The 60,948-nt window shown below is 50.9% G+C and overlaps 1 protein-coding gene across 1 annotated transcript; it reads right to left on the bottom strand.

Moving 5' to 3' along the window:
* Positions 1 to 7,553: 7,553 nt before the first annotated feature.
* Tsnare1 (t-SNARE domain containing 1) lies at positions 7,554 to 39,008 on the bottom strand. The gene is given in 8 exon segments (XM_085831544.1): positions 7,554 to 7,795; positions 10,066 to 10,135; positions 14,036 to 14,110; positions 14,246 to 14,366; positions 17,211 to 17,348; positions 37,873 to 37,999; positions 38,002 to 38,370; positions 38,951 to 39,008. Coding segments are annotated over 8 exon segments (1,200 nt in total).
* Between the last annotated feature and the right edge of the window lie 21,940 nt (positions 39,009 to 60,948).

The raw sequence follows: 60,948 nt of genomic DNA, 5'->3' as shown, positions 1-60,948 counted from the left end.
ACTTTCCTTCCCACAGACCATAAGCCCTTCCTTTCCATCAACTCATGTGCACCACAGACCAGGACCTCTTCCTCTCTTGTGATCAAAGGCCTTCCCAGTGCTGTTCAGAGAAAAGTGTTTGCTCCATACAAGCTAGACAATTTCGTGGTCTAAAAGCTGGAGACTGGGAGGCCACCCTTTCTCTGAAGACTGCCTTGGTAATACTGGGCACCAAAAGATGGGCCAGTGTGGCAGGCAGCCGCATGCTCTCTGCAGTTGCTGTGGAGGGAGTGGTACCATCTGCATCTTTGTGCCCTTCTTTGACAGCCATTGTTTGTGAAAGGGTGCAGAGCAGGAAGCAGTCTCACGGCGGCAGAATTAGGCAGGTACATCAGGGCTGGGATGTTGTACTAGGCCTGTCACTGATGCTGGACGTCAAACCCTGACAGAGCTCTGGGGTAGGCAGCTGCCACAGACCAGTGTCTCTCCCATCACTGGCTACTGGGAAGACCTCAGTTTCGGGTAGGATCCGACTTCCAGGCACACTGGGACATGTGCCGGACGTCTAGACTTGATTCTACCTCTCTGCAGGAGCTAGGCGAGAAGCCAGTTCCAGGCAGAAGTTGACCTACTGTCCTTTGGTGAAAGATAAGGTCAGGCCTGAAGAGAGGGAGTCTAAAAGCCCTGGGAGTCTATGCAGATCCCAGCCACCTAGGACAGAGCAGCCCTAGACAGTGTGCTGGAAAGTGCAGACAGCACAGCTTCTACCCCCAACATGAGCAGCAGAGAGTAGAAGCAAGGGACACTGGGAAAAAACCCAACTTAGTTAGTGTTTAAGTTGTGCAATTATTCCTTTTGATTGCTTCTAAAGCTAGAACTCATTAGAAGCTCACAGAACCTTGTTTCTCTTCTTTCTCTGGCACCAAGGAACTACTTCACTTAAGACATAATAAGATCTATTTCTCTCTCTCTCTCTCTCTCTCTTTCTCTCTCTCTCTCTCTCTCTCTCTCTCTCTCTCTCTGTGTGTGTGTGTGTGTGTACATGCAATGTATTCTCTTCACTTTAAGAAAAACAAAGTTCTATGACATTTTTCTTTGTCATAGAACTCCTCTTCTAATTGGGAGGTTGGCAACTGCTCCAGTCCACAGAATAGCCAGTTTCTGCTTACTTATGTGTTTATTTATGTGTTTATGTGTAGTTAGCACAGGCAGGACCAGCCTTACCTGTGGAGGGCTGTCTGTGCATGACAAGCACAGGGAAAGGTAGGGAATGCTCTCCCTGAGGCCTCCGAGGTCTTTCCCTTCTTTTATCTTCTCACTCAGTCCTCGAGCCTATCACGTAGCCATGGCAACAGAGCAGCTAGTATTCTCAGAGCCTACACCTAGGTCAGGTGACAAATGTTGGGGATCTCCATCAGGTGAGAGCTTGGTATGGGGAGCCTGGCACTCACAACAGCTGGCTCCAGCTGTCGTCATCATGTATGGCAGCACGCCGGCCGGCAGCAGCCTAGGGTGTGTTCATCTTAGCTCTCATAGGTCAGGATACACACCCTGAGGCAGAGGACGTATGTGGATCAGGACTCACTGGGAGCTGGGCTTTGTGGAATAGCTATTAGCATTCGGGCTCTGGAGTGATCCTCTTCTGAGACTGGACTAACCAAGATGCTCTGACAACATCATAGCTGGGATGGTTCTATCCTGAAGTCGGGCAGCCTGTGCTGGCTCCCAGCCTCACCAGCTGTGACCTGGCCTAGGCAACAGGACATCTCTGTCTTACTCTGATAATGTCACCACCTTGAGTGCTTACTCTCTTGGGATCCTGGTGTGAGCCGAGGTGCCTAAAAACACTGGCCATGAAGCCCCTTACTAAAGCAGCTCGTCCAAGAATCCCATCACATAAAGCCACATCCTCGCCTCCGCTCACAGTGGTCACTAGCTAACCACAGAGCCAGGAATGCAGCAACAGCTAGAATGGACCACACCACTGCCTCCAACTGGCTGCCTGACACATTCTAGTGGAGGGAGAGGGATAGCAGGAAGGTATCGAACTGGGTGCCAGAGAAGGCACTGAAGGGACTGTCTAAAGTGAGCATTCAGACAAGGTGCATGTTGCTCCAGCAGCAAGGCTGCAGGCAGTGGAGTCATGTGGTTGGGCAGGCACATAGGCTGTGAGGAGGTGATGGTGGAAGGAGAGGGGGAGAGAGGGATGGAGGGAAGAAGGGAAGGCACGAGGGAGGGATTCCAGCCTAATCCTCAGGATGTTTCCCCTACAGAGGAACATGGACAGTCCCTGATGGGGGCCTGCATTGAAATAATCTGGCAGAGATGCTGCGTGGCCTGCAATGCTAGAGTAGTCTCTCACCTAGCTGGGACCCAGCCTTGGGACCAAGCAGCACACGGGTCAGACCACACATGTGGAGTCCAGGCCCAGAGTCCCAGTGCTGCCTCGGCCACTAGCCAGCGGGGACCCAAGCTGCCAGGGTTCCATGGCACAGAGGCTCAGCCCTGCTCTATCTCTGACCAAGTGAAGGACTAGGACAGACTCCCCAGTAGACAGACAGATGCAGAGATGGCTTCTGACTAGGTAATAAAGGTGGCGACCTTCCTAGAGGCCAGCCAGCTGATTCCTCACCCTCCTGACCTGAAACAACAGCTGGAAACGAGGACCTAATGGGCCTTTTTCCTTCCACCAATAGGACCTCCCACTGCTAATGGCCCCACAAGGAGCACAGGGCAAATCAGGACGAGTTACACTACAGTTAGGCACCAATTGTCATCCTGACTTTCTTCAAACAATCTTAAATTAGGGGGAGGAAGACCCATCAAAGAATTAAAACCTTAGTTCTCGAGGAGAGACTAAATTTGGGGGCTCCCGAGTCAAGTTCCCACCTCTGCTTTGCAGAGGGTCTTTCTCTGTGTGTCTGTCTGTGCTTCCTTGACCGTCTAAATGCCTTTCTTCAATGGCTGATTTGCCTGCTTCTGTTTGCTGTAGTCTCCATTTCTCAATGTCACACTGGAACTTTTTCCTGCTTTTTAATTCCTAACTGGCAGAGAAAGCAAACCCCAACAAGACCTCTCGACAGTAATACGCCCTATAAATGTTGATGATGTTACAGTGCACAGCACAGGTAGCACACATCGTGGGTAGCATTCTCTGGGATCCTCACAGTCCTGCTGCTGGGCTGAAGGCCCTCCCTGTCAATCAGGGAAGTTTTGGTTGCTGTACCAACAAAGCAGACAGAGTGAGTCATGGTGAGCTTTGAAGCCTTGGAATTCTGAGCAGCCGGGGTTGGAAGTGTGAACAAGCCACGAGCCATGGGAAGCAGTGAGGAGGGGTCAACCGAAGTGAAGTTCTCATCAGCCTGTGTGTGTGTCTTCCCAGTCCAGGTACCAGACATAGAGAAAACAAGATTCAGCATGGCTCCAGCCTCTAGCCGTCTGCATCACTCTTGGTCACACAAGTCTTCCCACCAGAGGCCCCACAGGCCTCAGATCTCACAGCAGCCATCCCTGCAGGGCTCTATCCAAAGGCCTGCTGTGGAAATCCATGGCTCCCCCTAATGCCGCTGAGTTTGGGCCTAGCACACAAAGCATGGCAGCTCACAGCCTCCAAAGCCCCGACTGTTTCTCTCTCAGTATGTAGGTTGTTACAGGTAATGCAAAGCCCAAACACAGTAAGACTGCATCCCATCTCTAAGAAGCACTCTGTCCAGGGGCTGCAACTGGGGAAGGGGAGGTAGGTAGGCTGCATGGGTGAGGGGAGGCAGCTACAGAGGAGAGAGCAGTGGGGTTGGCAAGTGCCACACCAATGGTAGCTGCTAGCCAATGGATGTGGCAGAGGGATGGGGGTGGGGGGAGCCTAGGGCCTTGACCTCAGGGTGCTGGGTTCTTTTGCAAGGGAACTTTTAGGATGCAATGACTTCTGAGGGACAGAAGTGGGAACGAGGGAGAGAGAGAGAGTGAGTGCTCCAGAGGGATTAGGAGCCTGGGACAGAAGCTGCTGTGCTCCAGGGGTGCTCCAGCCTAGAAGTGGCACCAGGCAGAGCACTTGGACATGAGCAAGGTTACCAGTGAGAAGGGCTGAGTGCTGAGAAGACAGAAATAAGAGAACAGGGGAGGCTTTTGAGCCCATCTATCACATGGGTTCAGGTGTTTGAATCCTATCACCTGAGCATGAGATCCACAGATCTGACAGCATCCGACCTAGCAAGAGCCCGGAGGGCTCCTGTCCTAACCCAGCCCATCACAGCACAGAACACATGCCCCCATGCTCTTAGACAGCAGAAGGTACAGCTATCTCCCAGGGCTCTCTGCTCAGGTACCAAGGACATATGTCCCCAGACCAGGAATACAGAATATGGGGTATGCTAAATTCTGTAAAATGGGAATCTCTTTGACTCCCCCATATTAAGAAGCTCTAGGACTCTCACAGTAAAGGCCCCAGATCTACTTCAGAAAGTGATGGAATCAGATAAGGAGCCCTAGCCTGCTCCCTTAGGCTACAGGGCTGCTCATCCCCAGGATCCCTCCCTCACAGGCACGAGTCCTTTCAGGGACAGTAGCCTCTGTTGTCAGCAGCACCAGCCTCTGTGGGGTCTGTGAACGTTAGTGTTAGGAAGTGGCAAAGCTAGCAGATGCCAGGCCAGTCCTCTGACATCTAGGCCTGGCTCTCATCTAGGTGGTATTCTCAGGGGAACTACAGCAAGTCTAGGGGGGAAGGAGGTCCCAGGAGAAGAGGGCTCCCCACAGGCCACACCTTCTGCAATGGGTCTTTTTAGGTGACTTTTTTTTCTTAACCAGACATGTGACTGTCATGACCTTTTTCACCTTTTGATTGACAACCGTCTTCTTAGGCATATCCTCTCAATAGGCAGGTTTGTGCCAGAGTACCCATTTTAGAGATAAATGGAGAAAAGCTGCATGTGACTGGGCCTGGGACCTGTATCAGACTCCCACTTCCTCTGTGCAGGCAGGAAATAACAGTGCCCTGTCAGGTCAGCTCCTCAGGGACCAGTAAAGTTTTCCTGGGAATCCTATATGGTCAGGGCCTAAAGCTAGAGCTGCACTCCCCGCTTCGGGCTCAGGGTAACAAGCCACATCAGATCCAGGGTTTTATTCGTATACAAATATTACCTGTTGCCTCTGCCATGGCTATTGACATATTCATGAAGACAACACCATTTGGTCCTGTGGAGATCTGGGTAGGCAGGGTTGGAGATAGGAAGCTCCTCTTAGAGAAACAGCCTCCCTACCCCTTCTTCCAACCAAGCTCAGTAGCCTTGCCCCTACACCCCTTCTGTCTGCAGCACTCTCTGGGGTGGGTTCCACTCAGTGTCTAGGGCTTCCCAGTAATGTGTGTGGTATATCCAGCATCTTAGGTGTGTGCTGAAATTTGAATGTTTCACACACCTTCCTGATAAGAGTTCCAGGCAGGGAACCTGAAGCTACCCACATGCTGCCTGGCTTCAGTGGTTCTAGGCACCTTGATGCAAGGCCCTGCGACCCACTAACCCTTGCATTTTGCTTGTCTACAAAACCAGTGTCGTATGGACGACACGCTGCATTCTGGAACAGCTGAAGATGTATTCTGGCCCCATCTGGACCACAGATGCAGCCGCCATTTATTTTGTCTTACAGGATGATTCTGGAGAGCCAAGAATGGGAGGGATGTGAGGTACAGACATGGTTCCCACAAGATGCCCTGGACTCAGCTCTGCACAGCCCCTCAGAGCACCTAGCCCATAAACACCTTGGGAACCTGGGCTTCTATGGCTACCCATTCCAGGGGCTTCCCATGTCCCCAGGGGGCTTTGGGATCTGCATGGTTTAATGTCTTCAGAAGCCACCCAAGTAAAACTAGGACCCAAGAACCTTTTGTGGTCTGTCTTGTAGACTTGCCTCACAGCAAGGAAAGCAGACATAAAGATGGCCAGTCTTGTTGGCTGCTGTAATGTTCACTCCCAAGCTGTCTAAAAATCACCCAATAGCCAGTCCTCTCTGCATTAGACACCTGCAAGTTCACTCCCATTTGCAAAGGCATGAATCCCTTGCTCCTCTCCTCTCTTACTGATCCCAAGAGCTAAGTCACCAGGACCTGCTAAAAACTAGAGGGAGACAGACAACAAGGCTCGTGACATTGGTGTTTTGGGTTTTTTTTTTTTCCATTTTCAATGACCAGGGGCAGTGTGTGATGTGAGGAGGGTGGGACTCATGGCAGATGTCTCCAAGGATGACTGTCCCTGTCCCACTGGCCTTCCGATTGGCATTTGATGAGATTCTATATCTTATGTAGGGCCACCTCAGATAAGGAGCCTGTGCAGGAAAAGCGGAGCTACCTCCAGCCCACTTGAGGACCTCACGAAGCCTTAGAACTATAGAGGCCTGAGTGGGCTGTCTGGCAAGCCCAAGCCTGGTTCCCTGGTCTACAGATAGATCTACAAGCCAGATTCTATATCAATGGTCAGGCTCTAACCTCTCTCACTGGACTAATGCAGCAATCTCTAGAAAAGCCTCCTATTCTGCCATGTGCACTATACAAAAGCAGAGAGCATGGCACAGCCTCGGGCTGCCCGTGAGGTAGGAAGTGTTCCTGCCAATGAGAGACTGGAAATGCAGGCTGACCAAACCTCTAGCTGTGGGACCGCATCCTCAAATCCTTGCTACTCTATAAGGACTGGATTTCAACTCTCTTGGGACTTTCAGATGGCCAGAGGGACAGCTCCTAAGGTGTTCGGAGAGCGCTGGGGTCCTGAGAAATAAGCATTCCTTCACCAAGCTGAAGTAGGAGACACAACAGAGGCATAGTAGAGGTGAGCCTGAAGTAAGGGCACTAGATAGAGGGGCTTGTGCCTGGCCCTTCCAGGAAAGTGGGAGACATGATGGGCCTCAGCTGAGGACTTGCTAGGTTTAGGAGAATTGTCTAGTCCCTGTGTCCTTCAAGGATCATTACTGGCAGCCCCTTGGTGCTCCTGAGCAGGTTCCAACATTCCTGAAGCAGAGGTGTCCCAGAAGGAGGGAAGTCTCGGAACTATAGCCAACAAGATCAGGTCTCCATCAGCCCATGGGAGGGGCACACTTACGCTCACACACCCGTACTGTGCACCGCTTGGAAGATCATACACTCAGCAGCTGCACAGATCTTCTGTGGGCTCAGCACAGACAGACTGCCAGCAGGTACCACACAGAAGCGAACCTTATGAAATTAGAACATGCAGCCCAGTCTCCCACCCATGGCCCACACAGACAGCTCACCTGCCACCTGCTGGCAGCACCAGCAAATTGCAGGGTCAGTTCTGAGCAGTTTGTTGACTTTGTAGACCCGAAGACTACCCACTGGCAACCAGTCTCCTCCTAGTCCCTTAGTGGCCCAGGTTAAAAGTGCACCTTGTCCTACCACAACTATCAAGAAGTCACACGGGATCCCACAGGATCCCAAGACTCCCCACCCTGTCTCAAGAACCATCAGGACGGCAAAGCCAGAGGCAACCAACTCCAGTCCCCAGGGAAAGGGCAGAAGCCTACAACAGGCTGGCTCCTTGAGCCCTGGAGTTCTTGGTAGTCCCCATAATGAAGAGTTATGAGTCATCACATGCAGGTCTCGCCATCATCTGCAGGGTGGACTCCTTGTGCAGTCAGATGGCATCCAGGTCCTTCTTAGTCAAGGATAGAAGCAGCACCTGCTCCTGGTCTTGCCACACACTGTAATTCCCACTAAAGGCTCTTCTGGCTATCAGCCAGGCCTGCAAATTACCACCTGATACCCTGGAGGTTTTCTTCCCTAGTCCCCGTCCGGCCACCACTATCCTGGAGCCTTGCCCTGAGATGTTGAAAGCTTGGGAGTTAACGGGTGCTTAACTCTTAGCCCAGGAGAGCATGCTTCAGGGAGAAAAGGCTATAGGTTGCTAGGTAAGGTAGGCAGGAGTGAGGGTTAGTGGTCCCTGGTCACCTGTCCCGTGATTGTGTACATACTCTATGCTTGTACGCAAAGCTGCCAGTTGCTGGACCATAGCAAGTCTAGGGGTACAGTCCTGACCCCCAAGACCACATACTCTTTGTGCCCAGCTTTTAAGGATTATAGGCCTCTTTGTGAGTTACCAAAGACATGCCTGTGAAAGGAACCAAGGTCCAGTATCTCAATGAAGGCTGCAGACCCATCACAGGCCCAGCTACAAGCAGAATCTGTGAAGCCAGACGCCAAGATACAAAGCCACCTGATACCACGAAGTCAAGGTCTAAACACTACCCTAGGGAGCCTGCTCCTGCTGAATATACTAGGGATGGCGAACTTGGGGGGGATTTTCAATTTAATTCTTCCTTGATTTCTTTAATTCGCCAAATGTTTTAATACAATAAATGGAATTTCTCTAATTAACCCCGTTTGCTCTCTGATCGGACAAGCTGGGCACATTTCCAGAGCCTTCTGTGGCAATGGCTCCAGAGAGACAGTCACTGAGCCTCCCATCTGGTCCCCAAGCACTGGTCAAGCTGGGAGAAGTTTCAGAATGAGGGACTCTACTCCAACACCAAGACCCAGCTCAGCCCCAGCACCATCTGCCCCACCATCTCCAAGGTCCCTGGGCTCAGCCTCTCTAGTCCTCTACAGAAGGCATGGTCAAGGTTCTCTCTCCAGCTCTGGAACCCCCCATTTTAAAACACATGGCCCAGCCAGCTTGTCCCTCTCCCCTGGCACCAGAGCCCTCAAGCAGCAGTTTAACCAGAGTATGGCTAGGTTGTCTGGGCCCTGGCTTGAGAGATGGCAGGACCTTGTCTCTAGTGTCATTCTGGACCAGGATCTAAGGGTCAGAGGTACAGCAATGGGTATGAACCAGCACAGATGGCATGGGAGAGTCTGGGTACTACTGGACTCCAGCTGTGCCCAGCTTATTTGGGGAAGATCTACCCCGGTCAGGCACATGAGGCTGGGGCAGCTGTGTGGTCCTGCAGCTATATAGAGGGGCAGATATTGGGGTGCTACAGCTCTGCCTGGGAGAGCTGATGACAAAGGATCTAAAATGGGTCCTTTGGAGGGGGGACGGCAAGAGGCCAGGTGCTTTTTCTCAGGACCTACCACGTAGGCACAGCCGATGGCACTTGGAGTAACGGTGAAGCCATCCTCACCCAGGTCTCCTTCCCAAGCCAATGTCCTTCCCACGCATCATGGGAACACAAGGAAGTCAGCAGAGGCCTTTAAATAAACAAATATGTGGATAGATGAATGTAAAATAAAAGATCTAAAAATCTGTTGACAAGCGCTCTCATCCAAGGCAGTAATTATCGCCTCCCTTCCCTGTGGGTGGGAGGAAGTGAGCAGGGCCCGAGGGTGGGGGAGGCTCTGGCCCCGTGCCAGCCCTCACTCTATCTCCCCCGCCCCCCAACGCCTCCTGCTCTGCAGTCTCCTGAGCTTTCAGCCTCATGGAAAGGACTCTGGCAAGGGTCCTGGCCCAGTATACAGCCCTTGCTGGAGGATGCAAGCACAGCACCCACCCGTCCTGGACCTCGGTGTGCACATCTGTCAACTGGGACCGGTGCTGTACTGCAGTGACCCAGTCTGTAAATACGAGCTCAGCAAGCACCTTCTTTCTATGGTCCTACCTGCCTGCAGAGTTCTGGGGACTTTATAGCTTGCAACTTTATTAGGGGATCTGCCTGCCTAAGAGGCTTCCTACTGTGTGGTCAGAGAACAGTTGAGACACAGAGCTGCTACCATCTAAGCCCCTTGAAAACATGATGCCTAATCAAGGGCCAGTGCAAAGACTGAGAAATACCACTACCAATTCCAGGAGAGGACACTATAAAGACTGGTTCCCTGTAAGCCATGGGATATCAGTAAAATATCGGGCCCTGAAAAGAGCCATGCAGAGACCCTGGTCCATCTGCTTCTCCATCCCAGGCCTGACACGTCTTGATAGGCTTGTGGCACTTCCTCAAGAGCCTGTGCATATCCTGCAGCTGTTGTAACAGCTGGCCCATCCCAGAAGAGCTGGGGAAAAAAATGGGTCCAATCTCATGAGCAGATGCCATGGACAGTTAGCATCAACTCAGACCTGCTAGGGAAAGGATTCCAGAGAACACGCGGTGTGACATTACCTGGGGACTGAGTCTCGAAGGGCAGCTCCTTGCAAGCTGAAGGCACAGGGGGCCAGACGACCCATGGAGGCTGCAAGGAGCCCATGCCTTTAATGGGCTGCCCCACTGAGGGCACAGAGAGGGGATATGGGGATGAGTTTGCAGGGGCGGGCAGCCGTTACAGTAAGGGCTTCCTTCACCTTCATACAGGTCCACCTTCCCTAGCACACATGACAAAAGAACAGGACTGAAGAAACAGTTTAGCGGATCTCCCAGCCTCCTGAAAGGGAGACAAAGCTCTTCTTTATGCTGCCTACAAAGGCTTAATTTGGGTCTTTAGCTCTGATGCCCAGATTAAGGATTTGCCTGCCAGGTGCTAGGGAGCAGAGTGGGGCCTGTGATGGCTTTCCAGCTAGAGAAAGGCTGACAAAGGCAGCTTTCTCACCCCTAGCTACGGCTTGAACACACACAGACTTAGGAATAAACAAATCCTGCCGTGGGACCAACAGAGAAAGGGCTTGGTTTCCCATGAGAAGATGCAAAGTTGGGACGGGCATCTCTGGCGACCATGATACTGGCTGACCCTGCTCTCCTCCTGCTGAGGGAGTATGAGCTGGAAGGTTCAGGCCTAGGCAGTGTCTGGGGCTCAGGCGCTGGGAAATTGGGCACTTTTCTCACGCACTCCAATCCCAGCTAAGAGGGTGGGGGGTCAGATCAGGTGGTGTTGCTTCCTCACTTGGGAAAGGCACCAACATCTGCTTTTAAACTCCTCCAAATGGCATAGGTCAAGAGACGAAGGATAACTCTGCCCTGTGCTTTAAATATGCATGGCAACTGACTTCTAGCTAACCTGTGGAATGAACATGTATGACCCCTGTGGTCTAGGCACACACACACACAAACAGAAAGAAAAGAGAAGGAAGGAAGGAAGGAAGGAAGGAAGGAAGGAAGGGAGGGAGGGAGGGAGGGAGGGAGGGAGGGAGGAAGGAAGGAAGGAAGGAAGGAAGGAAGGAAGGAAGGAAGGAAGGAAGGAAGGAAGGAAGGAAGGAAGGAAGGAAAAGAAAAAGGAAAATAAGAAAACCAGCCATTCGGCTATGTCAGCCAGTGGTGGTACAAAGGCAGACAGCATGAATCCTGAGGCTTGTTCCCAATACCAAACTATCAGCTTTGCCTGGAGCCAGACCGTCCAGACGAACCAGGGTTCACTCATTGTCTGAGACTGCATGGGGGTCCCAGAAGCCATGCCTCAGCCCCAGGACTTGTGTGAACCTTCATACTGCCTGAAGCCGTATGATGTATGGATAGCGGCTCTGCCTCACTGTGCCAGCGCCTGATCACACCGCGACCTTCAGTGAACGCACACACACTTTTCCTCCAGGCAGAATCATGGGGCCACAATCAACCACGTTCAACCTCAGCTGACAAGGCCTCCAGATCAGGGTACAAATTCACTCCCCTTCCCCCACTGCCTCTCTCCACATCTACAAGTGGCAGGTTCTGGCATTTTTATTCAAGTTCTTGTTTCAAAAATTATTTGGGGTTCAAGTAGTTATTTGGGGAATGAGGCAGTGTGAAGTGACCGATACCATGACAGTCCTCTCCTTTAAAACAAAATTGAGGCAGAGCATCACACTGTAGCCCAGGCTAGCCTAAGACTATATAACCTACAGTGGTCTTGAACTCATGGCCATCTTGCTGCCTCTGCCTACTGAACTACCTTTACTTTCCCCAGTAGCCGCTTTGGCTGAGTCCCTGTTCACTGTTTGTTACTTATCGGAAATACTCTTTGAGAGTGTCTCCCATTGACTTGCAAGAGATCCTCACGAACGCTGGCAGAGAACTTTTCAGAACCACTCCGTGCAAAAGCTCTCTAACTCTGGGCCGCTTCTTCTCTTTTACTGACGTATTAGCTTTGATAACGTCATCAGTCTTCACCTCTGTGGTCAGTGCCCTGCCACTGTGGAGTTGGGGGAGTTGCTTCCTGCTTCTAGGGGTGTCTCTGTTTCAGAGGGAATGTTTACATGCATAAAAAAAGATCTCCGTCTCTAGTTCAGATTCAACTAAGCTGGCATCAAACCCTGAGTGAGCATTAAGTTCTTGCAGGGCAGCCACCTTCTCAGGCCACCTCCACCACCCACTCACGAGCCAGCACACACCTGGGCTGCATCTGGACCACCCCCAAACCCAACCTATGCACCTCACAGATTCCACACCACCAGTTTGGCTGGTGTCTGTGCTATGAACAAGTTCTTCAGTTTTGTTAAGTCATCTTGACTACTCTATCTCTTCTATTTACACAGATACACACACACACACACACACACAGACACCCAGACACACCCAGACACACACACATACACACACACAGAGACACCCAAACAGACACACATACACACACACACACACAGACACACACACACACACAGACACACACACACAGACACACACACACACACACACTCGCCTGGATTCTAAACACAGCACTCTAAGTCCTTGCATCTCTCCCTTCCTGGCAATGACAGGTAGGTTCCTCCTGTAAACTGGAAGCAGCCATGCTAGATCTCTTCCTTCATTTGATGCCATGCTGATTTATTTCTTCTTTTCAAGGTGTCTCTATGCTACCCTTCGTGGCCTCAAGTCCTGGGCACTAAGACCACAGGCACATGCTGCCACACCCACTGAGGGTGACACATGCCTATGGGCCATTTCCAAGCTCACCGTCCTCTTGGACACTGACCTGGCAAAATGATCTTGTTTGGAGGCATAGTGTCAGTTCTAATGCCCCTGCAGTGCCACTCAGTGTTAGTGACATGACCATGCGATCCCTGATCCCACCTTTGGTCTCCTCTTCATACCTCCTGCAAAGCCCTATGAGGTGGTAAAGAAGGAAATGAAACCCCATGCTCTGCCCTCAACCTCAGGAAACTGTTTCCCCGGCATCTGTGCTGTCTTATGAACACTTCCAAGGACATCTTCATAGGTCAACAAGGTCATTCCCTTTATGGGGCTGATCTTTATCCCGAGTTGTCCTCTCTATCTGTGGTGAGGACCTTGCAGGTTTCTTCCTGTTATACTGACTGACAGCCTCTGAGGGCAAACTCACCCTGCCTTCTGTGGCCTCTATCATAATGCCTTTTGCAAAGAGAATCTTTTCAGAGGCCATTCCACTCTGGACCTTCGGCCTCCAAAACTGAGCTAAATGTTATTGTGTCTCCTTATAAGGTATCCAATTTTTGGAAAGTAGGTTCAGACCACCTGAACGCCCATCAGTCTTGCACAGTATACGGAACCGACAATGGCTGTCACTTGCCTGCCTCACTCCGCACCGTGGTGCAGCAGAGCCTTGAAAGTTATCAGTTCAGCCTAACCACTATGGAGCTCCTAACCGCAGCCCTTCCTGCCCTCTCCCACCGCATAAACAGTAGCAGGTTCTGGATTGTCCCCAAGATTTCAGATACAGTCAAAACTTGGTCCTTACTTGCTTGCTGTCCTGCTAATGTGCTGAAGAGCAAGTGCTTTGGACTTTCCTGCAGTCCTCTGTTGGAAGAAAAGTATAGAATGGGAAATATGGAAGAATATATAAGGAAAGGAAGATGGCCTGGCACCAAGCAGCCCCCAATGTACACTTAGGCTGTCGGCCCCCCAGATCAGGTTGCCTCTGTGAGGATCTACTGGGCATCCCCACTAATCCACACCATCTCCCTGGTCTGTTTCCCTGCTGCTCAGCCCTGATAACGTTTGCTCTTCCAGATTTCTAGGAGGTGCTGGGAGGTCACCTCTGGGACGCACTTCTGAGAACAAACCCTTCCAAGAACACACTCTGAAGGTAGGCAATGGGCCCCCGGTGCCTATTACAATGCTCCCAAGGAATGCCTACTCTTCTGCTGTGGAGGAGAGGCGACATCAAACAAACCCAGGACAAGACAGCTAGTGAGGGGCGTCCAAGGAAGGAGTAGTAACTAGCCGGATACCACCCCTTCCAGCCCCTCACCCTCTGCACCACTCCATAGCTGGACGGCATCTGAATGCACTGAGTTTTCAGCTGGTGCAGCTCATGGTGCTCCTGCTGCGGACAGAGGGTGGCCTTATAGCACATTTGTCCAGTCTGTCCCCAGACCCAGGCTTTTGGTCCCTAGAGATCCCTGTGCCCACTTCATCCCCCCACAGGGTTATACCCCCTTCCCTCCATGTGTCCTCACACCCTCTGCTCTAAGCACTGGACACCAACTCCACAGGCGCTCTCTCCAGTATGCTTGGCGTAGCCCGTGGGTGTCAGGAGCAGCTCTGCCAAGGCATGTGGACTTAAACCCTTGGAAATCCAACTGAGAAGAATAATGAGCCCATTTCACAGGTCAGAAGGCCGTTGGCCACGTTCCGATTGGCTGCTCACACAAGGTGATGAGGTTGAGCCATGCCTCACCTCACCAAACAGTTCCTCACTCTATTTCTTCCATCTTCTCTGTTGAAATGTTTTCTGCCAGGCTTCCAATGCCCAGGGGAATCCAGCGGCAACGCTAGTGTTCCAAGTGAAACAATCCCTGCTTTACCACTGTCAGCTCAGGCTTCCTGCGTGCAGCACCAGCTGGTGGGGCCACCCTCTTGCCCCTGGCCAGGCACAATCTGCACCAAGAAAACCAGCCGGTTCTCAGAAATCTTGACCAAGTCCATCTGAAGCCACACCCACGCAGCCTAACACCCTTCTGAATGGTTCTGGCTGACCAGGCTCCTTCACACCATAGCACACCTACCACTACGCCTACCCAGCACTCGGGATGAGAACTGTATACAAGCAGGCTGCTCATTGGCAGTGTGCACCACAGTCCCTGGGTGTATGGTCCGCCCTTTGCACAGCAGTTTTGTGGGTTTTAGTATCACGGGAAGTTATAATTACTGGCTCATGTGAAAACCCAAGACAACAAGGGGGCAGAGAGCAAAACACTGGCCACTCTACTCTGTAGTCTATTGCTCAACGGGATCAACCCACACATTACTTACTTTTCCAGAGAGCCCAACTGGGCACATTTCCATGACCATGCTTTTGGAAGGCTGCTCTGCCACCTGAGGTCACACCACACACCAAAACCCTGCTCAGAAAGGAAAGGGGCCTGAGTACAAACTCACAGTGACTCTTAGACTCCAGAGCCCCCAACAAGGATCCCACCCTTAGGCGGCAGCAAGCTCAACAGCGGCTAGTCTGCAAGGAGTTATCCCTCAAGATGGCAATGGTTTCAACCGTTCCTGCCACCACTGCCTTCCCCAAAGACAGAATGCAGGAGCCATGCCCTCTCACACCCTGAAAGTGTGTGTGCAGGACTTCAGATTACTGCTGAACCCCAAAACAGGAGCCTGGCTTTCTTAGTCCCTGTCCCTCAGGCTTGGCTAACACTCATCAGTGCTGGCAGCCTCATTTCTCACCCAGCCTGCTGTGGTCTGGCCTCCCTCACTCCTCCCCATCTGGCAGTCACATGTGACTGTGGACAAACAGGGATCACTGTGGAGTATCCCCTGTAAGGACAAAAGGCTCAGACCCTGTGTCATGGCCCGACGGCCCCTGTTTAGGTTAAGAACTGGATGCAGGAAGGCCTGAGTTCATGGCCAGTTATGGCTGCTTTGCATTTGGAGGAACCCTCATCTCTGAACAGGAAACAAGACAGCCCACACTGTCATAGGAAAAGAGGGTCACAAAACCAGCACAGGGCCCGAGGATCAATTTATCTGAGGTCCTGAGGGCCCCATGACCTTAACTTGAACCACACATCCTTTTGAGGTATTATACCCTACAAAGTGAAAAATATGTGGACCCCTGTCTCCATCAGTCCACTCAACTAGACAAGAATACATCACTAGCCTCTCCAGAAGATGGCTGGCATGAACTATACCATTCTAGCTCTAGAAAAATACCTTCTGAAACACAGGGCCTGGTCATCTGGGGCCGAGCCCCTGTGTCATGTAAGAAGCTCTTCATGACAGTGTGTGAAGAATGAATGTGTAAATAGAGGAAAGCACTCATGCATGCAGGGACTAAAACAATGTTTTGGTGACACGGGACACTGGTGTACTGCTTGGTGTCACTTATTGAGAACAAACATCCCACCAAAGATTCAGAGTGAACCACTGCAGTTGTGACTCTAAAATGCTGGACGCAGTAGCCGCTGGCCACCCAAAGCAAGGACAAAGGGCTTTCACAGTCTGGTTTCTGGAACATTCTAGTCACTAGACCAATGGTTACCACCTTGACAGCACCTTCTGCTAGTGTAAGTCAATACTTGGAACCAGGATGTTTTCACCAACCGGGGCTCAGTACTGCACAGGTGCATGATGGCTGTTACAACCCAGTCTTAGAACACCAGCATAGTCCCGGTGCCCTCATGGCCCAGTGCAGCTTGACCCTCTCATACCTGTCCCTGCAGCCACCATTCCCTGGTCTGTCTCCATGACCCCATACAATCTGGACATTCTCTCAGGAGCATACCCACACGTGCGGGAGCCATCCTTATTTCAGACTTGTGCTGACTGAAGCCACTCCCACATAGGCAGGTCTCCTTATTTCACCCCCTGCTACTGCTGACAGTCCCTGCAAGCGTGGGCCACACCACTCCCAGCTCGACAGCACAGGGGTGGCAGACATTTCCCATCAAGGGCAGATGCCTGGTATTCTTGGCTGCTCAAGGCAGTCTGCTACAGATATGCAGTAGCAGAGGTCAGTGGAACCAGCCAGGGAGGCTGGTCACGGCAAACTTCATGGGGCAGGCAGGGGCTGGCAGGCAGCAGCCTATTGCTCTGAGAACCATCATGTGCTCAGAGCAGTGTTGGTGTAACTGAGAGGGTACACATGGAGGCACAGCATAGGACGGCTGGAGGTAGAAGGGTAGGGTACAGGAGGCAGGGCAGGATGAGAAGACATAAGCAACAGAGGCATGTAACTGCCGACAGGGCGTTCAGAGTGTCCATCTCCAGGGAGACTAGGCTGCCCTCATGCCCACTGTACCGTGGGCTCCAGAAGAACAGGGCTCTTCAGTAAGTGTGCCAACCACAGACTGAGCCCAGAATGTGCCCAGCTGTCCTGAGTGTCCTTCTGCATATATCAGTCCAGTGTCTTGCCCCAACCAGTTCTGCACGCCACCACAGGCACCAGGGCACCTTCTCCTCCTCCCTCCAGTCACTACCTCCACCAAGCCTCAAGTCCATCCCCTAGGAGAAACATCAGGCAGAAGTTCCACGGCTCTGACACCTGCTTCATGGCACTGGGGCTGGCAGCAATGGTTTTGTTGGTGTCTTGTTGGTCTTCATGCCTGGAGTAGAGGCTGGGGTTGGCAGGAAGCTCAGGGATAGCCCAGGAGGTTGAGAAAGGGAGGTGGGGCAGAAACAGGCAGGCAGAGTGTGGGGAGATTCTAAGATGAAGGGTGTGAGGTGCCAAGGGCAGTCAGGAGCAGAAAGGCAAGGCACAGGAGGAGGGGGTGCTACAGGGTGGGTAGTAACTACATCACTGAAGGACAATAGGCAGACAGAGCTAAGGACAGGGACCTTGGGGAACAGGCAGAGAATGCAAGAAAAGATAAGAGAGGGTGGGGAGGTGGATGGATAGGGGCATACAGAACAGAAGCCAAGCACCCAGCTGGCTGTGGGAGGTGGAAGCCATGGACCCACCGTGGCTCCAACTCCTTCGTAGACAAATGACTGGACTTTCTGGTCCCATTGAGGCCAGTGCCTGTCATACATAGAGGCCCACCGTACCTCTCTCCCAGCCTTGTGATAACCTAAACTTGGCAGAGTAGGGGCCTCTTCCATGAGGGACTCAGGTCCTTCCAGTGCTAAAGACTTACATACAATGCCATGTGACCCACCTTCTCCAAATACCCCGAGTCTGATGCTTAGGAATGACCTTACCTATAGTGTCACCCAGGGCAACCCTGTCCCAGCCTGTCCCCAACACACACATAGCCCAACGGAGAAGGAGGTCTGACCTGGCAAGAACTACAGCCCTGGGTCCTCAAAGGCCACCTATCGCCATGCCCTGTACCATAAAGCAGCCTGCCTAAGACCATTGATCACTGCAGAGCCAGCGAATAAGGCCCTGCCTCCTCGGGGACACAGTCCTGGCAGCCTGCATGGGAAGGGATGGGCTAAGGATGCTATGACAGGTTTCAACAAGGGGAGGGGATTAGCAGAACCTTTCCTGCCATTTATCACTACCTACTATGGCCCAAGTTCATTTGCTTACCTGGCCAACCTCAGAACATCAGAGCACAGCCTTCCCCAGGACCATGTCACTAGCCACTCCCTATGAGAACCACCTGATGACCTCTGGATCTGACATCGTCTGAATTCCTCTTGCCCACGTTCTGTTCCCAGCTGGCTCTGAACTCCAAGCTAGCCTCTATGGCCGCCCAGTGGCAGCTCTGCCCAGATAACACATTGGCCCCCCTTTACCCACCTCAGCCTCTGAAAGCCCCATCCTTCCAGTCCCCAAAGCAAAGCCCTGCTCTGATGCGTGGTGCATCAGCCAGCACTGCTGCAATGTGTTTAGGGAAATGTGTATACCGACACTTCCCTCTTCCCATGTCTCCAGACTTCTATAGTGTCTTCTGGCCATCTACTGCCACTACCTTGCATGCCGCCGCAGGTGGGACAGCTTGAGGCATGCCTCTCAGAGATCAGTTCATGTCCCTGCAGTCCCTCTGCATGTAACAGCCATTCTATGCTTCATTCCAGCAAAGCCAAATCCCTAACTATGCTCCAGCACTGCCCAGGGCTCTGCTCTACAGCCCCTGGACAGCCAGGGAAGGTAGCAGCAGCTCAGCTGCCATCTGACATTCTATTCTTCAGATACAGAACAGTGGGCAAAGCCCCAGTGCAAGGGGTGGGAGCTACACTAGCCTCCTCCTGTCAGGCCCTCCTCTCTACTCCTCCTCAGATTCTGCCCCAGACAATGGCAGAGGGGCTGCTGGTGTGGCTCTCACCTTTCTGGCATCCGAATGAGACTGAAAGCAGTCTGCTTCTGTGTCCCTTCCAAGCTGTGTCTTCTCTCCATCTCTCACAGACTGTGGTCATCTCATAACAGAAAAGCAAGCCAACCTCCTTACCCAGCCTGGCATCCTTCATGCATTAGGTCACTCTGCCATAGCCTTGACAGACAGCAGCTACACACACAGCCACTGAACCCAAGAAACAGCACAGAGAGAGCAAAGGAGTGCAAACTACAGTAATTCCAGCAGCCAGCGAGAGAATTTACAGATTCCTCCTCTTCAAGGACAATCACAGTATTGACAGGCCCAACCCAGGGACTATGCACAGCTGTGGCCCAGATCAGCCTGTCTGCCAGCCCATCTACCATCAGAAGCAGAAAGCAGAGCTATGAGGATACACAGCAGAGAGAATCACAATGCATCGGGGACAGCACGGGGCAGAAGTTAGCACTTGGGGCTCCAGTATCAGAAAAGGCAGGAAGATGAGATGGGTGCCCTGGAAGTCCACATCAGGGCTGTGTCTTGGGTCTTCCATCTGAAGAAAGCCTGAGGAAGCCAAAGGAAACCTCCAAGAAAACAAAAACAAAAACAAAAACAAAAAAAAAAAAAAAAAACAAGGAAATCTCAGGTGCCACCCGGCAGCAGTGTACAAACACCAGCCATGTTTCTGAACTGTGGCCAAAATCGGAAAGTGAAATTTAAACCATGGGGGTTCATGACAGTATAGAAACCACAAGAACATTCAGATGAAGTGAACATGTTACAGCATGAACAAGGCATGTCACTGATAACTACAAGCAATTGCCTAAAGAGAGAACGAAGAGAAGAAAAAAGTGGCTTTATGGGGTGTAAGACAATACTGCTGAGATGTTAATTCTTCAAAGCCTTCACAATCAAAATTGTAAAAAAAAATTTTTTAAATAGAACTTAACAAGCTGATGCTGAGTTCAACTGAAACACAAAGGTCTGGGCATCCAGAAGAGCTTCAGAACAGCCAGCAACAGAGGACTCAGTATCACAGGCCCAGGATGTACCACAGCAACAGGCTCTGGCAGCGTTCCAAAAGGGCACCAACATAGTCAACAGGAAAAAAAAACTTTTTTATTTTAACTTGTTTAATGAGCTCAGCCTTACCACACCGCATACACAAAAATAAATTCCAAGCGTGTCAGACCCAAATGTGGGAGCTGAAAAAATATGAAAACTGTAAGCCTGCAAATTACATGAGCCATGAATACATCGGTGCATTACTGTAACGAAGTGCCCGAGGCAGGCTACCTAATCAAGAAAAGAAATCTCAACCACATGGCACAGGCCCTCGTGGGGGCCTTCAAGACTTCACGGCCAAAGCCCATGTGTACTTCTCTGGTCTCCTTTCCTAAACCTTTTCTTTTCTATCACGAGCCTCTGCCCTGGTATCCTGTATCTAACCATCCCCCGAAGGCCTCACCATGCACCAAGGCTGGACTGAATGCTCACCTTCCTAACGGTGCCTGAATGAAGGGTAAGGCACAAATCATGTTCACACCACAGCAGTGGATGGAACACTCTGGGAAGCTCAACAACGTTAGAGATAAGAAAGGAGATAAAAGACAGGCCTGAGGCAGGAAAGTCTCCCCTGAGCACCTGACACAGGACTTGCATTGGGCACCTAAGCGCTCTGACAACCCCACAGCCACAAGACAAGAACAAGTCATGACAAGGACAGGCAAGAGACTGACATGCACCCAGAGGAGAACACACCACCCAGTAGCCACCAAAGCACACATGGAAGCCACAACTGCCCACCCCTGAGTGGTTCTGGGGAGGGCCCCCAAGTCCTGTTAATGTCAGCTGCTCTGGAAAGCTGCATGGATTCACCCCGAGTTAACACACATCTCATTATTTGCTCTACAATTTTGCCTCAGGCAACTCACCCAGAAGTGGAAACGCACAAAAACCTTGCAGAGACAGCACAGCCTTAGCACTAGCTGTAATCAGCCTTGGGTCCCTCAGAAGGTGCTGGGTAAGTAAGTGACAACGCCGCGCTACAAAATACTACTTAGCAACACAAAGGAAAGGACTCAGCACGGCCACCTTGAGTGAGATGGGGCACAGAATACAAGGACAACCCCCATGACTGTGCATGCATGTAGTTCACATGTAGTTCACAATAGACTAGAAAATTAGGCAGTAGGTATCGGGTCAGAAGGACCCAGAAGGGAGTTTCTGAAAGGAACTAAAACCCAGAGTGACTCTAGGGAACACACAGTATCAGGCTTACAGAATGCATGCTAACCGGTGGAATGGCTATCAATGAAGCCGACTTACCCTCACCCCCCCCACACACACACACCAACACACACATGTGCAAACATGTGCCAGTGATAGTGGATATGCGAGTGACCATAGACAGGTTGACAGAGCTCTGTCTGTCACTGACACCATCCCAGGACTAAAAGAAGACATCAAGGACCAGGTATGCCCTCTGGCACCTCAGCATGGGTGAGGTGGCTGGGTACAGTTGCCTCATCTGTCAAGTCCTTCTGACCCCTATAGAGAAGATTGCCACCAAAAGTGCCTGGGGGGGTGGTTACCCAGGGTTACCCTACTGTCACACCAAACAAGGCCTGACACCCTAAGCTGACACACCTCTGAAACAAGTGTCTCCACAGGCTAAGGCACAGGGCTGAGATCAGAGTATGGGCTGTGGGTGACGCATTCAGAGCAGCCCTGAGTTTGTGCACAGTGTCTCCCAAGAAAGCATGCAGGCGCCATCCTTGCTGAGGAGACGCTCTGCTACCAGCTCTGTTCTCATTCTGTAGATCCAGGAAAAGTGCTTTCTCAGGGTCTCAGTGTTCCCATGTGGAGTGAGAAGCCTTGTCTGTTATCTGTGAGTCTCTGGCCCCCAGAGCGCCTCTAAAAGTAAGTCTGCATCTTCCTCACTCCCAGCAGCCCCTGAGAGGAGTGGCTTGTTCCTGTACCTGAACTGTCAGGTCTCTGTGTATAGGTGTGCTCAACGGTAGTGGGTTAGATAGGATGCTCTCAGGCTGTGGTCCTGATTAATAATTGATGGGAGAGGGCCCAGCCTATTGGGAATGGTGTCATCTCTGGGCTGGTGATCCTGGATTCTATAAGAAGGCAGGCTGAGCAAGCCATGAGGAGAATGTCAGTAAGCAGCCCCCATCCATAGCCCCTGCATCAGCTCCTGCCTCCAGGTTCCTGTCCTGTTTGAGTTCCCGTCCTGACTTCCTTCAGTGATGGATTATGACGTGGAAGTGTAAGCCAGATAAATCCCTTTCTCCCCAACTTGCTTTTGGTCATGGTGGTTCATCGCAGCAACAGAAATCCTAACTAAGCCACCTGACCACCTGTGAGCCGGACACAGAGGAATCTTCCCCACTGCCCAGAGAGAGATCTGCACATTTACCTTGACCCAGGCTGAACAAGAGCCTGGTGTGGGTCCAGCCCAGCCAGTGTCAGACATGAAGAGCAGTGTCTGGCCCATCACACCACGCAAACACTGAGATGGGGTTCTAGGATTGCAGCCCACTCATCCAGCCAAGTACTTGGATTCCAACAGCACCCTGGGATACTAGGCCACCCACAGCCAGACAAATACTGTCCCTGGCACCACTAAGCCAGTACTGATACAAGACTCATGCTTAAATTTGGGGGCCTATGACATGGAGGCCTAGGCTGGACCCTGTGGGGCAGATCTCAAAGCAGCACTGCCTGGTTCAGGGCAAGGCTGAAAGGTACAGCCTGTGTGGCCCAGGTGAGTCTGATCTAAGTGTCTCCAAGCATCCCACTCCTCAGAGGTCACTCCTGCCACTGCACAACTGAAATACCATTTTCCCCTTGAAGTGCACAGTATATGGTGTGCTCACTCAGCTTATATGCAAGTAGGCACTGGGCATGGCCAGCAAGACTGCTGGGTGGGTAAAGGTGCCCACTTCACCAGCCTGGGAAGCTGAGTTAGATCCAAAGAACAATTTACAGGTTGAGAGATGAGCTGTACAAAGTTGTCTCAACTTCACAAGTGTCTTATGACATGCATGCATGCACACACACACTCACAGAGTACACACACACATACACAATAATAATAATTTTAAAGCAGAAAGCTCTGTCAATGTAGAAAAAAGGATGTGGTGGTCCTGTAATTTTCTCAAAATTTTAAATCCTAACGGCATTTGTATGAAATGCATTCATTAGATGGGATCAGATAAGACCCCAGAAAGCCATGACAAGCATATTAGGCCTGCCAATACACAGGGGGTGTCAGGAAGCATGAGAGACTATTATTTGGCCCTCAATCTCAGACCAGAGCAGTGGGCAATGGCCACTGTAGGCCAGAGCCCGTATTTGGGGGTCTCTAGTCAACTCAGCTGGGAACCTTCTACTCTCCAAGACAAATGGCCAAGGTCCTTTAAACGCCCACTTGCCTGACCACTGAGCCCCAAAAGAGGGAGTGGCATCAAGATAAACAACATACTGCCACTGAATCACGCAGAGCTCCAAGATCCTAACCATAACCCTAGCCCTGGAAGCACCTGCAGCCAGTGACACCCTCAGCTGACAGCCATCGGAAAGCATGCTGATGAAGGTTCCCACGCACTTGGACTGGGAAAGCAGCCTCTACCATGCTGGCCACTTCAATCTGCGCAGAAGAGGCAGAGTTGAGAAGACAGCCCAGAGATGCCACACGTAAACAGCAGCCTCCAGAAAGCTCACGTGTCCAGCCTCCCGAAAGTCAGATTGGTGTGTGGTGTATTTCTCAGAGTTCTAAACAAGAAACACAACCGAGGAGTGAGTGTAAGGTGCTCTGTGCCCTACAGTGGCTGCCTTCCAGTTAGGTCTGCAGAGTCAGAGAGTCAGAGATGGACGTCCACACCTGCCCCTCCTACCACTCAGGCTGCAAAGGGAAGGGGTTTCCGTCCTAGTTTCTTTTCTGTTGTTGCAATAAAATCCCAGACAAAAGCAACTTAAGGGATAAAGGGTTCATTAGGCTCACAGTTCCAGGTCATGGTCATCACGGCAGGGAGGTCACAGAAGCAGGCATTTGAGAAAACTGCTCATACTCTGTCCACATTCCAGAGCAGAGCCCGCTGGGTTAACACTGCATGCTGGTGCTTCACTCACATTCTCCACCCTTATAAATATCCTGCCTAGGGAATGGTGCTACTCACAGTGGACAGGTCTTTCCACCTCAACTTAATCCAGGCAATCCTTCATAGCCATTCATTTCCAGAGGTTAAACTTAACCCAGAAGATCCTTTAAAGGTGTTCCCATAAGCCTGCCTCATAGGTATCTATCTGATTGACAATACTAATCTCACCAAAGGGAACACCTAGTCGCTGTCCCCTGCAATCCCATTACTGTGCACACACACACACACAATTCTACCACAAAGTACACATGCCAAGAATAGTAAAGACTCCTGTCCACATAAAGCCAGCAGGGTACTCAGAGTAGCACTGTGCCCTGGGAAGAAGTAGAGGCCACCCAAATGTCCAACAACAGATAAGCTATAGCCTGGCCACATACGGGAACTAAAGGGACTGAAGAGGGTTCTGACTGACACATGTGCTACCGTGTGAGGCACCCAGCACCTGTGCTCAGCAACAAAGCAGGAGTTGCATGACTCCATCAGACTACACTCCTAGAAATGGTGAGTCTGCAGAGTTGGAACAGACAAGGCTACAGTCAGGCTGAAGGTAAGAACAGTGGCTGGGGACCTCTCTCTGACAGATACAGAATATTTGGGAGTCAGAAGGTGATGAGAGATGGCCAGCCTGCTTGTGCTGGTCGGTTAAAATCGTCAACGTGACATCACTTAGAGTCACCTGAGAGGTGACTCAGTGAGGGACTGTCTAGCTCAGGGAGGCTGTGGGAATGTCTGTTGGGAATTGTCTCGACTGCTTTGCTCAGTGTAAAAAGACACAGTCTGTGTGTGGGTGGCACCACTCCAGGTATTGGACTTTGGTATTGCCAGAAGCCTGGTCTGTGAGAGGAACACATTCTAAAAGCATTCCAACCCTTGGCACACTAAGGGCAGAAGGAAATGATCCATAAGATGGGCACTTATAGCTCAGGAAATGGAATGTACTTGGTTGAGATGCAAAGGCTTGCTCTGCTCCAGTGTATTTATTGTTCACATTTGTTTTTGTTCTTACTGGTGATCTGTTAAAAAAAAAACAACCCTCTATTCATTGTAAACGTGGTTCAATGGTTGCATAGTATCTGCACACATAGTATCTCCCCACATGATATCTGCACACATAGTATCTCCCCACATGGAATCTGCACACATAGTATCACCCCACATGGTATCTGCACACATAGTATCTACCCACATGGTATCTGCACACATAGTATCTATCCACATGGAATCTGCACACATAGTATCTGCACACATAGTATCTCCCCACATGGTATCTGCACACATAGTATCTACCCACATGGAATCTGCACACATAGTACAATCTCCCCACATGGTATCTGCACACATAGTATAATCTCCCCACATGGTATCTGCACACATAGTATAATCTCCCCACATGGTATCTGCACACATAGTATCTTTGCATCAGTTGTTTCTAATAAAAGCTCAGCACAAGACATATTCTAGGTCCTTGAAGTTTCCTGTATGCTCCTTGGACCCCAGCCTCCCTGAGGAAATTCACATTCCAGATTCTGTATTCATAGCACCTTGGAATAGGAGAAGGGAAGGGAAGCTGAGCAGTAAGCATGTATACATCCATTCCTTCTCTGCTTTTGACTATGATGTGACTGACTGCTTCAAGTTCCTGCCACCACGGCTTTCCTGCAGTCTCAACTACAACTTGACATTGTGAATGAAAATAAACCTTTTACCCCGAAGTTACTTTTTTCTTGGGGTATTTTTTTTTACAGAAACAGAAATAAAACCAGGATATGAATAAATATGCTAAGAACACTGATACATCATCAACATGTCTGAACTGATGACTTCAGTGCTAGAAAAATTCTATACCAATTTAAGAAAATCTTAAGAACACTATGGAAGCATCAAAAAAATCACTCTGCTATGAGGAAAAATAACTGGCAAGGCCTCTTGTACCGATGATGTGCAGGCTGGGCATAGGCCTGCCGTGACCTAAGGATGCCACAGAAACTTTGTCAGAGCTAGGAAAATGCCAGTGGCAAGGAGCCCTGGAAGCTGGACAGGCACAAGGGCACAACAGTCAGGAGCAGGTGACAGAAGAAGATGGACAGGCACGAGTGCCCAACAGTCAGGAGCAGATGATATAAGAATAAAAAGGCACAGGAATTTGTCAGGATGCCCAGAACAGAGGCCTGGGGATTTATTTAGCTTAAAGGATGCTTGGCTAGTGTGACAGGACCTGAGTTCAATCCCAGGTACCATAAAAAAAAGTAGAATTCCCAGAATGCACACTTGATCTCTGAGCAATTCATCATGTGTAAATGGGAACTCAGAAGAAAGGGCAAGGCGGCTGGCTGGGCATGATGAAAACAACAACCATCTAGATGTGAGAGGCTGCCCCTGCTCCTGCCATGGGCATAGTGAACAGCTGGACAACCATGAGAGCAAGTAGACTCCAAGTGCACACTGGCCCCCCAACCGTATGCTGCCTAGGCAAGGACACATGAGACACTCGAATGATGTTCTTACAAGGACTTTAGCTGCAGGTGGAGGCATGCCTCAGCTACCCTACATGGGACCATCTCCTGGAAAGACCAACCCAGTATGGACACTGTCTTTACCATGTTCCCTAGTGGCCTGATGCTTCAGGGAGTAGGCTCACTGCTGGGCACTCCTGGCCACCAGCTACACTACTGCTAGCCATCAACTGCCAAGCCTCAGGCTGTGCCCTGTCCATCAGGCGGCCTACAGACCCCGTGAAGGTGTTGCAGCCAAGTGACAAGTGTTTGTGGCGAGGACAGTGCTCAGACAAAGGAGCCGAATTGGTCCAGGAGTGGAGTCAGAATGTGATGGGGAACCAGAGCCAGGGGAGGTAGCTGCACATGGCTGACTGCAGTACCACAGCCTGTTTTCCTCTCAAAGGTAAGAAAGCCCTATGAGCCCTCCGTATTCACACTAGAATTGCTGAAGAGTCCTAGGGGTTGACCTCCTCCTGAGATACCGACTCTTCACAGGCCACATGTCCCCTTCTGCGCAGTCTATTCCAGCCCGCTTCCTCTCTGTGTCAAGCCAAGCTCCACCCAGTCCTTCTTTGCCTAGTCTGGTGGTAAAAGCCCTATGCCTATGGCCCACCTAGAGAAGGCAAGGCTTTCTCTGACGGGGAAAGAGGCTACAGGGCCTCGAGCTCCTGCAAGGAGAAATTATGTGGGTAGTTCTCACCATAATAGTCTGGGTCAAACTAGTTTCTCTATTTCCAGCCTCTAGAAACTGAGAGGGTTTCCTTTTCCAGAGCCTGGAAAGCTCCCAGTATACCTCACCGCTCCGCTCTGGCATGCTGCATCTAATGTCTCTTAACGAGCCTGCAACGTCCCTACATACCCCATGGCCAGTGCTGTACCAACACAGGCAAATGGCAGGCCAACGCTGAACTGAGAGGAAGCAGCACAGACTCTGTAGGGCTGGTATCTCTGCCAACCACACGAGGCCTGCCGAGAAGGCAGAATTGTAGCTGGGCCCTGAGGGAGGGAGGGGCCTAGCTCTGGTCCTTTGTGGCTGTCAGGTGTGATAGTCACTTCTCTGCGGTACTCGGAAGCCGGAAGCCGAAGCTGTAAGATGGAGAGTTCCAGACCAGCCTAGGCTGCATACAGACTGAGGCAAAACTAAGCCAAACCCCATTCTTCTGAAGCATGGCCCTAAGCCGGCCGGAGATCCCTCTTATTGCTGGAAACCCATCAAACACCAGAAAGGACTCTCTGACCTGTGACCATATTCATTACAGTGCTGTAATTCTGTGAGTAAGAGAAAAACGAGCTGCTCCCATGAGCCTGCTGAGCAAGGAGTGGCCCCTAGAAGACTCAACAGCTTCTGAGGTTTACCAAGTCAACCTAGGCACGATGAGGCATAGCCGCTACAAGCGGGCTGGTACAGCCAGTGAGAGGGCCGCAAACGAGGCACTCTGGAGCTCTACCCCGGGGCACCAGCCTCCAGCCAGGCACAGATTTGTGCCTATACAAGTCAAAGCCCCATGGAGCCAAGGAAAGAACAATTTCAGGGGAGCAAGGATCCCAGGGAGCTGTAAGCCCAGAGAGGGCTAAAATAAATATGTGAAGGGAATGCGACTCAGTGGCCATGGCCTGAGTGCAGCCTTCAGCACCAGGGGAAGGGCTGAAGCAGCGGGAATACTGGAAGTAACTGTCGACAGCTAGTGGGTAATCATGGAGTAAAATAAAGGGGCTAGTGGGCAGGAAAAAGGACAGGAGAAACTAAACCAAAAAAAAAAAAAGGCCAAGGAAAGGAGGTGGAGGATCCCTGGCCACACCCCAAAGTCCAGGGCACAGATGGGAAGAGGGGCACATAAGCGAGCAACCAAAAGAGACTTCGAAATGAATGATCAAAAGCATCCAAATACTACGAAACTATAAACTGAAGCAGCTAAGTGTCATAAGCCCCAGGCAATAAGCCACACTGAGGCCACTGGAAAGCAGACAGCTCCCAAGGGCAGAGGAGGACCCGCCCAGCACACGGGGCTTATGGTGGGTCGGAGGGAGATGGTAACGTGTAGCACCTTTAAATACAGAAAGAAAGGGAAACGAAACCTTCCAACTGAACCTTATACTCACTGGAAATCTATTTCAAAAATAGATGTGGAGTAGATATTTATTTTCTACAAATAAAGAGTGAGAGCCTGTTCCAACCAAATGTGCACCACAGAATGTGTTGAAGTAAGTTATTCAGGTCAGAAGCACCAAGCAAAGGAAATCTCAGTCTAAATAAAGAGCTGAAGAAAGCCAGGATGGTGCAGAGGGAGAGAGGTTTAGACGGCATCTTCTCACTTCTGTGTATCTAAAGGAAAATTGCCTGTTAAAGTAAGATTGGTAATAACATTAATGATGGCTATTAGCATACTGGTGGGAACAGACAAAATACTTATGAATGAACAAGGGCAGCAAGAGCTGTACAGGCAGAGGGGCGTAGGTTTGAAGGCGGGCCTAAGAGTTAAAGGTACATACTGTGAACTAGAAAGCAACCACTAAGATAGTACATAGAAATCACTACTAAGCCCTAATAATGGTAAAAACGGATACTAATCAATTGATCAATTGCTCCAAGAAAGGGAGGGATAGGAAAAGGGAGACCACCATATTGAAATACTGAAAATATATTTCAATTATAGGTGCTGAGTAGATAGTTATGGTCTATAAACCAAAAGGTGAGAGCCTGCTCCAACCAAATGTTGGAAAGCATGCATCAAGTGGGCAGAGTGGAAGCAACCCCTGACATTTGCAGCATGGATGAAAAAAGCTAGACAGGAGGTGGCCAGGCCAGCAACCCCTAGCCAGGGTAGAGTCTGAAAGTAAAGTGTAAAGAACTGAAATTAAATAAAATGATCCATTCTTCAGCTGCACATTTGAAATGTTCCTGTACTACTTCATAATAGAGGTGAGACACGAAGCCTTCCAGTTTCCACAGGCTCCATCCAACAGCATGAACTCAATCACAGAGCAGAGGCTGCCAACCGAGGTGGTGAGAAGCAAGAACTCACACAGAATGTGGCATAACTCTACTACAGAACAGATATGGCTAGGTGGAAGGGATGGAAAATACACAGTGGACAAACTGACATCAGATAGCGGAGTTCAGAACCAATACAGCCAGGGACAAGAGAAGGACATTTGCATGAGGTTGAATGAAAAACGGAACACACCTAGGAACACAGCTTGAGCATAGGGGAAGGCAAATGGACAGGGCTGGGAGGAGAAACTGCAAACTCACAGCCAGAGGTAAGTCATGGCAGACAACAGAGCAAGTGGACAGAAGTCAGTGAGGACACAGAGACTTGAACACAGCACTGGTCAATGCCACCCAACAGGGGTAAAGCACACCCTCCCGACAGGACATGAGGATGCTCATTAGGACCTGTCATGTTTCAGGCCATAAAGCGAGTCTCTACATGTTTATAACAGCAGTTACCATAGAAAAAAATCACATCCTTCGAACAGAAGAGAGTTAACAATTAACAGCACAAAAGTGCCTGTGAATACACGTAGCTATCTAAAATTAGGCGGCACACTCTTTTAATAAGTAAGTAAAACAAGAAATTACAAGGCAAATCCGAAAATATGAACTGCATAAACTGGAAATGGTATGCTTAATGTATACAAGTAAAACAATACACAGAGGGAAATTTATATCTACGAACATGTATCAGATAAGAAGAATTGTCTCAGTTGACGAACTAAAAATAACAAAAGCCAAGTCTGACCCAAAAGAAGCAGAAGGGAGAAAGCAAAGAAGATGAAAAAAAAAATCAACCAACATCAGAGAAGAATCAATGCAACCAGAGCCTGCTTCTTAGAAATTGATAACTTTGCGTTAGTGGCATTAACTCCAATTCTATCTTGGATTATCTAAAACAATAAAGTTATACCAGACAATCAAAACAAAAGAGCAATCCTGGGTGTGGTAGCACACACTCAGAATCCTAGAATCCCAGCAGCTGGGAGGCAGACAAACAAGGATCACCATGAGGTCCTGACTTCCCGGTCAGCGTGTTCTATGTAGGAAGCTAGATGTCAGCCAGGACTACACAGCCAGACCCTGTCTACACACACACACACACACACACACACACACACACACACACACACAGAGAGAGAGAGAGAGAGAGAGAGAGAGAGAGAGAGAGAGAGAGAGAGAACACACATACGGGAGAAAGGAAGAAGGGAGGGAGGGAAGGACGGAGGGAGGGAGGGGTAGAGAGGAGGGGTAGGGGACCAATACAGACCAGCAACACCAACCATAGAAGGGGAGACACCACTGCAGATCCTACAGACAGGAAGAGGGCACACCATGTTCCACTGTTCTGACAGTTTACTTGAGATGTGTAAGGCCTCTAAAAATCAGGTCACTTGAGAAGCAGCAGACACCGTGGGCACCACTGCAGCCTGAGGGAAACTGAACTACGGTTCAGCCTCTCTCCCAATGGAAACTCCAGACTGAGAAGGCTTCCCTGGCAAATTCAGCCAAATGTTTACAGGAAAGATCACGTTGATCCTGCATAAACTCCTCAGAAAATGGAGGGATCATTTCCCAACCTATTTCAAGCCGCATTTTTACAGACCCTGCAATCAGGACGGTGCGACTCTGGCGGAAGCAGCAATTCAGACAAACACCCACCTGGATGGAAGGAGACGAGAGCTAAGTGAGCCACAGAGAAAGAACTACCTCTCAGCCAACAAGACCTCAAATTTCCTCACACAGAGAGAAGCAGTGTGCATCGCAGACATGCATGTTGGAGCTTCAACATCTGCAATGACATGAGAAGAGGACACTAAGTAACCCTGTGCTGGTCAAAGTCTTCTCAGGCAGCATACAAACAGGAAAAGCATCGAAGGAATGATCCAAAGAGCAAAGTGCATAACCTTCAATAGGCCACAGTTAAGAGAAGTAACATAAGCCATAGTCTACAGGAAAATCTTCAATTACAGGCATCTGACAAAGCCCTTGTGTACAGAGGAGGCAAACTCACATCATGAGAACCCAAGAGAACAGCAACAATGGGGCTGAACAGACAGACACGGAGAGAGTGCAAATGCCCAATGCCCATGAGGAGAGTGCAGATTCAAAGCCACGTGCAGTGACTGAGATCACCAGCACCCAGCGTGGCCCCGTGAGGGTGGAGAGCCAGTGAGCGCCTGCTGCTCAGCACCTTTCACAAAAGGCCATTTCTTTCCGAGTCACCCCAGTGACATAACCAGCAACTCCTCTCCTAGGTAGGTGTCAAAACTCCTGAAGAAAGAGTAGAATCCTCACCCCTGCTGGGGCAGCAGAAGAGAGGAAGAAAGACAACCAAGTGCCTGCCCCAGTACCGTCGGCCCTAGGAGGCCAGAAGAAAAGACACCCAGACACCCAAGTGCCTGTGGCAGGTGCCATTCCAATGGCCAAATGTGTGATGGAGACATAGGAAAGATGATGTATATGATAGATAGAAGAAAAAGTGAATCTGAGGGTTCATACACTGTGGAGAAAGGTGGAGCTAGCTGTGAGAAACAGGCAGATATGAGGAGGCCATGGTGGGGTTTTGGCCCGGGGCTGCCACCAAGGGCCATGTCAGGGTCCATGGTCCTGCTGCAACTGGGATCTGTGTCAATGTCTGTGACCTGAATTACCACCAAAGGCTAAGCAAATGCCTGTGGTCTGTGCTAACACTGGACAGCCTGTAGATATGGGAGGGATGTACTGCTGAGGGGGGTGGGCATGCTGATCTGAATGGCCTGCTCTGCCACCTGAGGCCATGGGGACATCCAGGCCCAGGCTGCTGCCAGAGCCACGTCTGCATATGTAGCTAGAGTCTTTGTTGATGTCCCAGGCTCCTGTTACCACCAAGGACCATGCAGATGCCTTGCCTGAGGCACTATATTGAGCTGTCCTGCCCCTCGCAGGGGGAGCAAAGTAGAACTGACTGTGATTGGCAGGGGAGTTGGGGAGTCAACCTTGAGGGCATGATCATGGAAGAGCTGGCCCTGCCCCTAGTCAGCCATGGGGTGGCTTGGGTGAAAGATGGCTTTCCTACCCTGGCCCCTCCCTGCCTGGGGCAGGTGGGAGAACTAGCCCTGAGGTCTCGAGAGCTGGAGGACTCAGGACAGTAGGCCCTGCACCTCACCTGGGCAGCACAGTACTGTTAACCAAGATGGGTGACATGGGGTGGGTAAGCTGGCCCTGCCCCCTGCTGCAACACTGGGTGAGCAAGGAAGCCAGGGCAGTGTAGGAGAGCTGGCCCTAGTGAGAGGAACACAGGCGAGCTGGCGTGCTGACCGACTCAGCCATCACCCAGACCCAGATCCAGGGCTTTGAGTTGGCCTACCCCAACATCTACCACAGCTATAAACTGCTGGAGCGTGTGAAAGGGCCAGTCCTGCAGAACCAAAGCTGCAGGATCTCCATGACACAGGACAGCAACAGGACATCCCTGGGAGGACCCAGTATTGATAGTGTAGCAGAAGCCAGAAGCCTCCAAACAGGCCAAGGACTCACTGCAGTGAACACAAGAAGCGTGGACAAACCGGTATACTGTATAAGACACTGTAACACACTACAGCCTCCATGGCAAGATTTCTTTTTATTATTCTATCTTCTTATTCCTTTGGAGAGGAAGGTTGTAAGGGTGGAGGGCAGGTACAAAGGGATGGTGTATAATGAGTGGGATCGGGGTGCATGATGGGAAATTCACAAAGAATCAGGAAAAAGTAGAAACCTTTGCCATACAAAGTTTTCACAATGATCCTGGAAACAAAGAAAGTACACCGAGAGGATGGGACCCAGAGATGAAGCCAACCTAAACTGCGCTCCCATTGAGCAGGAAGGAAGGTCAGGGGGCCAGAGCCAGGAGTGAGGAGCTGGAGACTAAGTGTCAAAAGTAGTCAATATTGGAAGCAGTGTGGAGAAGCCACAGTTATAGCATGGGAAGCCCTCTCCCTCCATTGGTGGGTGTGACACGGTGACTGGCAGGTATCACAGAGGTATACTCTGTATATGTATGACATGTACATGCACGATCTGTGGTCATGCATCTGTGGACACTTGGATGAAGCAGAGCATATGCAGAATAATGCACCTCTATTCTCCATCAGAGCCACCATGCCTGCTTCCACCCTGCCCCGATGTCCCATGCCCAGCTACCCAGCCCAAGGCTCACCTAGCCTAGCAAGGTCAGCGGGCCATGCTGAGATCAGTATAAAGTACAACTCAGGACACACCCTAAGGACATCAGGTAACCACGAACACCTGGCAGTGTGGCTCCACACAGCCACCATGCTCCTGGGGCGTGGTCTCCTGGCTAAACCTCAGCACAGACATCTTCCATTGTCTCACCTCACTTGGTCAGGCCCCTGCTGGACTCATGAGGTTCAGCAGAAACACAACGCGCAGCACAGCTCCAGATAGCATACGCAGATCAGAATGTGGACTATGACAAGTCTGTCTCCTGAGGCTTCAAGAACTCCCTGGGGGCAGCCACTGTCCAGGAGGCCTGGCTTTCACAAAGCCAGAAGGAAGCCATACCATGGCTCTGCCCCATCCTCAAGAGAGGTCAAGAGGGGGACCCCGTGCCTCGGTTCTTCCTAGAAGAAACAGGATGCACCGGCTTAGGGAAGCCTCTTTTACTCTACCTAGGTACTGACTCCCACACTCAGTAAAATATAAAATAAAATGTCAGCCTCTTGATGCTTTCCTCCTTCCTCCATGTTTTACTCTGGCCTTTGGTGTGACGGGCACAATCAACATCCTGAGCACTAGGACGAAGGGGGTGTCCCTGACCTGCGTCCCTTCCATCCTAGTTAGGGTTAACATTGTTGTGATGAAACAGCTTGACCAAAGCAACCTGGGGACGAAAGGATTTATCTGGCTTATGTGTCTACATCACTGTTCATCACTGAAGGGGACCAGGACAGGAATTCGAACAGGGCAAGAGCCTGGAGGCAGGAGCTGATGCAGAGGCTGTGGAGGAGTGCTACTTATTGGCTTTCTCCCTCTGGCTTGCTTAGCCTGCTTTCTTATAGAACCCAGGACCACCAGCCTGGGGATGACATCACCCACGATGGGCTGGGCCCTCTCCCATCATGCTCTATTTAAGAAAATACCCTACAGACATGCCTGCAGCCTGATCTCACGAGGTCCCCTCCTCTCAGATGACTTTATGTCAAGATGACATAAAACTATCCAGCACACCCTGTCTTGCAACAGCACATGTCGTGGTCTGCCTGCAGCAGGAACGGGATATAGAGTAATAACGTGTGGTGACTAAGTATCCCGAAGACTGGCCACCCCACCCCCCACCTGCTGCTGCATGCAGCTCTATCCTTTTCCATGTTTCAAGGCAAACCAAAGGCCTTAGTGAACAGCTGTGGAGGCTCTCTGGAGGCAGAGGACAAAGTCAGATCTACAAAAAGGCATAAACTGCTTCACCAAGGAGTGGCACTAAAGGATGCTCTTGGCTCTCAGTGGTACTTGCCCAAGGTGATTGCTGGCATGGGCTCTGTGCACAGTGCTGTCTGTGCAAGTAAGAAGAGGAGAGTTTCCTGGTGTGAGCCAAGCTGAGAAGCCTCAAGCACATGCATAGTGGGTGATGGTCTTTAGGGTGAGAGAATGCTTGTGGATCCCTGAGGAGGCAGGCTGTGCTCAAAGGCTTCCGGACAAGACTCGGGAGCCTATGGGATCAGGAATTGAGCTCCAAGGGGGATCTGCTAAGAAGAAATGCCAAAGATGAGACTGCCATAGGGCAGGGCCTCAGACTACGTGGGCTCATGCACTGGCATTCGACTGGGCACCTTACTAGCCAGAAGTTCCACACCTGTGTCCTTACAAGCTCTGCTCCTCCCTGTGATCTTACACACCATTGCACCCTGATGCCAAACATCAATGTCCCTAGCAGGTATGATGAGAGCCTAGCTCCCAAAGCATACTGGACCGAGGACCAAAGAAAGCTGGGGACAGCTTACCAAGCAGAACAAACAATGAGACTGGTGAGGTGGCATGAGTGATCTTATGCCACAGGAGTGCCAGGGCAGGACTAAGCCTGTGCCCAGACTCGGGGCACAATGCATCCCAGGAAAGCAGACAGCTATTAGGGAAAATGTGGGCAGCAAGGTCATGGTTCAGGAATAACACTAAGACCAAGCAAGCTCTATAACCTAGGAGGAATGAGAATAAGTTAAGTCAGAATGAGGAAGGCGCCACCACAGAGCTTGTGGCACACTGATTCTTAAGACCATGGCAGACAAACCTCCATCCATAGAGGAGTAAACCTCCAAGTCACAGAGAAGACACACAGTCGGAATGTACTATTTAGAGGAACCACCAGAAGCAAAGACAAGGCAGACAGTCCACGGGCTGTCGAGGGCTAGAGCAGAGGAAGGGGCTACACCAGCTACCAAAGGTACTGACTGCCTCTGGAATCACAGGGATGCACTGGAGTTGGATGGGATGACAACCACACAAAAGAAAAGAGATGCTGAAAACCATGAAACTTGCATTTGGAAAAGGGTGGGGGGAGCTGGAGGTGTAGCCCAGGGTAAAGCAGGTGCCTGGCATGTACAGGACTGGAGGGAAGAAAAGTGTGGGAGGGGGATAAGATGGAGAATTTCAATACATGAATATTATCTCTATAAGGGGCTAGAGACACAGCTTCGTGGGTGAAGTGCTCACTGTGCAAGCACAAGGGCTGTGAACTCCATCCCCCAAACCACATAAAAGGCCAGGTATGAAGGGGTACTAGGGATCCGAGCACTGGGATGTAGAGACAGATGGGCTTACTGACCAGTCAGCCAGCCTAATCAGCAAGCTCCAGGCCAAAGGGAGATCTTGTCTCAAAAAAACAAGGTGATTGGCTCCCATGGAACGCAGCAACCCTAGGTTAACCTCATATGCCCACATGCACATGAACACACAGTATGCACATACACACACACACATACACACATGCACTTGAATGCATACACATACATAGAGAAACAGAGGGGCAGGGAAGAAGGAAAGAAGGGAGGGAAGGCAGAAGACAGGGGGGCAGAATAAAATAGATAAATAATAGGGGCCAGCCTCAAGCTCTGCCCAGACCCCCTCTTAAGTACTTCCAGTTTTGCTGCAACCACGGGCATGGGATATCTCAGTCTTCTATGTCCTCACTTGGGCAGTGGTTGGGAGGGTAAATCTGAGCAGGTATCCCAAGCTAGCCCTGAGCTCCGGGAACCAGTCTAGCCTTTGTGCTGTGACCTGTCTGGACAGCAGTCACACACCCCGGCAGTCAGAACCACACACAGGGACCGGACCTCCTGTCCAGCTCATCTGCAGCTGCCACAGCCCTGGCACTATTCATGTCCACACATCAGCCTGGCTACTCCAGTGCCTGCACCCCACCTAATATGCTCCAGGGCTTCGAGTCTGCACTTACCTCTGTTGGCCTCCTCAAGCTGCCAGGTGCCGAACAGAGCCCAGCCTGGAAGACTAAGACTGGCTGTTGAGTAGACTCCACCTTCCAGGTCCTGCTTGCACCCACCCAACGCTGTAGTGATGGGCCTGCCAGGAAGGACATCTCTGCTAAGGATGATAAGCAGGCAGGGCCAGCACAGTATCTCTCACACTTGTTCCTCCCACTCCTGGGTGGCTACAGAGAGAGGGTCACCTGAACCCAGGAGTTTGGGCCAGCCTGCAGCACACAGTGAGGCCCCATCTCGTTTTTTAAAAGTAACTGGCAGCATTTCATGTTTCACACCACAGCTCTGAGGATAAATCAGAAGTTACTGAGCATTCTGTGTGGCAGGGATGGGTCAGAACAGTATCGGCACATCACATAGGGCTAGAATGTTAGAGCCCTGTGTGAAGGGGGCTGTGTCTTAGCTGTGTGCCAACGTGTATCTTATATCATAGCCCAAGTGACTGAGGTCCCAGCAGGGAACTCTGTCTCCACTCAGCTCTGTCCAGAACTGGGTAAGACGCTGGAAGAGCTGAGAGCTAGCAAGGCGGTTGGTCAGTTGTTCAGTCACAAGTGTCACCGATCTTGAAAGCATCTTGAGGTGAGCAGATGGGTGGACAAGTGAGCGAGTGACTGGATCAGAGAACGCCTGAATAAGAACATTCCAGATGGTTACAGAGGTAGTGAGGACAGTGAGGAGAAAAGGCAAGAGCCGGTCACCTAGAAGGAAGGTACACGCTAGGCAGCTAAGGCAGGGCTACCTTTCTACAGGCCAGACTGGTGGTCCAGCAGGCAAGCTGCCTGTGGGCAGCCCTGGCAGAAACCCTCAGGGAGCAGGGCCTGACACAGGAACATCTTAGCTACTGCCTGCTCCACGGGTGTGAGCCAGAGCTGAGGCCAGAGCCTGGGCCAAGAGGCACCTTTGGGAGTTCACCCAACTTGTGCCACACAACAGCACACAGGTCGACCCACTTGTGCTTCGAGTCCCACTGCATCTTGGTGGCAGTGGCCCAGGCCTGTAGGATCTGGATCCACATGTGGTGCCTGTGGGTGGGCTCAGATTTCAGCAGCCCTGACTCAGACAGCAGCCGGTGGTGCTTGATGACCTTGGTCTTCTGAAGGCAGAGGTCGGGCTTCCTTCCTTTGGCATGAGTGGTGTGCTAGGTCCTGCCATCAGCCATGGAGCCCAGTGGTAGAGTCTTTCCTTGGCCCATGGAAGGCAAGGTGGCCTCTGGTATCTGGCTGCCTTCAGGGGACACCCCTGGCCCTGGAAAGACACCAAAATGTGGGTGTCTGTGGCCTTGGAAGTGGGGAGCTCATGAAAGCCTCTTCAGCATCTTTCAGGCCAGGACACAGTTGCCCATCCCAGTTCACAACCCCTCTACACCCCTGTCTAGAGGCCTGTATACAAGACCTTCTAGCTAGGTGACACAAGACGCTTTACTTCTAGGCCATGGTGTCTCAGCCTGGCTGTCGTAGTGACCATCAGAGTAGACTGGCAGGGACGGGCCTACCGTCCTGACAGGCCTGCCAGCTGCATGTCAGGTGTCTGGTGGGCAATGCTGTGGCTCCCGCAGGTGCAGGGCAGACAGCTGGGAGGCAGTGTGGTTGAAGCTCACCACAGCTCACAGCTAATCAGGACCCATAGCCTGCCCATTCACAGAACAGGGGTCCACGCTGGACTCCCTGTCATCCCATAGTAGCTTCCTCCATAACAACGCCATGTCTTCCCCCAAGCAGGGGATCTGTTACCAAGGGATGGCTTGATAGAGACAAAGGTTTTCCAAAGGCAGGAGCAGAGCCCTCCCATGCCCAAACTGAAAGACCCTTGAGTAAAACAGAGGTACCTTGGAGCTCCACTGGGAAGAAGCCTGCCCTTCCTGTGGGCCAGTGTTCCTGGGGCATGTAGATGGGTCTTCTTTAGCATGGGGGATGTCCACCCAGACCACCTGTACAGGTCTCACTTCACCTGTGCCTCCTCAACGACACACCACAGCCCAATCCCCCTCACTAGCCCACTCTGCAGGTTCTGGAGTGAAAGAGTCAGGGCACTAGGCAGGACCAACTCCTACAGGAAGCCCTCCCTGATCACTCTACTTCTCATTCTCACTGGGCTCAAAGCTAGCACCGAGTTCAGAATGCCACCTGTTCCAGACTATCCCCAGAGCCACAGTTCTTCTGAGAGTTGGCCCCCAAGCTGGACAAAATCATTACAGCAAGATACCTCAGATGTGGTCCATGGACAAAGCTAGGGACAGCTATCACCAGTCTGACAAAAATCACAAAAACTGAAAAGTGTATCTAACTGCAACCCGTACTGCTACAACACCCCAGCACAGACTCACATATTCTAGGGATCTCTGCTCTAAAACCTCACTTTTCCAACAACCGGGCTGAGGAAGCCCAGTGCAGAAGCGCAGTCACTCTCCCCAGCTCCAGTCCCAGTAGGCCCGACACAGTTACGGGCCACATTGAGACTGTGTCTTAATTTTCATGTACTGTAATGGCATTTGTAGACGTAGGCACTAGCGCTCTTGGGTTCTCAGATACACACTTACCTTCTCTAAACCAGAGACCTGCCTTTCAGCCCATCACAACTGACAAGGGGGCGGGGGGTTGCATGCCGGAACAAAACCACTTGGTGGAGACCCTAAGCATCTGTCTGCAGCCTGCTGTCTTGAGGGGGTTCCACATGAGAACTGGGGGTGGGCATGGAGAGAGGACGCTGAGGTAATGCATGAAGGGACTGCAGTGTCAGCAGCGAATAGCTCTGTTCTCCATTGCAGAACCATGTATGTATTCCCACCTTCCTCCCTGGAAGGCCTCCCCAGCTCTAGGGCCAGCCCTACAGGAGCCTCCCGGGGCCACCCAGGACAGAAGGCAGCAGGAGGAGGCAGACCCAGGAACACCAGACATCCCTAACAACCCCCACATGAGAACTCCAACGCCTCTGCACGGCGGGCGCTTGTTGAAGGAACCTCGGCCAGGCTTGTCTGCTTTAAAATCGTTAAAAAAAAAAAAAAGACATCTGAGAAGGCAAACACTCTTGGAAAGGATGAGATCCACTTCAAAATAATTCCTGGGTCAAAGAGAAAAATCACAGTGGGAATCGGGAAAATATTTATTACCGAACAAAGATGTAACATGTTACATGTTTTCTAAAAATGTGTGATATTCAATTAAAGCGGTGAGCCTTTGAAAATTTATAGCTTTAAACGCCTTTCTTAATGAAGAATAAAAGCCAAGGACTGAATATGCATAAGGTAAACACCCAACCTGAGAGTCCAGAGACAAAAGCCACAGGCAGGAGGAGGGAAGGTAAAAAATAACCTAAGCTGAGACCTACGGAACATCAACTCTAACTCAGGAAGGGAACTGGGAGAAACAGTGACCTAGGGAGCCAACAGTAGCAAGCACACAGGTCCCAGGGGTGAGAGGAAAGGGGCTGAAACCCTGTGTAGACCACGTTCCAAAGCAGAGCCTTCCTCTGCAGCCCTGGCTGCTGGTGCTTAGAAGGGAGCAGTTCACCCAGCCCCTGCAAGGCCTTGGGGATGGAGTCTACCTGGTTCCATCTTTAGGTGAAACCAAGCTGCCAAGAGGCACAGCCGAGGCACTGGGGTCAGAACGAGGCTCTACACTTGCTCTCGGCAGTACTGACCTCTGGACGCCGGCAAGGAGAGGCACAGTGTACAATTTTTACTTCAATAACTCTGAATGCCTGGGTGAGACAGACACATTTTAAAACTGCCCCAAGAAGAAACAAAATTACAGGAATGGTTTTTCACAGCTTGGAAGACTGACGTCAAAATGCTTCTATGCCCAAAACGGTTATGCAGCAAAATATCAGGAAGGTTCTAGGAGCACACATCCCTTCCTTTATGAATTCAGAGGAGTGACAGTCCCCAACAGGTGTTTATGCTACAATAGTGTGACAAGGTGACATGTCTCATGGTGGCCTTACAGCTGAAACACAGATCCATTTACTCATGCACTTAGGATTTTGAATGGTGGCATTTTCTGGGCTGGTAATGTGTGGCACGTCCCCTAGTGGCATGCACTGGGTGGCTTCAGCATGCCTCACGGGGGGAACTGGAGGGGCAGATGTCTGTAACTTTGCATTCCTCCATGTCTACACAAGCGATGTGTGCACAGGACAGATGGTGCAGTATTAGACATCCTACCCATATCTACTGTCCAGTGAGGACTCGAAGCACCTCCAGCTTTGCCATGAGGCTCCATGAGACTGATCACTGCCCACTCACTGGGACTTAATGGCTTATCAAGAGGCACACGAGGTCCCGTGTCAGTCCAATATCTGAAAACAGTCCCCAGCCAGTTCAGGGAGAAGGGAAAGCATGAGCAGGTGAAACTGCTGGAAGAGAAAACTGCCCTGTTCACAAACACGCTCAGAGCAAACTCAAAAAGATCTCACAGACAAATTACTGCAATTCATAAGAAAGACTTCAGCAAAATGGCTGGGGAGGAACTCAATTACACTTCACAGGAAAAGCTGGCTCCTTCAACAAATAAACTTCAAGGGCAAAAAGGAAAAGGACGGGGGTAAGTGTGGAGATGTGGAAGGACCCAGAAGGCTGAGGATGTGTGGTCTGCCAGGCCTGCCTCCCACAACAATCCTGAGAGCTCAACGCCTGCCTCAGCGCACGACTGCTGAGCAGCATTGCCTGGCACTGACCTCACAGAGACGTGCAGAGATGTTAGTAGATGAGACAAAAGAGAGAGAAAGGTTCAAATGAGACCTGACCAACTAATCAGAGGAGGCAGCAGTGACAGGGGACAAAGGGGACAGAAGTGAGCTACTATGTCACCATCTCTCTTTTGTGTATGTGAAAGTTACCATATCTATAAAGTTAAGAAACAAAACCTTAAATTAAGAAAGAACTCCAGATTTCGCTTTACACACACACACACACACACACACACACACACACACACACACACAAACTAAATATGTGTGCATACCAGCAACAAACACTTGAAAAAAAATATTCGGAACCCTGCCACTGGTAACAGCGAAAATACTCTTAGGATTTTTTATAAAGTTAAGAAATGATGCATAGGATCTTTATGGAAAAGTGCACAGGCCTTTCCTGGAGAACGGGACAGAAGAAGACTGTCAATACAAAGACTGAAGACTGAATGGCAGGCACGTGGATCTCCCCCATGTTTACCCAGCAGACACACAATCCATATCAGACCAACGGCTGAGAAGGAGACTTCACCCCTCCTCCACACGTCAGTGCCTCTGGGCACCTTTGTGGGGCTCAGCAACAGGAACAGTGGTGCCAGGGAACAGAAAGTCACCTAATATGTCCCTGGGGTGTAGAATGAGCAGAGTGGCCCTCGTATGCGCCCAGCAGAATAGACAATGGGGAAAGCTAAAGCATGACAGCTCCGTGTCACACCAACAGGCAGCAGATCAAGAACGAGGGCAGCACACCAGACCCGTGTAGTAGCTGAGCCCACTCGATAAAGCCCCAAAGCATGCCAGACCCAGAAAGGCACCAATAAGGAAACGTGCAGAGAGATTAAACTAAGGGGGAAAAGCAAGCAGGGAGAAGCAGGGTTCGGGACTAGGAATGCAGGAGCTAGGCTGGAAAAGGTGAGTGACAGAGTATACTTGTCAGCCATCTTCAGACCATGGATATGATCTGTGAGCATCTAAAGAGCACACACTGCGTATAAGTATATACCCTTTAAACACTCAGCACCCCAAGAACACTGTCACCTAACACCCCTGAAACCCAGATCTCCTGTACCCCACTTAAGCCCTCACCTGCTGCCTGGACACATGGAAGAAGGCATGGCACTCCATGTTGGCCCTGTCCAACCAAAATCATCTGTCCCTCAGCCGCACCCCTAAATGCTTAGAACATTCCAGCAGTGGGCACCCCACACAGAGCAGCACTATCCCTCCTCTCCTAGAGTACCCAAGTCTCAGTTATCACCAGTGCTGGTCACTCCTCAGAGGTGTGACCTGGTGGAGCCAACACTGCCACCACCTGCCCACCTCTGGGCATCTGCTGTACCTATGAGGGTCCCTCAGAAGATCCATGGCTCCCCAAGTCACCCGTGCTGGTGATGGATTCAGAGGATAGCTTCTGGTAGGCAGGGCAGGCAGGAAGCCTCCTGGCTGAACAGAAAACCACAAAATCCCAGAGAGACGGGGAGGGAAAGGAGGAAGGAAGAGTTCAGGGTCAGGACTCAGAGCACAGGCCAACGCAGGCCCACCTGGCTCCTCTACACCCATTCCTAGGGCCCCAGAGCTGTGACCTTGATCGAATGGTTATTGTAGGTGGCCATTTGTTCTACCTGTGAACAAATGGGCAGAGTGAAACAGGGCCAAGAAGAGAGTGTGCCCTAATTTCTCTCTCAAGGACTCTAGGAAGAAGCTCTCTGGCTACCTCTAGAAAGATCACAGAGAGGGGATAAGGGAGTAGACTCAAATCTAGGACTCACATCAGGTGGCCCTCTAGAAAGATCACGGAGAGGAGATAAGGGAGGAGACTCAAATCTAGTACCTAGGACTCACATCAGGTGGCTCACAACCGCCTATAAGTCCAGCTCAGAGGGATCCAATGCCCTCTTCTGGTCCCCCAGGGGTTCTGCACTGCATGCACAAATACATAGACACATAATTGAAAAACAAACAAACAAATGGATGGGCCTGTAAGGTGGCTCAGGAGGTAAACGGATCATCTGTCTTGAGTCTGACCATTGGAACAAACTTAGTAGAAGCAAAGAGCCAACTCCTGCAAACTTTCTTCTGGCTTCCATGTGAACTCTATGGCTCACAGGCTCCGCTACTCCTCCCGCCACATACAAAAAAAATCAATAAATGTAAACACACTCACAATTACCCACATTGTGAGCCCTGCTCTCCTAGCTCCTTACCCACACAGGCCCTCCCAGCTCATGCTTTGGATCGCTGGGTCTCTGCACGCTCCTCCGTTATGTCCACCACATACACGAGCCTGTGCTCAGCCTAGCAGGGCATGTACTTAGCAGAAGCTCTAGCCATTTCAGCTTCTGGCACCCGTGGTAGTGCTGAGAATTGGGAACTCCGCACACTCTGGTACATGCAATTCTATCAACAGAATTTACTCTGTTCGAAACTAAAAGTGACTTCTTCCCAATTGCGTATTAGCTTATTTTGAAGTAAATAACAAGAAGCCTATCACTGTTGACCAAAACAACATACACCTTCCAAAACAAAGCAAAGAGGAGGAATCTGCAAGAACTCACATCTGCATCCAGGCCAGGCTGCACAGCTCCAGCTGCAGCCCAGGAAGAAAGCCAGCACCACAGTGGGAGGCCGCTGGCAGAGGAAAGGCTTAGGGGACCCCCAAAATATTTCAGAGTCCTCTCCCTTAGGCTTTGTATCCTAGGACCTATATGATGTCATTAGGCCTCCATTTGCTCCTGCCTGCCTGCCTGCCTGCCTGCCTGCCTGCCTGCCTTCCTTTTCTTCCTTTCTTTCTTTTTTAACAACATAACATTTTTATTCATTATTTGACAATTTCACATTAGGCACCCCATCACACCCATGAAGTTATCCCAGGTCTACCCATCCTGTGATCGTCCTCCAAGAATAAAATGAGGAGAAGGGAGAAGAGGAAGAAGAGGAGGAGGAAGAGGAAAGGCAGAAGAGGAGGAGGATGGAGAGGAAGAAGAAAAGGAGGATGGAGAGAAAGAAAAGTGAAATTTGTATAGGCTATGTACTCACAGGAGCATGATCTGTGGCTAGCCCCTTAAATACAACTGAGTCCTTCTCCACCCACACTCCACCAGAAGCCATCGACTGTGGAGAGCTATGCCTCAGCATCCTTATCACAATTTGTAAGCGTTCTCTTCAATGTTCTCTTGTCTAGCTGTTACTCTGGGGAAAGAGGGGGGTTAAGGGTTGTCATAGAAACATTCTATGTCCCTTTTTCTCAATTATGAGTTCGCAGTCATTGATACCACTTCAAAAGTAGCTTCCTTGCCCTTTACAGTCAGCAGGAGCAGGGATTATGGACTTCTACATGGTTTTTCTGGTGGTAGCCTGGACCATGAACATCCACATGGTCTCTGGTGTCAGCATGTGCCACCGACCCCAGCGTGGCCTCTGATGGCAGCACAGACCACTCACATCAACATGGTCTCTGGTGGCAACCCAAACATGCACACTAATATGGCCTCTTGCAGTAACACAGATTACAGATTTCCACTAGCCTCAGGTGGTAGCACAGGCCTTAGCCTCCCATGGCAGCCCAGACCACAGACATTTGGGTTATTCTGCTTCGGTATAACCTGGAGCAATGGACCGTGGATACCAACATAGTTTCCGGGGCCTACACAGACCACAGAGATTCTTCATCTAGAACACCCCGTTGTTGCTACGAACCAGGCTGATCTGGCATCTTGGCAGTGCCTTTGGGGGCCAGAGTCTGCGCAAGCTCCAGACTGCACACCACCCTGTGAGTCCTATCAGCAACAACGTGTTCCCCATGTCCACTGCAGTCTTCCCTCACTTGTCACCACTGTCGTGTCTCCACCACAGACTCGCCGCTCAGTTCCTCCATCTTTCTCACCTCTCCATTGGGATATTCATTCCTGGCAGTGGCATTGGAAACTGCAGAATGTCACATGGAGATACAAACACACACACACACACACACACACACACACACACACACAAGCTTTACATTCAAAAAGTCTAGTTCGAGGCTTTTGACTTCTGAAGTTACATACCTACTGGACCATTACAGAGTCTTAGATATCCTGCTGTTACCCAGAGTCAGGGAGATGTGTGGCAGCCAGGAACTCACACAGAACCTGGCCCCAGGTGGCCTGCCACCAGACTTAGTGGGCTCAACGTTTGTATTTGTAGGCATCAGGGCAAACAGCACAGGCTGCAGCCACAACAGCTCCATGCTAGGGGCTGGCCAGTGGGCCTAGGCTAGCTCTGTTCAGTATTAACCTGTTTCTGCAGGAGCTCCAGGCCGCTCCCCGTCATCCGTGCTGGCTGCCCCGTGGCTCATCAGGCATAACCTCCGTGCTTGCAGCCTGGGGCTGAGATGCAGTGGTGAAGGGGATAGATCGGCTGTCTACTTTTGAAAAACATCTGCCCATTAGACCTGCCTAATTCTTTAGTGGTTCCAGGACAACTGCAAGCTCTGCAGACTCCTCTTCCATCATCACCTCGCCCTGTGGAGCCTCCATGGGTCTCCGGGACAACTCTGAGCCTGAGGCGGGTGCCAGCGGCTGCCTCCAGCTTTGTATTCTCCCCTCCTTTACTTTCTCGGTGCTTCTGGAGAAGTGACACAAAACAACCTCAATGGAAGAAGGAGATAGATGTCTGTTGGTGTGAGGGACACGGGACAACAGCTCTAAGTGTCCATAGAGTAGAGTGGTCCCTATGGCAGGACTGCATCAGGAGAGACCTCTGACATGGGGAGCAGGGCTGGGAATGGAGCAGAGACTAGCTCTTTAAAGGAAGCAGGAATGGTGGCCGGTAGCAGTCAGCAGTCAGTACATGCTGCACATGCAGGCATGTGAGTTGGCTGTTCACGGGCTCAGCCTCTCAATTCAGACCTGACAGATGTGGAGACAGAAGCAGACCGGAGGAACAACCTGCCCACAGCCACACAGCTGGAAACTGGCAGAGAGAGGTTTGGGGTCTAGGCACTCTGGTCCTGGACCCAGCCCTACTATGTCACATCAGAGACAGGTCCAGGGGTCTGGCTACTCTACCTATTGTGTCAGGCCCCAGAGGAACGCACCAGGGCCCTTTAACCCCATGAGACTTAAAGGAAGGCTTTATCCAGTGGCTAATGAAAGGCTGGCTCAGACTGTCCGAATCCACAGAGAGATGAAGGGCAACCAGGGCAAAGACTGTGACTAGGCAAGGTGGAGGCTTGTTGACCAGGTCCTGCGGAAGCTTCTGGAGAGACATCGGGAAGATGAAAGGGATGACTGGACCACTGAGGCAAGAACATGAGGCAGAAGGAACTGGAGGCAGGCGGGGCTTCGGTAAGAGCCTCTGAAGGACATCCAACCTACACGGAGAGACCCTTACAAATGCCAGGCAAGAGCAGAGGGGAGACAGGAGCTGGAGAACAACAGGCATGCGCGTGCCTCTCTACATGCTGTGTGTGATGTGTGCAGACGTGTGTGCCTTCGCTGTGTGAGAACACGTCTGTGAGTGTGCACATGACCGTGAGAGGCAGAAACTGGAGCTCTCCTCTCGCAAGTCAATAAATAATGCCTAAACGATTTTTTTTAAATCAAGCAGCAATAGAACTCATCATTTAGAGAAAAGATAAACATCAAAGGAATCTAGTGAAAAGCGCTCCTCTGGGGAGGCCGTGGAGAGGCACCGGGGATTACGATGTTCTTAATTAATCTTGTAGAGCTCGTTTACTCCCTAAACTCTCTGCTTGTATAACTTTAAAGTATTAAGCTGCGTGTGTAAGATTCCCAACAAAACATCAGTCAGACAAAAGTGTCTGGAAACAGAGGAGGCTGCAGGAACCTAGGCAGATAGGAGCCAGGTGGGGAAACGCAGGGGCCCTGGGTCCTTGACACATACACTCTGCTCTGGGTGGCTGTGTGGGCCAGTCATCCCACACACTGGTCCAGCACAGCCACTGTGCTCCAGGAACAGTGTTAATAATGTCCTCTGGCCTCAGAGAAAGCTGGGTTGAGGGCTGGGAGGGTAGAGAGAACACATGGAACTGGCTGTCAGCAGGAGTAGAGGACCAGTCATAAACACTTACTGAGAAAGCAGGTAGACAGGGCTATGACCTCTCACACCAGAAAGTAAATGGCCATGCGTAAAGAAAGGACAGCTGACTGGACACAGAGTGGGGACAGTCAGAGAAACCACCTAAGGGAGAATCTATAGACGAGAGTGATGAACCAAGCCAGGTTCAAACAGGAACACCCTGGAGTAGCAGGAGTGCTCACTCTCAGCCTGCAGAGTGCACCTCCAGGTGGTGGCGGTGCACACCTTTGATGCCAACACTTGGGAAGCAGAGACGGGGCAGATCTGTGAGTTTGAGGCCAGTATGAGTTCCAGGACTGCAGAGCAGTCTGACAGGTTCCTGAGGAAGCAAGGTGAGCTGACAAGTGTCTATGAAAGGCAGGTGACCCTTGGCAGCGAGGTGAGAAGGTGTTTGAGCCTCAGACTGGCTTTATATGCCAAGGCTAGGGTCTCTCTGTGGCCTGAAGACAAGCGGGAAGACTGGAAAAGGACTGGAGGAGCCAGCCCCAGGACCTGGGAGAAGCAAAAGCTGTCTGTGTGGCTGCAGGCTAAGGCATATGCACAGGCTGTGACAGAAAGGGGCAATATCACCAGCTCAGACTTGTAATTTCATTTTGCTCCATGATGAACTTGTTTGCCCAGAAGTTGAAAGGAAGGCAGGTAGTTGATAGGAACACAGAGAGCTGTGGTGCTACACAAAAAGCTGGTCTAAAGAATAGGAAATACTAGTTTGTGTCCTCGACCACCTAGCCAGCCATTCTGTGCTCCAGGTGGATGCTAGGATCCAACAGACCCATACCCATCTCCGGGAGACAGCAAGACCCACAGGCATTCTGCTGGACCAATCAAAATCGCATGCATCTTACAGCCCCAGCACAAAACTTGAGCCCTCTACCACACCAGCCCTCCCAAAGTCAACCAACGTGGTTTGAGTCTATAGTTCAGACTATTGCAGAGCCTCTCACTGATGGTCTGCGGGTTCCAGTGCCCTCTCTGGCCTTTGCAAGCCAGATCACTGCAACTTCAGAGCTTCCTCCATCCTAGCTTGCTTTCTGGGATCCCACTCATCAGCACCAAGGCTGTCTCCAACCCCAGTGCCTTTGCCCACACTGTGCCCCCCACCTTCCTCTCTGCCTCTGCCCATATCCTGCAACCAGGTCCTACCCCCATCTTCTCAACCAGCCAGCCTACCCTCTTGCCATGCCTCACCTTAGATTCCCATATGGGCCTTGTCTGTCAGGCACCCCTGCATTCTGGGGACACTGGGTGCCATCTCAAGTCACCTTGAGGGCCAGCCCCATTCAAGTGTCTTAGCCAACCACCCTGTGTGACCATCAAATGTGTCCCGGTGGATCTCAACTGGGGACCACTTCTGCCACAGTTCAAGGACACTCCAATGCTGGTCCATCACAGAGCCATCTCTGTTCTCTCACTGAGGGGAGTAGGGCTATGAAAACAAGGGATACACAGTGACCTCAGGGGTTAGGCACTAACCCCTGAGGTCACAGGGTACCCTCAAACTCTTCAAGGCCAATGCTCACATAAGTCCTATTTACTGAAGAACCAGGAAAGCCAAGAGGCAGATAAGATACACCTGGCTCCACATCTCAATCGAGGGAGCTGGAGGTCACCTCACCTACATCAGTGATCTTCTCACAGCTCCTTTGTAAGAAACACGGGCTCTAAGAAAGAGAGGCTCAGGCTCCACCTGTTCAAGGTCAGCTGGAAGGCAGTATAGAGCTTGGAACCCAGCAGAAGACCATCAGACTCACTGCAGTATGCAGATTTTTGTCCAAGCAAGCACAATGCCCATCACACACTACAGCCACCAGGAGGATGAGTCTGCGCCTCCTGCTCTTGCAAGCTCCAGCAGGGCTCCAGACATAAGAGCCTGCTGAAGCCAAACAGAGTGAAGCACAGTGGCGTACGCACCAGAAGGCAGAGGACAATGGGGAGACAGCCACCAGGGCACTAGGCACTCAGCTAAGGTAGGGAAGGATCCAGGACTGGCTCTGAATCTCAATGAGGCCTGTCTCTGTAGCATGCCTAAGATCTCCAGAGGGAGGCAGGACAGAACTGGAGACTACACACAGGCAAGGGAATCTAGTAGGAGCCAAGAGTGAAGGACAAAGGGACTGAGTCCCCAGAGGATGGGGCAGGAAGAAATGGACCAGGCATGTGGGCATCCAGGAGGCCCTAGCGGGGTGTACTGAGGTCAGACTGGGGCAACAGTGATCTGTAAGAGAAGCTGAACAGAGGCTGTAGAGCCGTTCATAGCCCAGGCAGGCGGAAGCTGGCAGTAGGGCCTGGCCAGAGGGGTGGGCGGAAGCTGCTAGGCTGTTGTGCCCAAGAATGGCCCAAACCTACTGAGGCTGAAGAAAAACCACAGAGACAATGTTCACTTGCTCCCAAGGAGGCCTCCAACCATGCAGCTTCTATGACTGCTGCCAAGGCCAGCTCCCAGACCCTCCGGCCTTGGGCTCTCCAGGCTGGCGCCACCTCTTCCCAGGGACCTCAGACCCCTTCCAGTCTGAAGGGAGCCATCTGTCCTTGCACTGCCCAGATCCTGTTTACAGGGTGCCAGAGGAAGTGGGGGTGCCAGGGAACGCCTACCTCAGGCTGCTTCTGCCCCAGTAGCTAAGCCCTTATCCAAGACAAAGCACCCAGACCCAGGGACAAGGAGACCCCAGCCAATAAACTGCCACCTCCTAGTGCTGCTATCCTAGTACCCAACTAGGGTCCCAGGTCCTGGACCCCAAGCCAGGCTCTGACTTCAGTTTCTGTGCCCCGGCTACCAGACTTTCCAGGACCTACTCCCATAAAGTACCCCCAAGCTGGGGCTACCTTTCTCAGCGGTTGACAAGAAATCATAATCCCTAGGATGGGGTTTCCCAGAATGGACCCCACTTCTGCACTGAGCTGAGAGGCTCCCGAGTCCATGGGGCTTCCCACATCTCCAGTCCTAGGATTTGTCACTTGTCAATGAGCAGTGGCCTCCCTCCTAGGACAGGAGTTACTCACACTGGGGTCGGGGAATAAACAGCAGGAAAGGACAGCCTGACCTGCCCTCCCCTTGGGGGACCTCCTACTCAGGGGCAAGCAGAGAATGGTGCCACAGTTGTCACACAGACAGAAGAGAGAGAGGTTGCTGCTACTGAAACCATCCCGGAGGGAAGGAAGAGCTAAGGACAGCTACTCATGAGAATTCGAGTCATGGATCATCAGATGGCCCCTGGAAGGTTCCTACACTAATCCCACATCGGGACACTGTGGATATGATCCTGACTTTCCAGCGGCTCTATGGATGGGTCTGCCATAGTCCCTGTCCTTCAACATGTCCATGACACAAGCCAGGCAGGCCAGCTCACATCTATGGCCTTTCTGGTACCTGCTTTCCCCTCATACAATAGGCACAAATGGTGGCCTAGGGTAGACTTCAGTCTCCTAGAAGCTCAGTCTGGCTAGCCTTTAGGAGCACACCTGCACCTTCTCTTTCATCCTAACTGCCTCATGAGGAGATCCAAAGATGCTGCCAAGACAAAAGAGGGAAGGGCAAGGAGTGGGAGCAGGTGTGCATTGGGCCACAGTCAGTAGCTGGTCAACGTCATCTCTACTGCATAAGGCCTGCACCTCTAGGTCCTGCCTTACACAGAGGAGACACACACTGTGCCCAATCCCCAGTATATCATTCTCCCAAAGCCTGCCCTGGCAGGGAAAATTATCTTCTAGGCAAAATGAAACTAAAAGGTAAAGAAGAAAAGCTTAATGAGGTCTGCTAGAGCCCAACATCTAAAGCGCAAAGGCTGGCTGCGCAGGGCACCTCCAGGGGCAGTCATGCCAAGGCTCACTGGCACTGCTCTCTACTTGCTACCATAGACCACCCTGTGCCTCACACATGACCCTGAAGTTCCCTGTCGGAGGGAGCAGACAACCACACAGTGGGGAACCCTGAAAGCTCCTCAAGCAAGACCTACTGTTTCCTGACTTTTCAGAGGCCTCCGTGGCGCCTGCTAATAACACCATGCATCCTGCACTGCACAAGACGCTTCCAGACTCTCTGGACTTCTCCACACAGTGCCTGCCCTGAGCTCAGCTTAGGTCAGAAGAAAAAGTTCCAGCCTAGGAGTAGAAACTTGGGTCAGGTTCCCACTTGGCCTCTAGCAGACAATGTCTGAGTCAATCCAACAGCCCCAGAACCTGCTCCCCTTTTGCAAAATTTAGTCAGGGGGACTATCACAGGGAAGACACCCATACCAACAAGATAAAGTATAAGATGTAGTCTGTCCCTAGACAGGTGCTCCAGACACTGGCTACCCCCAACTTGATGATCCAGCCATACCCAACTCTGATCCTTAAAAAGGGCTTGTGGTCCCAAGCAGCTCACAGTTCAAGATAAGAGACCAATCTCCTAGCTGCCACATGTGATGGTGTTGCCACATCCCCATTGGCCTGCTGAGGGAAGAGAGACAGTTGGGGGCAGGGCTCTCCTGCACTCTGCTTCACCCTAGCATGCTATGGTGTAGGAAGGGAGACATGAGGCCCCGGGTTGCATTGCTGCCCCAGTGCAGGCAGTGTTGGGAGGCACGGATGCCTGGCTCCTCCTAGGATGGTCCTGGTGACTGATGATCTCTCTAGCTATCTCCCCAGCCAGGCAGGATGTCATAACTCAGTCCTTGTCATAGTCTCCAAGCTGTGACAAATGCCATCTGGACCCTCATGTCCCTCTACTGGCCACTGCCTGCAAAGATGCAGCCACGTGACTGTATCTTTGGGGACACAAAGAGACCTTATAAAAAAATAAAATGAAAAGACCACAGCCTTGCATGACTCTAGGTGACCTGCTATCATAAGCCCCGACTCAATCACAGGATAAACATTGAATCCATTCATACTTGCTCCCGAGACTGCATTGTAATGTGGGAAAAAATGCCTGCTCTAGAGTCAAAAGGAGTCTTGAGTGACATCATATGTCCCCCATGAGCCAAGTGAAGGAGCAGAGGCGCCCTCACTAGGAATTCTCCAAAGCAGTTCAAACCCAGTATTTCAGGTAAGGAAAAGTCGATCTAGGAAAGAAACATGCAGAGTCACTGAGAAGTCCCAGGGTACCACACAGTGGCACAGGCTGCAGGGTCTCCTCCACGTCATGTGGCCCACATGTATGTTCTCTACACCAGACATGAAGGTCTCCAGTGTACCACACAGTGGCCTCCCATCTGGCCCAGAAGCTACAGGGAAAGAGGCCAGCATCCTCTCCCTTGCTAGCAACATCACTCTGACCAAGCCCTTGCTCATTTACCTGTAAGGAACTCAGCATTTAGAGGGACTGGCATTCAGTCATCATTTTTAATATGCACAGAGAAACACAGGCATGGGCTGTGGGAGTTACATAGACAGACACACACACATCTGTAAACTCTCTGATAAAGCCCTGTCGACACGGCCGCTTCTAAGGCTTTAACCAGCACATCTGACTTACCCCTAAACTAACGGTGATTCTTCAATATAAAGAACGAGAGGGTTCAAGAATCCTGGGAGAAGTAGCTGATTCCAGAGCTGCAGAGGAAAGGGAAAAGGCATACTTCCCACACAGGAGCATGAGGAGGAGGCTCAGACAACGCCAGGGCATCTCAGGAAGACATGATTGAGGGTCTCAATCAGCCAGGACAGGGAGTATGGGGAGAGGTGATGGGGAAGTGCCGCCTTTCCACAACTGTGACAAAATGCCCGAGAGAACCAAGCTAAAGGACACAAGATTTCTTTCCACCCGTGGATCCCGAAGCGTCGCACATGGTCACTTGGTGCTGTTATTTCTGGGGAAGAGATGAACTGGAGCAAAGCAGCTCGCCTCACAGTGGAATCAGAGAGAAGACTCGGGAAACGTCGGGAGGAAAGACACCATTCCAGTGGGTCCTGTACACAAGCCCCGCCCCAGTGTGTCCCCCCACAAGCCCCGCCCCTGAGTGTCCCCCTCCCACCTGCTAACAATGTAAGCCAAGAATGAATCTATCTATGGAGTCTTCTATTGGCACGGTGAAAGGTCTTAGGGGCCCAGCTGCTTCCCCAGAAACTGTCCTCTGAGAGCTGCTGTGCTGGCACCAGGCCCTCGGCACATATGGAAAACATTAGCCCACTGCAGCCAACAAGAATTCCCACGTGTGAGGTGAGCCCAGGCAGGGGGAAACAGAAGTGTAACTCACTGACCCAGACTCACACAGGAAGAACCCAGATTATCTCTAAATAAAGGATCTGCTAACAACTGTGGAGGAAGGCAGAGCTTGAACTATCACGAAGAGACCTGACTTGGGGAGAATAATGCCCCTTGTGCACTATAGCCAGAGAGCAAAAAACTAGTCAACACAATACTTAAAAGGTTTCAAAGTCCACTTGCCAAGGCATCTTTTATTTAAGACTTTAGGGAAACACCCAGACCTGAGAGGCTGAGACAGGAAGATGGCTAGGTGGGGCCTCATGGCAAGAACGCCATCTCAGTCAGGGTGGAGGCTTCGAAGATCCCACCTACCTGAGCAGCAGGAACAAAACTGAACACTGGCCCAGCAGCGGCACAGATGTACACTCGGGTATTTACTAAGTCAAGGATCCCTTTCCACATAAAAATCACCAACTAAACAAGTCTTGTGGGGAGAGGAAAAATACAAACAGAAGAGAGAGGTGCCCCCTTCTCCTAAGGCACCAAGGTCAGACAGGTACTCTGAGGACAACCATTGGCTATGCGTAGCCTGGGACATGCAAGGGTACACACAGGTGTTAGGAAGATCAGAGAAGGCCCCTTAAGTCCCTGGAAAGGAGGCGGAAAGCCTTTATGGGCGGAGAGCCAGGACCCCACAACACAACAGAAAAGAAGCTAAAAAAAACTGACAATGGAAATACTACTACGTTTAGAAATGAGTAAGAAACACTCAAAGACAGAAGGAGAGGAAATGGCCAACTCCAATATTGTACGAAAAAGTGAAAACAGATGAACTAATTTTTAGCTCGAAAAGGTTAGAAAAAGAACAACAAATAATTCAAAAATAGCCACAAGGAAAGAAATAATGCAAATAAAAGCAAAAGGCAATGAGGCAGAAAATAGAAAACACGAGACCTAATTAATAAATCAAAATGCTGTTTTCTAAAAAAAAAAAAAATTAAGAGATAGATGTCCAACAACTAACTTAATCAAGAAAACGGGAAGAGGGTTAGGAGGGGCCCAGTTGATAGCACGCTTCCTTAGCGTGCCCAGGCCCAGGGCTTGGCACCCGGCACTGTGTTATATTGGGTCAAATGGCCCACACCTACAGTCCTCGCACTCAGGAGATGAAGGCAGAAGAACCAGGCTTTCAAGAACACTTTTAGCTACGCAGCAAGTTCAAGGCCAGCCTGGGCTACATGAAACCCTGCCTCAAAATGAAAACAAAACAGAAACACAGTATGCCTGCCCTGTAGAAGCTGAAAGAGAGCACAGCACAGGATGTGGAATCCGGGTCCCACCCACTCCTGACTGGAGCCAACAAGGGTCACAGAGAGTGGGACTCCATCAGGCAAGGGATGCTGACCCTGGGACCCACAGAAGAACCAAGCTTCTGCTAGGGAAAGGATAGGAAAATCAAAACTGCCCTGAGAAGGAGCCTCCGGACAAGGCTACTGGGACACAGCCAGCCTCTCTCTGCTCTGAAAAATGGATCCAGACCACTGCGAGCAACAGAAGAAGAATTCTGACTACTTGGGATTTTCTTAACTATTTTTAAAAGATCCTTTGAAATTTTTTCCTTTGTTTTGCATGTTGAGTGATAGGGGTAGGAGACTATGACATTCACCCAACAGTGGACAGAAGATAACTTGCAAGAGTCAGTCCTGTCCCACGGATCAAAATCGTTCGGGTCATCGGGGTTGGCAGCAAGCCCCTTTGCCTACTGAGCCACCTCACTGACCCTGGGTCTAACGGTTTTTATGACACACATGTAACAATAATGTGCAAAACTGAAACAGTCCAAAAATCAAAAGAAAACCAATATCAATTGGAAGAATAGTAAGTTAAATGCTAAGAAACAAGATTCAAAGCCCCGTTGGTTGGATTTGATGTCCTCGGAATAAACAGCTGACTCAGCACTTGGAAATACAGCTCATGGGTCCTCATAAATATGTGTGCTACAAATATACTCACAAAACCCAATACTTGTTGCTGGTAAATGGCTCAAAAAGCCTTCTTTGGTGATAAACACCTGCCCACCCTTAAACAAGCATCTCACTTAACAAGGAGACACCAGGCACTGCTCCCAAAGCTTGAGCAGACATATGGATTTTCTCTATAAGGTTCAACTCCCTGTGGGTGGGCCAGCTAGAGTCAGCCACTGGGATGAGGAAGAAAGGAGTCACACAGCCAAAATGAAACCGTCTCTGCAAGCAGCTCCACAGTTTGGGTGAAACCCTACAGTCACAACCCAAACACCGGCATGAGATATTCATATGTAGAAACCAATAGCTGGGACTGGAGAGATGACTCAGTGGTTAAAAACATTTTACTGGAGTTCAGTGCCCAGCCCCCATGCTTCACAACTCACAACCACCCATAAATCCAGCTCCGTGGCATTAAAAACCCTCTTCTGGCTCCCATCAGGACCTGTCTATACTCACACAGATACGCAGGCATGCACATAAATAAAAATGAAGAGTCTTAAAGAAAATGATTCACACACAAATTTCCAGGTGGAGGAGAAAACGGGAGAAACCCCAACTCCAGCAGCAACAGAGCAGTGGACCTGAGAGGGTGTGACACTGGGGACTAGAAAGGGGCTTATGAGGGAGCCCCAGACAGACACAGCTCTGTAGAGACACACTCTAGACTCTGGGTGCGACAGCTCTGCTTCTCAAAGACACCGATTCTCCCACCACGCAGAAGGAGTGAGCCAACAGCATCTTTATGGAGCTAGACAAATTGACAGGGAAGTTCATGTGGGAAAACAAACGCATGAGAACATACAGGAAGACACCAAACAAACAGAAAGGCCTAGAACTGGCAGACTTGAGCATATCCTGGAGCAGCGTCCTGGCACATGCCACAGCGTGGGTGGATCCCGAACGCATTCCATAGCCAGGCACCGACAGCCTGGTGCTGTACAACTCTGCCTGCATGAAATGTCCACAGCATGCAAACCCAAGACACAGCCAGGATCTTGCCAGAGGTGAGCAGGGAGGGGAGGCCACCCAGGACGGAGACTGTCCTAGATCTCAGTCATAGCATGGGTACACCACTCTGTGAATAGGCCAAACCCACTGAATTGTACATTTGAAAGGGGCGAACCTTTGGTGTGTGGATGACATGACAATGGAGCTGTTATTAAAAAATGCTAGAAAGTCCCTATAATTAAAATGCTGTGCATGAAAACACAAACAGACCAGGGAATAGGGGGGTGTCTAAAAATAGGTCCCTGCAACTATGGAAATGCAGAGTGAGATAAACGAAGCACCCGGATCAAAGACGAGCTTTCCCTAAGTGGTGCTGGGACATCTGGCCAGCCATGTGGAAAAATAAAAATCGATTCATGCCTCACATAATAAAAAGGAGTATCTTCCCAACACATCATGGCTGTCACTGTAAAAGATGGAACAACGAATGCACTATCACAAAAAGAAGATATTCCCGTGGGAAAGGGGAGAGCCGAGAGGGACAACTCACAACATGCCCTGCAGGCACAGCGAGCACAATACAGGCACAGCGAGCACTGCTCCCGGACAGTAACTATGAGCAGCGTAAGCCATGGGCAGTGGGAAATGGTGGCTGCGGTGTGAGAGCTCACGGATACTGGGCAAACAGGAGAAAAGGAGTTTGGGGATTGTTTGTTTGTTTCTTAAATGGAAAAGAAGATACAAAGAAAGTTCACGGGTGTTACACAAAACAGGCTTAAAGATGTGACCAGAAGTCTACATCTCTGTAAACTGGAGATGTGCAGATCAGAGCTAGAGAGGGCTCCTCCCCTGCTGGCCACAACCCAACAAGACAAAGGGCTACGGAAGCTGCCCTGCTGTCTTTTTCTGAGAATCATGAGAACCTGTTCTCAGACAGTGGGTACCACAGCCACTCCACTCTCCATAAGCAGATGTCCCTAGGGTGCAGGGACAAGGACTGCTGTAACCCTGTCAGGGTGGGATTCCCTGACAATCAGGTCCCAGACGCTAATCCTTGGATAAGCAGGTTATCCATAGAGACCAGGCAACGCAAACAAGGTATGCCCTTCTGCCTCTGGAAAGAATACAGGAGGTCTTCATAGGTGGTGGGAAGAGTACCAGCAAGTACCAAGAGTACCAAGTACCGCAGTACCAGCAAAAGCAATAGTGCAACTGGACAGCCACAGGGGGAAGGGGTTCCTAGAAAACCCACTTCCAGACCATGGCTACCACGACTGAGGCTGCAGTGGGACCACTACCGTGATCATGAGCACAGAGAGCCAGGTGAAGCCGAGAGTAGTCAGAGAGGCAAGAGAGGATGAAAAGAGACTACCTACCCCTGAGGCTGAGGCCCCCAGGAGAGCAGTCACCAACAGGCCCACCCCAAGCACAAGGTGACTTCCAAATATGAATCTGAGGGAGACTGAGGATAGCCACAGCAGCAGCTAGGCAAAGCATCCCAACCCAACACACACACACACACACACACACACATACACGCAAACACATACGCGCAAACACATACATGTGTAAACACACACATACCTGCACATGCCCGCCAACAGACAGACCAGAAGGACTCAATCCCACACAATAGGCCGCGCAAACAGGATGTGCCTAATTCTGACCATGAATGCTGCTGACCTCTGACATCCCAGGAGTACACAATCCTATACCACGCAAGCATGAGGCCAACCAGATGCTGATCTCGGACTAAGACCCCAAAATGACTGTGGCACCTCAGAGGCTCCAAGAGAACAGACCACATGCTGGAACCATGGAAAACTTCAGAGATTCGAGAATCTGAGAATTGTGAGTGCCAGGGGTAATAAACACCGCCAGCAGAAATGAAGGGTGCCTGTGGGGAGCTGGTCAGCAGGTTGACACACCCCGGAGACAAGGTGCTAGAACCCCCATAGAGAAGCACATGGACAAAGAGACGGTAACCAGGCAGTCAGATTGCCTCTAGAGCTCTCAGACAATGGGGGACCCAACAATACTTACGTGAGGAAACAGAACCAAGCAAGAAATGATTAATTAGACAGGTAAATAAATGTAAAAATAAAAATGTAAAGGCCCAGAAGTTGACAGAGAGAGGTCCTCACGACCTTGTACCAGGAACAGGGTGGGAGTCACAACAGATTTCCTTCGGGAACTATAAGCCAGTGGAGAGGCCTCTCCAAGTTGGTGAGACAAGAATACCAGGCCAGATCCCTATTCTTTCCATTGACCACACTCCAAAGAAAGTATTGACGAAGCACTTCCAGAAAAGTGTTCTCACTGCAGTTGTCAGGGACAAAGTGGAGCCACAGTGGAGTGCTGCTCCTAGTGAGCACACAGGGACACCGCCATTAGGATCTAGGGATACCCAAAGGATGATGGAACCATGTTACCAGCAATCGCAAGCACTCTAGCTATGTTTATGCCTGTGAGCCCACCAACTTAGACCAAGTCAACAAATCCCCTGTCAGATGTCAGGTCAAGCTTACCCAAGAACAAGAGGAACAACAGTCCTGTCCTGACAGACTACAGATCTACCACAGTCACTGGGCACCCAGAAGAGTAATTTTGCTATGTCTATCCTTATCTGTGATGGCACAGAGGCACTGCAATCTCCTCACTGGTAGGTGACAAGGGTAGGTCTGGGGATACAGCTCATGTGTAGAGTGCTAACACAGCAAAAGGCACTGGGTTCAGCCACAGTGCCGTAGGGGGAAACAGACAAAGGCTGCGGGAAGAGGGTGGGTTCAGGGTGGGGTAACAGGGAAGGCTGGAAATGCAGAGCCAGAGCCCAGGGATAAGTCCACACTGACAGCTACTCAGCAGGCTGGATGCCAGCAGGGCCTCCAGAGTACAGATGCTGGGCAGAAGGGGCAGCAGGTGGCCAGGAGAAAGCTCAACCGTGGCTCGTGGCTCGATGCAGCCTTAGCTGGCGGCACTGAGCACCTGGTGCCGGAGCTGGGGTTCCTCTGCAACTGTCTGTTGAGTGGATAAGGAGAGAGAAAAGGAAGGCCAAGAGAATTGTGAGACGCCCTCCAACAAGCAGGTTAAGGGATCCGCTTGTTCCACACACTCCCTCTGGGCTCCTTTCTGGTCCTGCATGTGTCTTACTTTCCCTCTGGATCCACCCCCCAATCAGGCTGCCTCTGCATCCTGGCCCTCCGAAGAAGATTCTCTTGGGCTTTTGAAGAGTGGGACAGCTCCCAGGGCTGTCCAATAAAGCACATGAGTCTAGCAGTGCTGAGTCCAAATCCCTTGGGAAGCAAGCCATCTGGTCTTTGAAGACATCACAGGGCACAGACCTGGGCTGAGGCCATGGGAGCCAGCTTGGGATCAGCCACCTTCAAAGAACAGCCGGGATGGTTTTAAAGGCCCATGAGGCCATAACCTAGCCCAGCTGGGCCTCATCCACTAGGAGGGAAATAGTGGGATAGACTTTCTCAATGTGCCATTGAACTCCACCTAGCTCAGGAAACCAGGACCCAGGCTCTAAACCCACTGGCCAGGACACTGTACGGGGCTGGCTCTGCTCTCTTCCAGAGACCCCTGGTTTCCTGACTGAAGCCCCCACATTTGCCCAGACAGAGCATGAGCACACGCTGGACTGGTGGGGAGGAGTCAGGTGCAGCTGCCCTCCCAATGGTGTCTGGCATGTGAGGTCACTACACACTGTCCCGAGAACAAAGAAATACTAGCCCCGCTCTCTGGAGTAACCATACTCCTACCACCACAACATGGCCTGGATGTAGGCTGGGCAGGAGTCAGTACTCAGCTCAAGAAGAGACTCAGCCATCAATCACTCAGCCACCTGTGAGTTCAGGGGCTGGAAGATAAAAACCTAGGCCAAGGTAGAAGCTGGCCTCACCACATGGTTCCTGAAGCAGAACAGAGACAGGGCTTGCTTCTGGAATCCAAAGT

The sequence above is a fragment of the Mus caroli genome, unplaced genomic scaffold, assembly GCF_978045245.1.
Source record: "Mus caroli unplaced genomic scaffold, Mus_caroli_1 scaffold_16, whole genome shotgun sequence".
Taxonomy (NCBI): domain Eukaryota; kingdom Metazoa; phylum Chordata; class Mammalia; order Rodentia; family Muridae; genus Mus; species Mus caroli.
The sequence above is the reverse complement of the archived record's forward strand: the minus strand, read 5'-3'. Positions and strand labels throughout refer to the sequence as shown.